The sequence below is a fragment of the Chinchilla lanigera genome, unplaced genomic scaffold (genome assembly GCF_000276665.1).
Source record: "Chinchilla lanigera isolate Chin_1 unplaced genomic scaffold, ChiLan1.0 scaffold00004, whole genome shotgun sequence".
NCBI lineage: Eukaryota > Metazoa > Chordata > Mammalia > Rodentia > Chinchillidae > Chinchilla > Chinchilla lanigera.
Window position 1 is genome coordinate 33448541 of NW_004955405.1, and position 72089 is coordinate 33520629.

The following is a 72089-nucleotide window of genomic DNA, read 5'->3' on the forward strand; positions in this document are numbered from 1 at the left end:
TGAATCTTGCTTTTATGCACCAAATCTCAGGATCCAGTTCTCAGAATCTGTGATATGTGTCCTTGTATGTTCTCCTCAGAGTTATAGACCTGGAGAGACTCTAGTTAGACTAACAACATCATTTCTTCTCTTTTGGAAAATTATCACTTTATAGCTAGTCTATAAGCACCCTTCTTATCCTTCTATTCCTATTGCAGTGGGCAGTAGGGCAATCTTTGTTTCCTAATCAGATGCATTATTCAGTTATTGTACCTCTGTTGCTTATGCAAATGCAGAATTTGTCATCCTATCCAGGCCTCTGATGTGTATCTCCCCATGCACCTCTAAGGCTGAGCATTCAGGTCCATAGTTATTACTATGTTAGAGTTAACAGCTGGACTGGGAAAGTGTATGCATGAGCAGGGATGTCATTATTGGAACGCTTCTCCCAATTAGGGAGAAGGCTAGCCCAGGCATGGTTTTGCTGAGTAAGAGGGCACCAGTAAAATGTACACGAATTATGAAATTGTTTCTGAAAATTGTTTCACTGTAGATAAAATGGTTGTTGTCATTTGGATCATTCAGACATTTCTTTTTTTTGGTTTTTTGGTTTTTTTCTCCGGTACCGGGAACCGAACTCACAACCTTGCGCTTGCCAGGCAGGCACTTTGCCGCTGAGCTAAATCCCCAGCCCCTCATTCAGACATTTCATCCTGTATCTTCTGTTCTTTTGTCCTAGTGATTCTTTTTTGTTCTTTTGGCTAGGAAGCTGTGTGTGTGTGTGTGAAAAGAAGTATTTGTGCCCCTTTCCTACTTTAATATTATTACATTTTCATATGTTCTGCTTAATATATCCTTTCATTATACTGTCTTTGTTTGGTTTTCTAAAAAATTATCCCAGCATCTGTGATAGAATTGTTTGTAAAGGTGGTATATGTGTGCATGTATTTGTGTGTGTGTGCACGTGTGTGCAAAATAAGATGAAGTCTTACTTCTGTGTGTCCCCTTCTACTTTCAGGGCAGTATTTCTGTGAATTATACTCTATACTGAATTTGAGAGTGATGAACTTGTGTTTGGAAGCTTATGGCATTGTGAAAGCAAAAGCTCCTGTTAATTCGTAGGACAAATCACTTAGTATCTGAATTTTATTTTAAATGCACATTACCTAACAATGGGATTCTACTGTCTTCTTCAATAGCTGAGTAAAATAAAATTCGGGTTGTATTTGAAGAAATATTATGATTGTGTTAGCTGATTAGTTACATTTTTAGACAAGACTGCAATTAGAAAGTATAAGACAACAGCCCTGATTCTCATTAATGTAGAAACCTGTTTCAGAATGCATTTGAAGAGATGTCAGGATGGGTGACAATGACCCACTCTGTGTTGCTCATGTTTTGATCTTCATTAACAAAGAATTTGTTCCACAAGTGTGTGCTAAAAGGATTGGCTTACTCATTACCCTCACCCAAGTCTTCTTGTTTGAGTTTTTCTTGCTTGCTTGCTTGCTTGCTTGCTTGTTTATTTATTTATTTATTTATTTATTTATTTATTTATTATGTTAGCCTTCACCTCAGTTCTCGAAACTGAAAAGATAAGGTACAGCCTGACAGCGTCCAAGGCTTCCTACTGGTGCTTCCCAAAGATGCTGCTGCTGCTGCTGCTGCTGCTGCTGCTGCTGCTGCTGCTGCTTGTGCTTAACACACTCATCCTGAGCTAAGAAGCCCCTTTTCTCTCCCAGTGGAAGAAAAGAACCACCTTCTTGATGAGATCAGAAAGGGGAGATATAAATATGAGGCCCTTGAAAAGCTTAAATGAGCATTTGCAATGTGGTTTTAAATGGAGAAGCTCGCTCCTTTTAAATGAGAATTTAGAGGATGGAAAAGCCTGCGGTGCATATAGATATGGCTGGAAAAGGGCCACAATGGAAGGGGAATGTGCAGCGCAGGAAGGCTGCCGCATGGTGGCAATGACTGCGTGGGAGTGGGTGTTGTTTAGGGTAAGGGGCGCTAAGGGCAGGTGGACTTAATCATGGGCTGGAACATGAATTCTTATCTGTTATTTTAATAGGCCTTTTCTATTAATAGGACCCAACAGTTGTGGGGAGATGGGAGAGTTATCTGGGCTGCATGCTTTATTGACTAGAGACTGAGCGGGGCCACAGATGTCATAATTTCCCTATTATCACTTTGCTGAGCAATTCCTGGCTTCTCTTCATTATCTTGCTCCACATTAGCAGTTATAAGTAGCTCCTTTATAGGATCCAAACAAGGTTGGCTCCCTTTGGCATCTGTTTGTGGGGACCCAGAGAGAAGGATGCACAGGAACACGGCTTTCGGCAGCTCCACCATGGTTAAAATGGAAAACTTGGCTCGCCTCTTTCTTCCCAGCTCCGGGGATGTTTCCTTCTTAATAACTGTAAGACAGTGATCTCACACTCCCTCCTTCTCCCGCAGGCCAGAGGATAAAGGTGGATACTCTGGATGTGGGAGGACCAAGCAAGGTTGTGTGTGTCCTAACAGAAGATATCAGTGGTGAAGCACGGCTCCCGAGGACGACTGCAGCAGGGATGGCTTCTCAGGTGCATGGGGGTAAGAGGCCAGGTGGCCAGTGGAGCGATCAGGCAATCTGGTCAGTGTTTATACTCTGAGCTTGGGTCATTATCATCGGGCATCTTTTCTTGGAGACTTAGCCAACAGCCCAGAAAGTTATTATTTCATGAAGGATCAAGTTATTCTTTACTTGGTTCAGAAGTCAAAACATTCAAACCATGGATTCCTGATAGAACTCTTGATAAGCACAATGCGTTTTTCTTTATTCTCTTCATGTCTGCATTCCTTGGCTTGTAATGAGGACGTGAACTTAGTGGCTTTTTACCTTGGGGAATTGCTAGCAATGGGTGTTCTGTGTGTTTGTCAATGACTTTTTGCTCTCAGTGGTATGTATCGCCCTGCTCCCACAGCCCACAGCTCGCATTGTATTCAGGACCTAGAACAGTGCCGGGGTATACTCAAGCTTCAAAATACAGTGACAAGGACTTAAGGAAGTATCTTTTCCTATCACTAAATTCATGACTGAGGCCCTTGTCATAAAAGACAGATTAACAAGAGAAATGCATGCAGATTTATTTAATATAAATTTTACTGGACACCTTCAGCATCACAGTGTAAACATGTACTTTTCTCTGGCTAATTTACATTTAGAAAGGAAAGGATAAGTACGAATTTTTACCCTCCTCTTTCTATCATGCCCTGCAGACAGAGATCTAAGGTAACTGACATTAGGAGAAATTCTTACATTTCCACGGATTTCTGTCAGTTATTCTGGGATTTTATCTGCAGTCTCTGGAGTGAGGGGTTGTCTCAACTGTCCCTTCATGGTTGCCAGAATTGAACAAAGGAAAGGTTTTTCCTTAAATCTCATAAGGCTCATGGCTGGGACAAAAACATAGAAATAACAAAGACAGATGAACAGGTGAGAAGCATACACATTTATTTAACAAGTTTTTATGCCATGGAGCCTTTATGAGGAACTGGACGGCCGGGGGAGTGTCATATGCAGTGTGATTGAAGACTCCAGTGAATTTATAAACTTGAAAAAATGCATTACAATAAAGGATCCCTTTGCATTAATCTTTTCCAAATATCCCCCTTCAGTCTGAACACACTTACCCCATCATGCATGTCATTTTCTGAAGCAATTCTGGAAGTTCTCATGTCTTTAAGTTGTCCTGTCATGGCCACCTCAGTGCCCTGAGTTGATTCAGAATGTTTATCTTTCGTGGTCATTTTGACTTTAGGGAAGAGCACACAGTGACACAGTGCTAGATCAGGGAGTAAGGTGGATGAGCACACACCAGCAGTGCTTACAAGCCTACTTGTCCGCGGCATGGCACTTGGCAACATCACGCATCATATTTTTGACCACACTTCACAGACACATGAAAGTGGACCTCCAACGCTGTTTCAGAAAGTGATGACAGTGATGGGATAAGTGCCTTCAAAGTGAGGGCAATGTGTTTTTTACTGTACTGTTTTTAAAAATGTAAGCCTTCACTGTGTATTTTGATCACACCATTTATTTGAGTGCTTGGCTTGATGAGGAGTGGACCGCGATAGAGGAACAGAATTGAGAACAGAGGTAATTAGCTGGGGAGAGGTTTCCAGGACCTGTTTGTTCAGATCTTTCGCTGTTCTTTTGTGTCCTCAGACACAGACTGCAGGAGGGCACTGCTCATATGAGGTCTTTTGATTTGTTTCAGGGGAGGTCAGAAAATTCCTTCTAGATCTTATGGTCTGCCTCAGGGAAGGAAAAGGATCAGAAAACTTTCTGCTTCTACAATTTTCTCAAATTCCTTTAGTTTAAAATACTCAGTATGCCAAAATGCTGTATTTTGGGGCTATGTACTCTGAGCCCCATCAATTGTATGAAGAATGAACCTCTGTCTAGCATGCACCAGCTGCATGAGTCTCATCTTCCTTGGCTTTACGAGTGCAGATCAGCATAGTAAGCCTGCGCGGCTGCCATGGGGAGTAAATGAGATCATGTGTATGAAACCCCCCATGGGTGCCTAGCTTGTGGCAGTTCGTCACTTCAAGTTCTGAGATTGTTTCCCCTCCTGCCTTCATTGCCTCCCTCCTGGGCTTGTTATGAGCTACTAAGGGAATAACTGGTGCAAGTGTTCTAAAAAGTCTACACAAATACATAGTGCTTTTATTATCATCTAGTGAGTCCAGGCAGACAAATGTAGCACCACAACGGCTCCAAGGATGGCCCATTTGAAAGACTTCCCATTCTCCCACAGGCAAATGAGCAAGAGAAACACCATGAAGTCTACATAATGGTGCTTTTGTTGGGACAAAGAGAAAGCATGTGTGGCATGAACGCAAGCAAAATCAAGAGTGTAGTTAGAGAGCCTCAGATGGAAAGCCACTTATATTGCAGATCATCTTCCTCTTAAAAAACATATTGATTGGCCACAGTGACCATCCAAGGTGGGGAGCTGTGACTTACATCCTGTCTACAAATTCATGCTGTTCTAGAACTAAACCAGCAAGCAAGTAGAGAGATTTGCATTTTTAAGGAGTTCCTGGGAAGAAAAATATCTATTCATTTCAGCCTACTGTTCAGTAGCATATTAATAGAACAACTGGGGTAAAGAAATAGTTGTGTGCATGAGTTTCAGTGTGTTTGTAAGAAGCAAAGACAAGAATAGGGTGGAAGCTTCATCCCATGGAGAAAGAAGGGTGTATCTTAACTGTAGACTGTGGACAGATTGCGTTATTGCTTGTGTCTAAATGTCCCCCCAAAGCCTCAAGCCATCATAGGTGAGGCTTTTTCCAAGGTGGCTGAATCTAGAGTGTGTGATTGATTCATGGTGCAGTGCTAGGATTAAGGGTGTGTGATTACTAAATCAGTCCAGTGATTAGTTTGCCACCGTCCTAGTCCCAGTAGCCTGGATACAATACAAGGGACAGAAAGAGGCTTGTCTTGTCTCTTGATTGTGTGCTTCACTACCTTCTGGCTGCAACGAGCACTTTCTCCTCTGCAATGCCTGTCTGCCACACCACCCAGCTTTGGGCCTAGGTGATTATGGACTGGAACCTCTACAAACTGTGAGCTGCACAAACCTTTCCTCCCTTAACTTGTGGGTGTTGGGTATTTTGTCTCAGCACCAACAAGAAAAAAAACAAAACTAAGACAAGCAGGAAGGAAACAAGGAAGGCAAAGAGTGTGCATGGAGCCTGTGAACAATGAAAAATACTTGAGCCTTTAGAAAAGAAAGTCCAGATGAGGACTCAGAGGAAGAGAAGGTGATAGTAGACACAGGAACAGCAAGAAAGGCGAGAAAAAGGCAGGTGGATGCACATAGCAAGGGGCTTCACAGCCTCAGGGGGGAGGGCAGGAGTCTGTAACTAAGAATGTCCTCTGCATGGCATGGCGAGGGGGTGGAAGTGTGAGACAGAGGGCAGATGCCCCCAGCAGGGAGCAGAGAGGCATCACAGATTAAGGGAAGCAAAGAAATTAGGGATAAAACAACCTGCTAAGTCACCCCCTGCCTCCCTACCGCAGCCAGTGCCTCTGAGCTCTTTTGTGTAGCATATATTTTTAAATGTCTCTGAATTACTTAGTTTTTCTCTTCCAAATGCTTTGCCAGAGGATGAAGCTGTTTCATTTTTTTCTACAAGCTCAAGTTTCTGAATATACGTACAGAATACCTAAAGGAAGATTAGGAGAAAGAAAAGAAAAGAAAGCGAAGTCCTGAACCCAGAAATGCACACCTGTTTGGCAATCATTAAGCAAGCACAGCGTGTTGGGAGGCGCAGGCTGCCCGAGCAAGATGCTAACCTGCTGTCCCACGGGGCGCTGTCTACAAAGGTAATGATCCACAGATTTCCAAAATGCTAGTTAGGGACTTGGCTTGGCTGTGATGTTTTGGGGAGGGGAGGGAAGGAAAAAACAATGTGAGGCAGAGAAAACTCAGTGGGAGGAGAAGAAAGTGATGCAGGAGATGGGAGGAGAGGAAGAGAGAGGAGTGGAGGAAGTCACTTGGAAGTGAATGAATCAGGGTGCAGAGAAAGGGAGGAAAGGAATATAGAAATTATCCCACAGCTCACTGGCTTTGAAAACTTTTAAAGCTTAATATATTTTTAGAAATATTTTATAACTAGTACTAAAGTTCTTATTTGAGAGAGATCTTGGTCTCCAGGAGAGAGAGGGTGATGTCTGCCAACAGTTGTAGCTGTCCCAGTTTGTGGTGGGAGAATGTGGTTTGGACACTTGGTGATGGCCACAGATGCTGCTCCACGCTCCTGCCCTCCAGCAAAGAATCATCAAGCCTGAAGTGCTAGGATTGTGAAGTGCTGAACACACAGGGCTGTACACACACACGCACACATAACTGAAGTAGAGGTATGTACTCCATGTGGTGTTCTCTGATATTCTCTGTTCTAGCTGGTTCCATTCTTAGACGATGTTGATCATAATCCCTAAAGAAATGTCCTTTTTAAAGATCTATTTTACTAGTATCTATTAATTTTGTAAAATAGTGGGTTTCAATATGATATTCTCATCCATGCTTATGAAATGTTTTGGCCATCTCCAGCCCCTACTCTCTTCTTTAAATTCTTCTTAGTCCCTCCCTTTTATCTAATAATCATCTCCCTTCTACTTTGATGCCATTTAAAAATAGTCCATATTAGGGAAAATGTGTGATACTTGTCTGAGTCCTGCTTATTTCACTTACCAGAATGATCTTCCATTGCATCCATTTTCCTGAAAATGACACAGTTTTGTTCTTTATAAGTGAATAATACTCTACTGTGTATATACACCACAGTTTCTACATCTGTTCATCCAGTGATGGGCACCGAGGATGGTTCCCTATCATGACTATTGTGAATTGTGCTTCCATGAGGTGTATGATGAGCTGACTTTAATTCCTTTGTTTGTGTACCAAGGAATGACATAGCTGAGTCTTGTAGTTTTCCTTTCAAGTTTTTGAAAAACCTCCGTAATGATTTCCACCACTGCTATACTAATTTCAATTTCCACCAGCAGTGTAGAAGTGTCCCTTTCCCCCACATTGTTATCACTATTTATTATTTGTTTGCTTTTGTATCCCTTTAGTTTGTTTTTTATATCATTTTTCTCAGTTTTAGTTTTTTTATTTGTACATGTTTTCAGTACACAACATTACATTTCTTCTGAGGAGTTGGTACTTACATGTAACACATCTTAATTCTTTTTCCATCCTCTCTTCTTAACTTTCCTCCCCTTTCCTTCTCTTGGTCCCTTCCCTTTTGCCAAAGATCTATCTACCTGTTTCCTGTTATCTATCTTTATTTTGTTTTTTATTTATATTTTAGGTTTCTCACCTAAGAGAAACCACGTGACATTTGAGTTTGTGTGTATGATTCAGGACTTGAAACATTAGCCAGAGCAAGCAAGCAAGAGAAAGAAATAAAGGAGGAATTTTTTTTTTTGGTACCAGGAATCAAACTCAACGTTGTGCCATTGAGCTGTATCTCTGGCCCAAGATATGTTTTTCTGTTCTTAATGAGAGCCATTCTGATTGGGGTGAGATGGAATCTCAATGTGGTTTTGATTTGCATTTCTCTAATGGCTAAAGACGTTGAATATTTTCTCATATGCTATACTTATTGGCCCCTAAATAAATTTCTTGATGCAGTGTTTGAAAAATAATATGGAAAATGATAGCCACAGTTCAAAATTCACTGCTCCTTGAAGAACAGCTTGTATAATAGTGCTATCCAACTAAGTTTAAAGGCCCGTTCACATCTCTTCCTATTCTACTCTCTGCTGCACTTAGTCTGTTCCAAGAATACTAATCTTGGCAGGGTCTTTGGGCTCTCTATCCAGGACATGTCTTTCCTGGCTCATTCCTTCTTAGTGTTTGGATCTTACTTGTAAATATTATGTCTCTCCCTACTAGGACGAGGCTCCCTAGAGCACAGGGATAATACCTGTTCTGTTTATCATTTTATCCCCAGGGCTTAGCTCAGTGTCTGGAAGACAAGTTATACTGCCCAACAAATAATTGCTGAAGTCTTCTCGATAAATAAATGATAGAATATCCTTTGGTGTTGCCTAGATAGAACATGACCTATTCTTTTCTAGGCCCTGGCTATTCACAGGGTTTTCACCTAAATAACATTGCTGTGATGCACTCACAGTTCATGGATCCTTCTACCCCTTTCTAATTGGTAAGATGGGACATCCTTTCCTTTTCCAGGGTAGTTTCAGACAATACTTATTTTTGACATTTACTTCCTTTTAAATGTATGTGGCAAATACATTTTGAGTAATACACCAAAAGCTTTACCACAAACCTGTGCTTTTTCATTCTGGGTGTATCATCGATTTATTCAATTTAAAGTGAAGGAAGGCCTGGCCAGATGGTGCCGATAACCTTCTCTTCTACAGATAAGGGGACTACAAAAGGACAGTTGTACTAATTCCAGTAGGTCTGAAAACCACCTCACCCGTGAGGTGTCATTGGTATGTCTACTTTTACGAGGAAAGAACAAGGGCACTAAGAATTTGTGTCATGTTCAAATCAGATAACTAATAAATAACATAGTGAGAATCCAGTCCAGGTCTTTGCTTAAAAAAGAAAGGATCCACAGATATAGGGTGGGCAGCCATCAATATTTGTTTAGTACCTGAAGCTAGGGGCATAGAGAACCTCAGGGAAGTTGCATAGCGTGAGAAGAAAGAGGAGCCTGGTGTGGTGGATTAACTAATGGTCAACTCGTAACACCCAGCTGAACTGAGTCAGCAGGGTTCCACGTGTGGAAGGCCCACCTGAGGACTGTTGCCAACAGCATAGAAAGGAGAACTGGAGGGGAAGATGTTGTGCTGTCGATTCTCCTGGAGAAGGCTGTCACACTGGTTTTCCTGATATGAACTCAGCTGTTCTCATCATCGAAGGAGCTCGGGTCCTTTCTGTTGCTGATGATGGCTGTGGTTCTCTTCAGGGGAGCTCTGGTCCTACCTTGAACGTTGCTTCCTGGCTCCAGTGCAGATCTCTGAGTCAGCTGACACAGATCCTTCATCCCACTGGTACAGATTTTCTAGATTCCACCACTGACCTTTGGGTCTTCCCAGGGCAGATCCTTGGTACAGACTTGCATGAGACATTGTTGTGGGCTCTAGGCCTCCAGGTGGACTTGTGGAGGACATTTCCATGGGCTCTAGGATTCAGCTGGATTGTTTGTGTCTCTAGTGTGTGGACAGATCCTTCCACTCTTCTGCATTTGACTCTTTGGGTAAATATTATGAAATAATCTTAAAAAGTGTTTGTCATGAATTAAATCTATTCCCTTGCAAACTCTGACTATAACACCTGGAAAAAAATCTTAGTAAAAATTAACACAGCATTTAAGATCCAGGATGAGAAAGATTCACCTAAAAAGAGTGACTGAGAAGAATGACCGGGACAGGAGGAAGATGAATGAACATGGAATACACAGCCCAGGGAGAAGATGTTCAAAGAGACAGGAATGATCCAAGACGTCTGATACAGTACGAAATAGGATGAGAAGTGTCCCAGTGGAAGAGGCCCTAAGGATTTGGCAACATGGAGGCTGTGAAGAATCTGATGACCTAGGAAGAATTATTTGTAGCTAGATAACAGTAAGTTTGAAAGTGAATGAGAGGTGAGCAATGAGTGAATAGTTGGATGCTTGCTTGAAAAGGAAAAGAGGTGATAACTCAGCAAAGACATGTGTTGAGTTTGTGTATTTTCCAGATGAGAGGATTAAGTGTGTTTGTGTGCTGACAGGAAGCTAGAAGAGAAGAGTGGTTGAGGGTGTAAGAAATAGACCACGGACAGGAAGGCTCTGAGTTCAGGAGGGGACAGATTTTCCTCCCCAGAATAAACAGGAATGAAAAATGAGATTTAGAGACAGCCTGAATATCAGTTGTTCATTTATTATAAAGTGAAAATAACTCACATTGAGATAAATCTCATTTCTTTTAGAGAGATCACCCTTTCATCATAATTTTTTTCTTTTATAACATTCATACCTTGCATTTAACCTTGTTTTCTTCTTTTTGCATCTGCTCTTCCTTAGAACCTAAGATGTAGGAAAACAATAGAATGAACATAAAATCCCTAGGGCAGGAATGGTATCATGGTTTAAATATGAAGTGTTCTTCAAAGATATGTGTATTGAGGGCTTGGTCCCCACCTGCAGGAATGTTTAGAGGTGGGGATTCTGGAAGATGACCAGATCTCAGAAGTGCTAAACTCCTCAGTCCATTTATAAATTTATAACTAAATGTGCTGTTAGGAAGGGGGTCATAACCTGGAGGGGTATATCTTTGCCCTTGGCCCCTTCATCTCTCTTTGGCTCTTCTACTCTCTTTGCTCCCTAGACGCTGTGTGTTGAGAGTGTCCCTCCGCCATGTTCTTCAGCCATGATTTTTCTGCCTTAGAAGCAACCAACAACGGGCTGAAACTTCTGCAACCCTGAACTAATATAAATCTTTTCTCCCTTCAGTTAGGTATGTCAGGTATTGAATGACAATGATAGAAAGATGACCAATACAAATGATCTAAATGTTTCAGACATTGTCCTCTTGAAACCATTCTATGTGGACATGGGTGATACTGACATGCCTGATGTAAGAAAGATGTCTTAGTTCCTTTCTCATCACCAGAACACAGTATCTGACACCTGCAAATTAGAGGAAGAGAGGTTTATTTGGTGTCACAGTTTGTAGTGGTTCAGTCCATTGTCTGGTGGCTCCAAGGCAGGACAGAATGGCGGGGGGAATCGTAGAGGAATAGCTGCTCACATTGGGGTGTCCAGAAACAGAGAGAGTCAAGGGAGGAGGCTGGAGGGGAGATAAACCCTTCCAGGCCACACCCCAGAGACCCCATCTTCCCACCAGTCCCTGCCTCCTAACAGCAAGCCAGCTACACCTCTTTCATAAACCAATCAGCTTTCAAAAGCCTCACCTATGAATACATATGCTTTGGGGAACATTTTATATCTAAATCATAACAAAAGCTTTAAATTCATTGTGAAATGTGAGAAAAATAGGGAAATCATTAAAAAGTATGAGAATGTGGACTTGAATCACATCGAATAAGTATAAACCTCAGGGCACAGAAACAACACAAAATTCTCTCTTGAGCATGCAAGGGCTCTTGAAGTAAGCATACAATACAGCTTTCATCTTGACCTTTGCCTCTCAGCTTGATAATTTTCAAATTAGAAGCCATTAATACTAATTTAAAAAGTGGAAGGTCCTGGATGATTGGATTTTTAAAATGAAAATGTTCTGCATCTTCTTGTCCTCCTCTCTCACATCTCTCAAGAGTGTGGGCCATCTGTCTGTCTTGCTCTTTCAACAGTTTACCCCAGAATGACCTTTCAGTGCCTGGAAAAAAACAAGCACACAACAAGCACTAACCCTATTTGCTGGTGTGACTCAGATGACTATAATCTTCCCTTTGGCTACCGAGCAGGCCAGCACGCCTTCCAGTCTACTTTTTCAGAGAAGCTTTCAGTTGTATAGATCACACATTAAACCTTGAGACAAATAAGAAGAAAATGCAATATCCCTTCCAAACTCACAAAGAGCTGAGTGCCTTGGGACCAAAGCAGCACAGTGAAGGAGAGGGCAGTGGACTTGAGATTTTCTTATAATTAGATGTCAGTAGAATAGAGTGGGATGCTCAAGGGTTTTTAAGAATGTGAGGGCTAGCTTTATATTCTCTGCCACTTGCTGTCTGGATGACCTTGAGGTGTCCCTTATCTTCTCTCTGAATATTGGCTTCTTCATGTATAGAATGGAGGTAATTATGTCTTCATTGAGCTGTGAAGGTTGATGAGGTCATTCCTGCATAGCACCAATGCATATCGACTGTTAATACTCAACAAGCACAGATGCAGCTCAACTTACAGTGGGGATAGATCTTAAGAAACCCATCATAAATTGAAAATGTTGCAAGTTGAGAATGATTTTAACACATGTTGCATAGGTCAGCCCATAAATGGGGCTTATGGAGTTGCTGTTGAATGAATGCTGTTTGTGAAACACCATGCACCGCACTGTATTTGTCATTTATTCCATTTAGCTTTCACTACCCAGTGTCAAGAGAGGACTGTAACTGCTTATCGTGCATCATGAGAAAAGTCAAAAGGCCTGGGGGAGGGGGACAGGAGTTGACTTCAGTTTGGAGTATGTCAATTTTAGAATGTTTCTGAGACTTTGAAGAAGAAATTGTTTCTGTCATATAAGAAACCAAGAGTATAAATAGAGAGCAAAATAATAGTTAATAGGAGGCAAGGAGATCACTCTCTCTAAGGAGAAGGGGATTGAGAGATTAATGGAGGAGGAGGGAAAGAGATTAAAGTGTGTTGTGTACATGTACCAACTCCATGCAATAAATGTAAAAACATACAGTAAACACACACACACACACACACACACACACACACACACACACACAAAGGGAAGGGGACCAAGAAATGGATGGGGGGGAGAGAGGGAAGGAAAAGGGGATGAAAAAAGGAATTAAGATACATTATGTACATGTACCAGCTCCCTACAAGGAATGCAAATATCATCTATACAAATATGTTCTAGTAAAGAAAATGACCTGAAAAAAGACAAAGAGATGAGCAGTCAAATCTTCTGGGGAGATATCACTTTGGAAATTATTAACATACAGATGGTAGTCATTGAACCAAAAGTAGTACCATTTTTTAATAGGACCAGGGTGAAAACAAGGTGTTTTCTTAGCTCTAGACCTCTTGTTCATATTGGATTTGTATATGAGAAGCCTCCATTATGGCTAAATCCTGACTATGCTGCAGCTTAGGCTTCTCAGCTCTGGTTTTTGCATTCTTTACCTGAAGTGTGTGTGTGTGTGTGTGTGTGTGTGTGTGTGTGTGTGTGTCCAACTTTAGGATGTAACTCTTGGTTTCTCAAAAACAACATTCATTCAACAACATTGTAAGACCCATTTATGGGCTAAGTTTGTGATTTAAATCACACAGTCTCAATCCTCATGGGGCTTTCAGGCTGCTGAGAGTATTAACAAATGTAATATAAAAGACAAATGATGGTAAGACCTGTAAAATTAAAGCATGGTGTATGGTGATAGGGGCGCTTCTGCAAATTCAGAGAAGGTTTTCTTGAGGAAGAAACATTTAACCAGAAGGTTAAAAGTAAGTTGTCAGAGGGAGGGTGGTAGTCTTCATGATGGAGTAGGGGGAAACCTCCCCAGCAGAGGGGCAAGTTCAACAATTGTCTACAAGGGTAACATAGAGTATGATGCTTTTTTCAAATAAAGCCAATCATATGAGCAAAAGATGGAGAGAGAAAAGAGCTGAGAGTTAATTGAGAGTAGGAGACATAATCCAAGTCATGCTGAGCCTCGTCAGCCATGCTAACACTGGATTTTATAACAGGTACAATGGGATGCCATCAAAGAGTTTCAGCTGTGTGTAGAGATGGATAATGTGATCAGATTTCTTTTTTAAAAAGATTCTTCCGGGGGCTGGGAATTTAGCTCAGCGGCAAAGCGCCTGCCTGGCAAGCACAAGGTTGTGAGTTTGGTTCCCGGTACCAGAGAAAAACCAAAAAAAAACAAAAAAAAAAAAGATTCTTCCTGTAGCTTTGTGGAGAAGCATGGAAGGGAACCAAGGGCAGAAGGAAAAGCAAAGAGATCTGCTAGAGACCCCGCAGTTGCCCCAGTGAGAGAGGATAGAGGTTTAGATGAGCATGGCAGCAGGAATTGTGGAGACTAGAGGACTTCCTTCAGATACGGTCTCAGAGGTAGAATCACTTGGGCATGGGGGTAAGAAGGAGCACTGTCCCGGATGACTCTTAGGGTCCTGGGTCCAGCTGACCTTGGTAGCATCTTGACATGCCACCAGGTGATCATAGTGTAGTATCCTTACAAAGCTATTGCTTCTGATTGTACTTCTGGATTCAGTTGTATTTTCCACCTGAGTCATTATATCTTAATAAAATATTAATCTGTATGTTTTCCAGTATGTTTTCTCTCAAGTTTCAGGAATGTACCCATTTTAATTGTCTACGGCTGGTTATAAAGCAAGACATGAGCCATGCTTTGCTGATTCTTCATGATCTTAAAATGTTTTACTGTGTGGGCTTAAGCAAGTCTCCCTGTAGTCTTAGTGTCTTTATCTGTAGAGATGGACATTCCCAGATAGATGTATCAGGGCTCTTTTGAGGATGAATTAAGATAATATGGTGAGGTTGTATCTAGAGGAGGATGATATTTCAAAATCAGTACTTAAATGGATTTATGAGTATTCTTATGTCTCCTCAGGCATATAGCTAGAACTGTCTGATAAGACCGAAACAGGGGACAAGAGAACAAATTCATTAGGTTAAAAAACAATCTAATAAATTCAGGATGTAGAATATCTATAGGACAGAGTTTGGGCTTTCAAACAGTAAATAACATGAGGTAAAAGAAAGAGTAAAAAGACATCAACTAAATACAGGGTAAAAATTTGATTAGATCTTGGTTTTTTGGAAACTAATTCTAAAAGTTATGCTGGGGAGCAGTGGAAGATTTGAATGTGGCTCATGTGAATCATATTAGATATTAGCTTTTCTAAAGCATAATAATGGTGCTGTATCTTTCTTTTACGGGCTTTGTTCTGAAGTATCAGGGGTGAAGTGACACAATGCCTATAATTTTGCAACATTTTAATAGAACCATGGACCTAGAGATAGATAAAGAAAATAAGGCAGTGTGTGAACACTTCTATCCTTATTTGGTAAATGATTTTTCGTTGTCCTGTTCTTTCAAGTTTTTTACATACTTGAAAATCTCAGGTTGAAAGGTAACACAAAGGATAAAAATCTACCCATAAACAAAGTTCACTGCAGCACTGTCAGATGGGGAAGTTGGTTGCTATTTTAGACTGTGCTCTATGTAAAAAATCTATAACTTTAAACACTAGACTCGTTTTTAGCCTAAGAAGGTGCTGACACTATATGAGGACGTGCTCGCTTTGAGCAGATCTGCCTGTCCAACACCAAACTTTCATGGAAATTGATGCTCATGGACTGAAATAAAGGCCACAGCACTTGCACTGTACCAAATGCTAATTTCCCTTTTTGTACTTTGTTTTGCCTGAGTAGTACGGTTGACTCTGCTGTGGACTCGGTATATTTGTGATGCAGTTGTAATATGATTTTTTAATTGAGAACTTCACTGCAGACATGTAATAAACATTGTGTTAACAGCGTAGAGCTCACCATGTCAGGCCATTGGGTGCCTGTGTTTGTATTCTGTTTCTGCTGCCCTGTCTATCTCTGCTGTTAGTATCTATTTCCCATTCTTTGTCTTCCTTTTCTTAGAAGCCGGATGTTTAATTTTGGAGAAAAGTAGAAGTTGAAACTTATGACCAGTTTTTGGGTCAGGTCATTATAGGGCAATGCTTTTGAATTTCTTGAGGCAGGAATGGATCCAGGTGGGGGTGCAGTTTATTCAATTGTTCCTCTCCGTATGAAAAAGAATGTAAAATTACACATATAAAATATATTCAGACATGAACATTTATTTAGAATGAGAAAAGAAATCATAACAAATTGAAGGTATTTTTTTTTTTAATCTGCCAAGGTCCATAAACACCATAAAATCCAGAAAAAGAAATACCTTAAATTTTTAAAATAATGAACTTCTTGACACATGCTTGTAACATTTTCCCCTACATTTATTTTGACTGCATTCCATAGCTCTTTATCTGACAGAAACTTTGGAAAATTACTGATTATGGAGACAATGAGAAGATAATTCCATCTTCCCTTCAGCATGGCTAATCATATTCCTTATTGAAAGGTTTGAAGTTTCTCTCATCTTACATTTGTTATTGGAAATGTCATATGTGTAACTAGAATTAGTATTGTATCAAGGGAAGCTTCTAGTAAGTATTTTTCAAATGGGAACAATAAAAATTCAGGTTGTTTTGAGCTTACAGGTGCAGTGACTAATCACAAATTCTCTTTGAGTTGACAACATTCATTAACTAGTTTTTCAATCAATATCATTATGAGTTTTCATCAGCCCTGAAATTTCACATCACTAGCCCAAGTGAATCAGTGTAATGGAAAATGGGGGAGGGGGGTTGCTTTCTTACAGGCTATTCCTGAACCAGGACAGCTAGCGATCACCTCAGGATGACACAAATGGCAGAAAGCCTCATAAACATATTCTACTAAGCCAGAACTGAATGTATCCTCAACTTCTGAATGTATCATCAGCTGAATGTATCCTCAACTTCTGAATGTATCCTCAGCTGAATGTATCCTCAGCTTCTATTTTTCTGGAGCCCAGAAGTAGCCTGACTATTCAGACACCATCAGGAATAAAGAAAATTGTGAATGGGAAAGTTGGAGGCAAAAAGAGATAGCAGTAGAGAAACTATATTATTTTTCAGGTTTTATAGAAATATATGAACATGTCAACACATTCCTAGGGCCACTCCAGCATTCTGTGCACATGAAGGCCCTGGATTTTAAATCAACATCTTCCTACTAAACCCTACTGGGCTTGAGGTAAGCTTTCTCCATTTCATATAAAACTATAGCATCTAGTACAGTAGAATGTTATGCTAATATGGACTCATACTAGTTGTTAAAATTTAAGTTTTAGTTAATCCTTTGGGGAATGTTTTATACAGTATTATACATGTTATTTAAAAGCCTCAAATAAAATAAGCCATGAATAAAATATTTCCCAAAAATCATTATTCAAACCCCTCTCTATATAATTCATATATCTGTAAAGAATCTTCTGGTGCTGTAGCTTTCAAGGCTGACTGCACACTGGATTCTCCCGGAGTACTTTTAGAAAAATAACAATGGCTATGACATGTGCAATGATATTTTTTTAAAGCTCTCCAGGTGATTCTAATGTTCAGCTAGAAATTGCTATCCACTCTTTTTAACGGTTGAAACACTTTTATTTTTTTAATTTTGGCTTAAATGTCAAAATATTATTCTAGCTCCTCCTGGACTCTTTCAAATGAAATATAAAGATATGAGATTCAGGAAATATCGTATACATGCAGAGCACAATAGGGATAATATAAAATATATCTTTTTTAGAAAGGAACTGCACTGGTAAAAATTCCTGTTCATGTGGAATGCAGTACCATGGTGCGCTGACAGGATGAGATAGGAATCAGATGAGGTGAGCAGCTCCTAATTAAAAATAAAATTAATTTTCTACCAAGCATTCTCTGTTGTACTTGAAGGCAAATGCGGTGTCACTGGTATAATAAAGGGTGCAGTAAGGGGGTCAGCTACAAAGACTGTTTTAAGCAGCAAAGTGTTCAGGGTAATAAATCTATTCTAGCTCATCAGATATTCACGCTTTCTCACTGTAGCTCAGGTAACCTACTGAGTTGGGCCAACAGACACCCGGCAGCCTCCCTCTCACTCATCCGAGTGGATCCTGTATTGCAAACAATTAATATCTACTTGTTCGGTCTGTTCACGCTGAGTGTATTGCTCTTACTGCTCCTCAAGTGGCTAATTTTGAGAACATAGTGATTTTATGATGTGAAAGAGTATCAGAAACTTTTCAGAGGGAAAAATCAGAAAGCAGATCAGAATGAACAACTTTCTGAGTGACGTAGTCAAGGCTTCAAAGGTTGCTTATTGCTTAACCGGAGATTTAATCCGATCTTTTCAGAAATGTTTTATTTCTTTAAGCAAGTTTTAAAAATTCCATATGGCTTTCTTCACAGCTGTAGCATCCAAACCTTTTTGTTGATCAATAAAAGTATTTTATATGTACATTTAAAACTGTATAGTAGAGAGTGAGCATTCTCAATCTGAAAATCCAAAATCCATAATGCTGCAAAGTCTGAAAATTTCTTGAACATCAATATGACAGTGGAGAATCACATACCAGATGTTGCGTCAGTTCACAATCAACGGAGGCATCCTAAAAATGTTGAAGGTGTATGGGTAGCAAAGATGAATTTCACGTTTAAACATGGGTTCCATTTCTAAAGTAGTACATTACTTGTATGCAAATATTCCAATATCTGAAATATTTTAGATGCTATATATTTTGGTCAAGTGCTGCTAAACCTGTAGAGATACAGATTCTTGATGCTGAAAAGTAATCTTGCTTCAATATAAAGAACATGCCCTCGATGTGTAACTGGCCCATTATGGACTGATTTCGTAGGTTCACTGATGAGCAGCTTAGCTTTGGAAGGGTTTAGAAGTGGTTTCTAGCTCAAGGAGGATTTATAACACGGTAGAAGGCAAAAACAACATAAAGAATGTCAAACTGAAATAAATTCTGCAGTAAAAAACAAGCATTTCATGCCAGAGCCAAAGCATTTCTTTCTATTTTGAGCTCTCAAAACTCGTTGTGCTGGGGTGGGGGTCTTAAAGCTGTAATAACAGCGTCTACCATCAGATATATATTCTTTGGAGCAAGTAATAGGGCTGAAAAATATGTTCTTAGCCTATCAAGAGAAAAATACTTCTCAATTCTGGGGAAAAAAGAAAAGCCAGAGGTACAATGTAATACACAACAATAAATATTCTAAGAATCTAACAAGAAGAAATAGGCTTATTTAAAGTTGAAGGCATTTCAGTTCATTGTAAAGGCTGGATTTTTGGATAATTACCAGACTACTTTGATCTTACTGGTTACTTACAGTGAAAGGTGGTCTGGTCAAGTTAGGCCCCTGTGTGGATTGATAACTGGTGGCCAACTTATAATACTCAACTAAACTGAACCAGCATGGTGCTGGTGTGGGAGGTGCACCAAGGATTGTTGCCAGCAGCATAAGATGCAGAACTGGAGAAGAAGAAGTGGAGAAGACATTAGGGAGGCTATAGGGAGCTGTTGGTTTGCCTGGAGGAGCTTGTCATGCTGGCTTTCCTGATGAACTTGGCTGTTCTGTTCATTGAAGGAGCTTGGGACCTTACTGTCACTGAGAAGGGCTTTGGTTCATCTGGAGGGACACTGGTTCTTCCTTTGAGCATTGCTTCCTGGCTCCAGTGCAGATCCCTCAGCCTGCAAGTGCAGATCCTTCATCCTGCTGGCACAGACTTCCTAGCTTCTACCACTGACCTCTGGGCCTTCCTAGCACAGATCTGTGAAACAGACCTGTATGAGACATTGTCGTGGGCTCTTGGCCTCCAGTTAGACTTGTAGGGGCCACTGTTATGGGCCGTAAGTCTTCAGCTGGACTCATGCAGGATATTACCATGAGATCCAGGCCCTCAGCTGGATTCTCTGGTCTTTAGTGTGTGGACAGATTTTCTGCACTATTTTTTGTATATGACTTTTTGGGTGATTATTATAAAATAATCTTATAATTAAGTGTCCTGTATTGTATTGTTTCAAACCCCAAAGTACAACAGCTCCCAAGCGCTCCATCAATGGCTCAGCAAAATCCTCCTAAAACACATTAAACTTGTACTTATAATCCTACAATGGCATTTCTAACTTTCCGAATCAAGTACATGGAATGCTAGAGGGTTTTTTACATATTAGGCTTCTACCTTCATCTCCAATTTTGTTTCTTCCATTCCTTCCTCAACACACTAAACTGTCTGCAGTACACACACACACACACACACACACACACACATGCACAAAGAGAGAGAATAATTCTCCATATTCCTCTACCTTTTCGTATTCTGTTTGATATGTCACATCCATTTGAAGTCTTCTTTCTCCTCCTCTTCCTCCTCCATAGAAATTTTGCTTAGCTGTTTCTTCACAAAGTTTCCTCTGAATTTGAACATGCAAAATTAATCACACTCCTATCAGGAAGCCTTCTAAATTTCTAAAATTTCATAAACTTCTCTGTGTGTTTACAACCCTATTTTACTAATTGTTTCATTAGCGAAAGGTCAGCTTTTTAGAGGCAGGGTCCATTTTGCTTTATGTAAAAAATAAATGTACTTGTTGAATGCAGCAGAAATCAGCAAGAAGAGGCACTCAATTTCTTGTTCAACTAAATGGAAGGAGCTGAATTATTTGTAATTCTCTTTATGTACAAACATAGCCGTGTTGCTTGTCATTTAAATCCTAATTGGATATATCTCTCATTTCTTTAATCAAATTATCTCCAGAAAGCTTCCTGGGAGAGGTTTTTTTTTATAGGTTTCAGTGGATTGAAGAGGACCACAGGTTGTTTGCCATTCTTTTCATGGAGAGAAAGAGTCCGGTTCTCGTCTGGATCCTAGGCTGGACTTAGGGACATTTTTAACCAGAAGAACATATACAAAGTGATGTTCTGGGATTTCTGAGGCTAGATCAGATTATTCTACTTCTTGATTTTCTTGGAATACTCTAAGGTTGTAAACTATCATGTATCATGTACAACTATCTTGAGATCCTTGTGTTAGAAAATCTTTTCTGAGTGATAGGCCCAGGTGAATCTCACCCTTCCAATCACCCTGGCAAAGAGGCAACAAGTGACCTAATCCTGCTTTTGTCCTCTAGCTGAATACTATCTAACGGCCCCTGTTGACACTACATAGAACAGAAGAATCATCCAGCTGAGCCCTGCCTACATTCTCAGCCTGTAAATTTGAGAAATAATTATAAAATAGTTTCAAACCTCTGCATTTGGAATTTTTGCACAACAGTAGATAGTTGGAACTCAGACTATTTTCACCCAGTTCCATTTGATTGTTCAGCATCTTTCTCAACTCAAACAGAAGGACTCTTACTCTGAGTCCTTGAAGTATTCAATTAATGTACTTCTGCCATTCTATTTTCTCAGTATGATTTCTTACACTTTTGAAACTTCTCCAGTTTTAACATTCCTTCTTTTTCTCCTCTCCCACCATACTACCCTTCTGTTGTGCCATTGTTAACATTCTCTGAATCTTCTTTCTTCTATCTTCAAGACAGCTGTATAGAATCACCCAACAGATGACATTTTAATAAGTATTTAGATAAATAATAAAAAATGTTAAATATCGTCTATCTGGGGAGAACTTAAGAATAGGAAAAGCAATAGATAATTACTCCGTGGATGAGTGGTTGAAACATTCTTGTATCAGATTCAGAGAGCTTGCATTAAATATTCTCTCATGAGTCTTTTCTTCCAGAAGATTATATGGTATATTCAGATACATAAGACCAGTTACAGCCCTGAATCATATAAGTTACTGAATTCTTGATAGTAAAATTCAACTACAAGTAAATAACTGCATGAATCATGTTTTTTGCTGTACATTCAAAGAATTTTATCTTTTGGGAACATGTTTCAGTTTAAAAAGAACTGTAAATATGAGTTTCATCCAAGTATTATTGCTATACTGATTTCCTTCCTGGTATTTTGTAGACTACTGTAATTTTTTGTTCTCTGTGAGCATTTACAAACTTTAATCTGCAATTTTCCACTTCTGGTACATTGAATTGTTGCTCAAATGTATTTTTTAAAATGTACACTGTCTACAAAATAGAGAAAAATCTACTTCATACTTTTGGTTTTGTATCTAACCTATCCACTTCGGAAATCAGTCACATCATTTCCCCAGTTGGTGGTAAAATGTTCATCTCAGAATGTGTGCAAGATGTAAAATTCTGCTTCTCTTTTCTTTTGGAGTGTAACACTCAAACCCTAGGATGCATGAAGAGAAGCAGCATAATAATTTATATATGAATTTATAATAATTAATAATTTTAATAATTTCATAGCTTGTAATGTTAACCTTTAAAATGTGCTCTGATATCCCAGTGAAAGAATTTTTTAAAATCCAAAATACTCAAGGCTCCCAGCCATTCTGTATCTCCCACCAAATGTAGCAAGAGTAAAAAGTTCTCTGCATGTGACTTGTTGAACAACCAAAAGACAGTTATGGGTTATTCCACACCCTAAAGCAACAGAAGTAGAAGTAGGGCACAGGATATGAGTGGGAGGAAGCACACTGTGGGAGGTCCCACTTTCATATCACTTGCCAGTCCCTGCCAATGAGGTAAAATTTGGTTGCTGTAATGGATAGACCCCACAGCTATAAAGTTCTCACTTTCAAGTCTAAAGGTAGAGTTGGAATCAGGTTGGAACAGACCCACAGAGAGGTTCCTCTCTCCTATCAACATGATCAGGGAGGAAAGGCAATGTCACACGGAGTCAAGCCCAAAGCAGTCACATCAGGACAGCACTCAGATAATCATGCATGCAGAACTCAGAACAGTAAAATCTCAAAGACTGGAGACTCATGAAGAAGTAAGAAAAATTAAAACTGTGCCTTAAAATGAGAGTGTACCCCAGGACAGGAAATCACCAGAGATGCTGTGAACTACATCAGCTTTAGGAGGTAGAAGTGTACAGACAGACAGTGGCACCATTCTTGCCTGCCTAGCTGAATAACTGTGTGGCATGAGGAAACTTATTGATTCTCTGTGCCTCAGTTTCCTCCTCTGCAGAAGATAATATAGCCTGAGGTAATTTGTGATGTGTTAAAGAGATTATTCATTGTTATAGTTCTGAAAATGCAAGATACTCTGTAAAGGTTCATATATATTACACCTATTGTAGAAAAATTCTTGAATCTTCCTTGATTTTTTTAAATGTCTTCTCCACATGTTTTGTAGATATTCAGTGACCTAGTACTTTATCAGCTAAGATAACACGAAAACTAGCAGCTAAAATTAACCATTACATCTGTGGGTGACTGGAAGTAACTGAAATCATCATGAAATGCTTGTCATTTCCATACAGTGTTTCAGGGCTTTCTCTTAAATTTTCTACTAGGCTATTATATTTTTCAGTTCATCTACTAATGAACCCACTTATAAATCATTTAAATAAATGTACAAGTTGGATCACTGGGCTGTAAGATACAGAAGCAGTTGGTCTGTTTACTAAATTGTTATTGCTGCAAAAGAATGATTGTCGAGTACTTACCAAGTGCATCCTAAAACTTTCCATACAAATTGTTTAACTATGAGGTAAAGAAATGAACATGGTGAAAGAAAGCTGATCAGGGTTTAGCATTAAAGACACTGAGATTGCCTCCTCCCTAGCTCAATGGACACCTTCGCTGCTGAGTAGCACTTGGGGATGTGTGTTTGGGCTCTGCAGTACATAGTGAAGAAAACTAGTTTGGAACACTCCTGCATGCATTCCTTCAAGCCTACAGCTGTTTGTGAAGAAGAAAGAGCCTGCAACGGAGGGATGTATCTAAGTGCCTGAAATAATAGTAATTTTGTAAGTTGAATGCATCCTGGTGGTACAGGAAAGTACTTTTTGAATGAATATTAGCTTATATAATTTTATAGAAATCACTAATTTCAATTTCTTCATCCTTAAAATGAGAATAATAGTGCTTGTCCTGTCTATCTCATCCAATATGTGCTGAAGGCTGTATCTTAACATGAGACCGTTTGATAGGCTCTGAGGGTATGAGGTAAAATGATTTTGTTTCATGCCCTAAGGTCTTTAACAGCTCTGTGGTGAAGGAGGTGAGTCTAGTGAGGATGATACTGTGGGGTACTGAAGCTGGTAGTGGTTATGTTTGGAGGGTAAAAGAGATGACTGAGACTAGAAATACAAAATCTTTTGGCATGAAGTGACATTTGAAGTGATTGTTTAAAGCAAGAATAAGAGAAATTAGAAATAAGTTGGATTGAAAAAAGAAATGTCTGGGAGAAAGTATCCCTCATACATTAGCAAAAAACAAAGGTAAGCTCAAGGAATTCTATGATGATGATAGCAAATGGAAGATAGAGAAGAGAGAGAGAGAGAGAGAGAGAGAGAGAGAGAGAGAGAGAGAGAGAGAGAAACAAAAATGGAGGTTCCTTTTTTTCCATGTCCAAGTTGAAAGTCAGACTCAGGAGTAGAATGGCATTTCAGGGTATCTGAGACATGTGTTTTTTCCATCTTGTTCAGCTATGTGTAGCCTCATTCTCTAAACCCCGGAAAGGTCCAGGATGACTTCTCCAACTCCAGCACAAAAGCCACATTTTCATGAACAGAAATGAACAAAGGAAGGAGGTCACTCTTCAATCCACGTTTCCACTTACTCTTACCCTCCTGACTGAATCAGGAGGGAGAGGACAGAAATGTACTCCTTATTCTGGGCACCCATTTGTCCAGGTAAATGTGGTCATGGCCAAAGCAATGAAGAAAATGATTACTGGGAAACACTTCAGTTTTCTGACAATGTATGTTTTTATGTGTGCGTGTGTGTATGTGTGTTTATTCCCAGGCAAATATGTGTACCTGTGAACGTGTCAAAGAGCAAGGAGGAAAGGTGAAGACTGAATGGAAAGATATGTAAGATGTTACTTTGCCAATGAACATGGGGTTCTAGAAAATTAAGGAATTATTCTAGGACAAATATATATCTTACTGGATCTATAGTTAATGTTTTACAACAAGCGAGCCCAAGTTTACAACACGTTGACAGATATGAGCAACTAATAGAATTGGTTGCTTCCTCAATTATGTTCTCATAACACCTTATATCAGTATCATTAAATGATATTTTCTCTATTTATTCTCGACCATAAATTCTCTAGATGATAAATAAGGTATTTGTGGTGGGAAAATGTATTTTCCTGTCTTATACTCCCTTCCTTCTAGAGGGAAGTTCACCAGTGTCATAACTCCATGACCTCTTCATCCTTGGATCAAGTTGGGAAGAGGGAATGTTAAATGAAATACATCAGGCACACAAGATTAAATATCACAGAACTTCTCTTATATGAGAAACCTAAAGAATGAATAATTCTAAAAAAATGAAATAAAAGATAGACAATAGCAAACAAGGAGATAGATCTTTTATGAATGAGAATGGGATTTGGAGACAGAGGAAAAGAGGAGAGAAGAAGAGGAGGGGAAAAATTAAGTTACTTTGAGTGCATGTACCTACATCCTAAGATGAATGTAAACATTATCTACTGCAAACATATTCTAATAAAAAAAAATTAAACAGAGTGAGAAAAGCTCTAGTGGATGCCGTGGGGAGGCAGGTGCTCCTTCTCTCCTTCCCATACTTGGTCCATGTGAGGGCGGGTTACAGCTCTTCACCCACAGTTGCAAAAAAGTGACTTGTCCAGGTGTGTAGTTGGGGATGAGAAGCTGGACAGGTGTGTATGGCTCTGCCTTCGCGCCTTGCTTTCTCCTGGAATCTGTGAATTTGTGCTCTGGATTGCTCTTGGCTATATGGTAAATTGTGCTCCGGTCTTTGAGCCACTGCAGCTGGGTGATAACTTCCCAGAAGTCTGCATATATAAAACACAGTCTCCTGAATCAGCTTTAGCGGAAAAGCTTATAATTTGAATTCCATTTATTACTCCTTTGTCTTATTTCCCAATTGTGTCAGAATTTGGATGGAAATGAGGAAGTACTATGTATTGGGGAATCCTCAAATTCCAAGACTGTCTGTCTGTCTATCTTTCTTACCTATCCTGTCCTGTCCTGTCCTGTCCTGTCCTACCCTACCCTACTCCATCTCATCCTACCTATCAACCTACCTATCCAATCTATTATCCATGTAACAAATAGTGAATGAATGTATGGATGGATGATTGGACTTAAGAACATCAGAACTCTAACTTCTAATGCAAAGGGTAATATTGTTTAGGTTAGAGTGGGAACAGTTCACATGAATAGATGCACCAAAAAAGAAAGAAATCTAAGCCAGAGTTGTGTGGAATGAGGTTTATTTTATGTTTTGCAATGTTGAGGACCAGATCCAAGGCCTCACATGTGATCCACATGTTCTCTACCCCTGAGCCACATCCTCAGACCAATACTTTTCATTGTAAGGGTGAAGCTTAGCCTTCACAAGTCCACTTTCCCTGTCACATCTAAGTTTGCAAAGGTGGCTTTAACTGCAGTTGCTGTAGATTCGTGTCTTGTGTAGCTACCTAGATTCCATCAGGAAAAATCACACTCTTGGTCTCGGTCTCCAGGGCCTTTGAAAGCAACTCATGTTGGCAGCGTGATGGGAAATGAATACATATAATAAATATGGTCGCTGTTACCTTCCCACAGTGTTACCTTGAACTTGCTCTGACCAGAAGTGGGAGATGAGGCATTGCTTGCAACTGACTTATGTCCTGAAGAGGAAGAAAGGGATGAAATAGCTGGAAGTTGTGAAAAAAAGTGAACATTATGATAAGTAATGGACATCTCCTAAGCTAGGTAAGGACAGGAGCATTTCTGAAGTTGTCAAGGTTTGAAAGGCTGCTGAGACTATACAAAGTCATATTTCTGAAAGGTGCTACCCACACCCCTTCCTGCACCTTTTTTGATTTTGGTTGGCTTGGTGACTATGTTTAATTTTTTTTTTTCTTTCTACATAGTTCCCCTAATGAGCCTAAGGGCTCAGACAGTGATGAAAAAGTCAAAAATAGGAATCTTCCTACAAACAAAACAAAACAGCCTTTCTTTCACACTTGCTGAACATTAGAATTGTTTCTCCTTTTGCATAAAGAGATACTATAATCCATATTTTGATTCATTTGGGTGGTTGAATTCAGATGTAATAGGATTTGCTTATATTCTACTCAGTGATAAATGTGACACCCTAAGCCAGCCTGGAGCTTTCTTGTATAAACAGAAGACTAGAGAAATTAGCATTAAGATGAACTGTATTTATTTAACACGATTAGCTTTGAAGGTAAATTTAGATTTTTTTTTTTTTTTTTTTGGATTGTAAATATCTTCTACTTTCCTTCAGGTTTTTTTTTTTGTTGTTGTTGTCTGTCTGTTGAATTCAAGGTTGTAAATACAAAAGTGCTCCATAAATATACCCGCATAACAGACTTGGATATAAAAGCAAAATGGTACTCAAAATTGCTCAAGTAAGTTGGTTATAGTTAGATATTTTTAAAGGCCATGGTGGCATGATTTGGTAAAATCCCCAGCCTCCCTTAAATGATGACAAAATGTAGCTGGGACTTCTCTGTAATGCTTCTGAGTGTCTAGAATAAAAATTCATTAGGAGAAAAGGTCCAAGGGACTTAGCAGAACGCTTTGTCATGACAGACAGAGGGTGGCATAATTCTAAAAATTCTCCATGAAAAATCATATCCACAGATAAGTTCTTTTCCCCTTCTCAGAAAGGGCACAGGTAGACATGTATTAACTGGCTGTGTGAAATAATAAATTACTTTGTCCCATCTGGCACATTAGAGCTAACTTGATGGGCTGTACAATGCCCCTTCCCTGCGAGTTCAACCTGAAATCTTTATGAATGATGGCTGAGCCCTGAGACTCAACCCACCCTTCCTCACAGAGTTGGTAACCCATAAAACTAACATCCCTTTTAAAAAATGATCAATTTGAAACAGATTTGTGAGAAAGGAAACCTTTACTCTTGCAAAATCACATTAATGTGCATAGGAAGGGAGTTGGAAGAGAAACCATCCTGAAATATTACCTTCTCAATCTTTTTTGAAAGGTAAAACTACAAATAATTATAATTTATTCTTCAGGGCTTCTTTATTTTCATAGAGATTTTGTGTACATGGAGGAAACCTAAGAGGATTTTTTTCAAGTTGTGCCTGGAGGTGGTTTCTTGATTCTCCCAAAAGACACAAGGTTGGTTTATTGGCAGTTTATGGCTGGATTTTCATAGCAGGCATAAAATAGTCAAAGCAGCAATGATTTGTGAGTGTGTGTGTGTTGGGTGAGGATAGGGAGGGCTATATTTCTCTCTAGCAATCTGGAAACCTACAGGTCTGTATAAAGCCATTCTGATAGGGGGATCACCAGACAGGTCTTTATTTTTAATGTTTTCAGATTCTGCCTTCTTTTTATTGATTTACTTTTATCTCGAATCAAAATGTCTGTGATTAGAAATATTCCCTCAGTCCTCACATGTGCTTTGTAAACCAACTGAGAGTGAGAGTAGGATGAGTAAATGCCTTGGTGGCAAACTGTTCATCCGCTCTACCCCTCTTTTTATTTTTTCATTTTACTTTTGAAATTCTCTCTAGGTTATTTAGAGACCTCTTACTACTTAAGAGAGCAGTCCTGGGCCCGTGGGCATGCTTTAGCTCTTCTGATTAACTTTCATAATACTGTTTCTTTGGTCTTCAAAGTCCATTATATGTAGATTTATGCTAATGATTATCTGTTATGCAGATATTTCACCTTGGTGTTTGTAATAAAGAGAGTGCTGACCAGTGGGCCTGAAACTGAAGCTTAGGTTGGCTGTGAGCTGTGAGATGTTGTGCGTTTTACTTAACTCTCCAGACATAGCTTTGCTTTCTGTAGAATGGTGATTCTAATAGCTGGCTCTCCAAACTGTGGGGAAAATTCAGTTGTTGTGAAACTTTGTGGTCTTTGAAACACCATACAGGTATGAAGGCTAGAGCAGAGTCTGCCTTCTTTTCCCTGGAATACTTTCTTCTCTTCTTCCCTAGTGGTGTAATTATACAGTTCCAGTCTGGGACTATATTTGCAGCTACTGTTGACCATTTAAACTCTTGGAAGAGAAAAAGATGTGTATCATCTTGACTTCATTTACCTTGCAGGATATCTCTGGCTGTGGCTTCAACTTGTACCCTTTCTGATGCCTTGGGAGAGTGATCAGCAGAAAGCTTCGAGATAGTATCGTCAGGCCCATTTCCTGAACGGAACTAGGGCAACAAGCTGCTAACTGATCTAGAACACCTCTCCTCGACAATTATGTGAGAGAAAGATATTTGTATGTCCCTGAGCCTATGTGCTCACAGGCCTGATTGAAGCCACAGGTCAGCCTAGCATAGCAAATATCAGCGTTTTGATTGAGTCCATGCTGATAGAGATTCACAGAGTAATAGAACTGGAAAGAGCCTTAGCAGTCATCTTGCAAACAAACATAGTACGTGGAGAGCAAAACATTTTTTCTTGGTCACAAAACAAACTAGTTACAGAATGGGAACAAAGTCCAATTTTCATGGCACAACTGCACAATGCAAAGTGAGCAGGACACATCTAAAGCTAATACCTAAGGGATGGTACCTGCAGAATGTAGGCATAGCTTCAGAAAGTGCCCAAGTGTACTTTTCATAACCTCTTGTAAAAATGTCAAATTAGAGAAGCAGACAGCTTTCCCCAAGGTTTTGCACCGGTTTGTAAGTCACAAACTTGGGGCTTCTTTTACAGCCATCCTAAGCGCGAAGGTCCTTGTGCCCGATGAAGTACGATAAGCTCTTTTGGTCGTGGGAGAGCAGGTGGCCTCAGGGAAAAGCAGCCCACCTGGCAGCAGCACTGGAAATGTTTTAGCCACAGCTGCTGAGAGCTTCTATTCTCCAAAAGATTGATCTAAAATGGCTTCTTCGAACATAACCAACAAGAGAGAGACAAGATTATGTTCTTAGCATTTGAACCAGAACACACTTGCTCTGCTTTAAAAGGTCTTATGGGACTGAAAAAGCCCAGGGAAACCGGAGTTGCTGTTCTCATTAAAGGAGAGAGGTATTTTTATTCATTGTTTTTATTCACATCAGTTAATTTAACATGCCTTGAAGGGGCCTCTTCCATGGCAGCAGTATTAAAGTAGCAGCTTACTCACTGATTATAAACAAACGTTAGTCAAGTTTACTTACAAAAGTTGGTGCATGGATAAAAGGCAAAAGAATTACCTCCCACCTGACAGATGGGATGAGTCCCAGGGGTCTCTTCTGGCCTCGTGACAATATGCCATGGAAGAAACTTGGAACAGAATCCAAATTCTTTAACTGTGACTTTGAAACTGCATGAGCTGGTCCGTACCTACTTCTCTGTCTTACCTCCTGGCCTTGGTCTTTGGCTTGCTAATGCTAGGCCCACCCGGTCTTCCTGTCTATTACCACAACCTATTTCATGTTGCAGGGTTCTGCACATGCCTTTCACGTGCCCAGCTACTTCTCTTCTTGGATCCCAATTTTTTTTTTGATATGTGTATGTGGTACTGAGGGTTGAGAATTGAGCCTTTAAACTAAGCTACATCCCCAGCCTTTTTATTTTTTCTTTTGAGACAGGACCTTGCTAAGTCACAAACTTACCCAGTCTGGGCTCAAACTTATGACCCTCCTGCCTCAGCTTCCCAGAGTGCTGGGGTTACAGGCATGAAACAGTACACCTGACCTTAAGATCCCTGTTTTAAATATTACTGCTTTAGAAATGTCTTCACTGGTCATGTGCAAGTGGAGGTTTCATTGCACTCTATTTTTCTTCAGATTAGTTATAGAGATGATTGCTTATTTGTAAGCATACTTATTTATTTTCTGCTGGATTTCAGTCTCCTTTACTAGGCAGTGACTTCATGGGCTAATCACCTATTCTGACCATGAAAAGGACTGGTTCCATCCACAGATAGTCTTCCAGCTCCATGTTGAGGCTGAGCTAGAGCTTTGGTAAAGAGAAATGGAAACCAAGAGAAGAGCAACGAGAGTGGGACTAATGACCTGGATAGGTTTTCTCTGGGTGGAAGACAAGCTGGGCTGGACTCTCAGATGAAGGTCAATCTAGTAGAGACAGTAGGACAAGAAGACCAAGATGGCCTAGAATGTGGGAAAAAACCAGTAAAGCCAAAGCTAAAGCAAGGAAAGAGATAGAGCTTAGAATAGACTGAGACTCACACCCACGTCCAGCTCTTTAATGAGTGTCTCAGAACTTTCCTGGGTAACCAAGCTCAAAACGATTGCTGCTGTCCATCAGGACTGGGAGAGTGGAGTCTATCTTGGTCTCCTGAGCTAGTGATTTCACTTCCTGCCAAAGGGGTGCTATTTTTCTTTGGGTCAGAGAGCTAGAGAGTGACCCTTTCTTTTTATTGCTATTATTTTCATGGATCTTTTCTTCCAATCCAGCTAGCTGACTTCCCTGATAGAAATTTTGTACTTTTGGTCTAAGAAGCATTTTCTAAACCTTGAGCTGTCCTTCTGCCTTCTCCAAATTTGACTGCTTTATGCCTTATTCATACACTGAAATTTTCTTCAAGTTTTGTTTCTTTTTCACAAAACTTCACCCTTGCCTTCTTGAAGGGGAACCCAAGATTCTTCCTGGTTTGCAGCCTGCCCTCTAGTGCAGATGATTCTCCTCCTACTCTGCTTTTCTGTTGTTATAGTAACCACAGATGTGCCTTCTGGAATGCTATGTTTCCTGGGAACACTTTTGGGAGGTTCATAAGAGATACTTCCTTGGTCACAACTACATTTCAAATTTTAAAAAAACATCCTGACCCCACAACTGTATTGACTTTCTTGCCTAAAAGACATCAGGAGAATTTGGCAGGGTAATAGAACCAAATCTTGGTCAGAACTTGGACATGCAACATGATGAAACCTGATGTTAAGAACGATCCATTTTACAGAAGAAAATGTAACACAAATAATTTAACTGTACATCTATTACTAGGATAAATTGTGCAATAGAATATGCAGATATAATGGAAACTTCATAAGTGACAAATAGATGATAAATTATATAAAACAGTGGATTATTTTACTTAGCTTCAATTATAATGTTTGTGACATGAGTGAAACAATGAATTTGAATGCAGAAAGTGTATATTATCATAAATAACTTTGCTAAAATAGGAAGCATAAATTGTGGTTAAATTTAGTAATGTCTCCTGTTATGCATGAATGTTTATTTGTGATTAAATGTGAACAATTGCTCCTTTAAGGTAAAGGTCTGTGTATATGTGATTAATCAAATTGAAATGAAAGTGCAGACAGCTCACGCCATGCCTAGTTATCAAAATGATTGATTTTAGCCTGTGCTTCTAGGTGAAAAAATATCTGTTAATAACCCCAGCAGCCAAACCCCCGATGTCACTGGTAACTCAATGATTTGTGCACGTTTTGCATTACTGGGCTCATTTGTAGGTAGAGAGAGAGTCTACACAATAATCCATCGGATGGCGAAATTATAACATGCAAACAGTGACATCCAGATTTATGCAAGAGTTACGACTGCAAAGTGCATTTCATCAGTGAGAAGTTTAAAATTGCTGCTGTTGTAGCTGTCACGGGCATGTTATTTTCTTTGGTTTGTGTGTAGGCAAGACTGTCAAGGTTTTATCACACAAACTGGTGTTTTTGTACCATAGCTCTCTGCTGGCTGGTGATAGCCAGCCTCTGATCGGAGTTGTTATTAAGTCTTCAGCTTTAAGATAGTACTTTACCAACTTGGTTGAATTACGCTTGATCATAAATACCTTAATGTTTTACTGGGTAGAAAAGGTTCAGAACAAAATAGGAAAACTGCTCTGTCAAGAAATATTGGTGGATTTCAGGTGGTATCTGTTGCTTGTTATCACTGGAGACAAAAATGTATTGGACTCAGATGTTTAGTTAAGGATCTGAAATGGGTTTAAAATGAAGTATGAATAGTCACAGAAAATTTTGCATGTAGAATGTGGGTACCTTCTCCATCCTATAACCTATGATTTTTGAGATCTAGCGATTGTATTGCTGGATTGTCAAAAACTCTGGCCCTGATTCTTATTACAGAGGAAATTTGTTCTCTGTCATGACTACCAGACATTCATCTCTGGATATATGTTGGTCCAAAATGTCTGAAGAAATGCATTTTTTTTCTTGTACCTACCATTATGTTTAGTGTCTTGCTCCACAAAACCCAGGAAAAATGAATAGAGTGATAGAGGCAAATCATGACAAATCAATAGAAAGCAGTGGATATCTTTTGGTATGATGAAATATCAGGCCCAGTATATTCTGTCTTTATGGAAGGAATTGCAATGCTGATAAGATCCCTGAACTTTGATAATTATTGGGTTATATCCTGAGGTATATAGTACAGTATATGGATATATGGAGAATGTCAAATGCTATAAATAATAGGAGAGTTAAACCACAGTGGCTACATTTATGTAGGTTCAACTGTAAAACTTATGAAATGAATGTAGCAATGTATTCAGAAAATTCCAAGCAATTGTGTCTGGTACAATACCTTGCCAGCCAAGGCATGCCATAAATAAGACTCATTGTTACTTGTGTCTATTATAATTATAAGCAAGAGAGGAGGACAGTTATAACATGCACATATTTCTAGCAAATGGCCAGATAACGTAGGCCAGAGCACAACTACAAAAGTAAGTGAAGATTCCTAAAGATAGTTATGCCTGAGAAGATAGTGAATCCCTCCCAGAATTTGTATGCTTTGTCTCTTAAATACTTTATGCCGATCCTGATCTAAGTCTCTGAGAGTGCACTTTCCAAGGTAGTAACCACTAGGCACACATGGTATTAAAATGAAAAAGAATAAAAAAATTCAGTTCCTCTGTCATCCTAACCACATTCCAACGTGTTCAGTAGCTAGTGTGGCTCTGGTTACCATCTCGGACACATGGAGAACAAACACTCTTCTATGAGGAAGAGTTGTGCTAGGTATAGATGTTCTTAGGTCAATCCTGAAAAGACCCTAGATGTTAGGACTTAAAGACTACACAATATAGAAAAAAACTGGGCAACCAAGTGACTACCACAGCTGTGTGTGGAAGTCAATTAGCAAGGAATTAAAGGAGAATAAATAGTGCCCCATAGATGCATTTAAAGACCCTGACTTCTCTTGTGTGACTCCATAGCTGGTAGAAATGGGCAGGTTAACTGAGAGATTCATCTGTCACCCTTTAGCACTGCTCTCTGCAGAAACGCGATGAAAAACAAAAGTAAGGGCTCACCCAAGGGAAAAGCAGCGTGTGGCAGAGTGATTCTTGAATCATAAGCGTTATCTTTAAAAAGTGCCCTCTTTAAAAGCATTGCAATTTGGTGGTTTATTTAGTGCATCTGAACTTAATCATGCTTAAAAAGTGAGCAAGGTCATTCCTGGTTATTCACTCCTATGAGTAAGTTCCTGGTTAGCTATCACATCGTCATGAGTTGTGTTACATTTATTGATGACACTCACTTAATTAATCCCAAGGGAGACAGGAGTCAGCATCTGTCTGAGTCTTGACAATTGCTAGAACTGCAACCGATGGCATTGCCTTCAGAATAGGTTTCTAGAATTTAATACGTGTGATACTGCGTTGACATTGTGTTACAGAGACAATGTGAAGAGAGGGAGGCGACTGCTTCTCCACAAAAGTTTCTCAACTTTCTTCATAGTTTTGCTTTTCTTTTTTGTTTCCAAACAATTTAAGTCACTTTAGTTAGGGAATATTACAGAATCTTGGCCTGAAAGATTCCTCTGCATGTAACCTCCTAGGGAATTTGAATGCAGTAAGTTTTGCTGAACTTCACTGAATTGAAAACTGAAATTGTCATCTATTGGAAAATGAAGCAGATTGGATAGCATTGTCAGCATATTAAATCTGGGGTGAAGGTTATAAGTGTTATTGATTGTTTTTAAATTAGAGAAGTGTCTGTGCATTCCATACCAATTTTAGTTCATTTTTTAGAAATCAAGAAGCACATTAGAACTGTGGTGCTGGCTGAGACCTCAAATGGCAATCTCATCTTTCCTCTTAGACTGTACGCCACACTGAAAAAAAATTGATCCTGGGGAACTCACTGCAAGCAGAGGAGTGGAATGGAGGGCGGAACACTGGACTGCTGCTCGTGGTACCTGTACCCTGGTCCTCACTTTGCCACAATTTCTTCCCAAATCCTTCACCCTCCCTGGGCTTCAGACTCACTATTTGCTCAAATGAGGGAAATGTACAAAATAGTTCCTATGGCATTTGCTAACTGTATTTGTTTTCTGTTGCTGCATAATAAGTTACTACAAACTCGGTGTGATTTCAAACAGCATCCGTTTGTCATCTCCCAGTTGTGTAGGTCTGAAGTCCTGGAGGGCTCCGTTGAGTCTTTGCTCAAGGTCCCTCAAAGGTAAGACACTGGCTGGGCCAGGCTTTCATCCACAGCCTCAGAAGAAGAGTCTTCTCCCAAACCCATATGCATTGTTCTCAGGATTAGATTCCTTATGGTTGGAGGATTAAGGTTCCTGTTTCTTGTTTGCTATTCTCTGGGGCTCGCTCTTAGCTGTCGGTGGTCACCCTCATTCTCCACTCTGTGGCCCCTCCATCTTCCAGCCAGCAATGGCAGAACAAATCCATCTCGTGCTTCAACCTGGCCGCCTTCTCTCCTGGTGACCAGCCTAAGAGAACTCTGGTTACAGGACTCAGGTGATGGGGGTGATCAGAACAGCCCCACCTAGAGCCTTGCCTTTTCCTGAACTCCAAGTCATGTGATTAGGAATCTTCATAACACACACAAAATACTTCTTGCCGCACAGTATGATCGGGATGCCAAAACACGGATTTCAACATGGAAGGCATGATGAGTATCTCAGCGAGCCATTTAAAATTCTGTCCATCACACTAACTCTAAAAATCTGTGATTGCACATCTTCTGAGCCTGCAGAGAGTGCTTTTCCGTGAAGTTCTTCACTTTCCTTGGTACTGTTTTCCTGGTATCTAGCTCTTCTTTGTGCAGTTTAAAATCATTGCTTTCCATTATGTCTGCAGTCCTCTTAGATCAGGTTCTCGCTCACGCACTCCTTAGTCCAGAGACTGTTGGGTATTTCTAGAAGTGGTTCATTCTCAGTGCTGTAGACAGAGGAGAATGGGCAATAGTGGCTCAGCCAACTTCTGAAAGGTTTTAGTCAGACTGCTGTCTAAGGCTTCAGGCATGTAAAGGCCTCACAAGGGACATGCACAGCCTTATAAAGAACATGAAAAATTACTGATTACTCCCCCTCTTGTCCTTTTTACCTGCGTCATTCTGCATTTTAGCCACTCTCTGAAACTCTCTGAAATGTGTCATTTCTTACTTGTAAGATTCCTAAAGTTTTTATAGTTTCTCGAAAGACTGCTTTACAAAGATTTTTGCTTGCCAAGTAGGATGTGGTTTTTTGGCTTAAAAGCTGCTCTCACCTCTGGTTTGTGGCTGATCTGCTCCTACCCTGCATGGAGGCCCTCAGTCAGTCGCTGGCCAGCTAATAAAGGCTCATTCTAAAATCTCAATTGGCGATCCGTGTGTTTCGGTGTTTGTGGGTTGGTACCTTGGTTCGGTTCTGAGTCCAGAACAAGGCACACTTACCAGTGAGCAGCAAATGAAGAGTACTTGTTCCCTTGGTTCGGCCTTTGCACTGTTTGGGGGATTTGTAGGGAGGCTTTTTTTTTTTTTAGTCCTGGGGTTGAACCCAGAATCTTCACACTGAGGTACATCCCCAGCCCTTTTAAATTAGCTCTTATTTTGAGACAGGGCCTTGCCAAGTCACTAAGATATGCAGGTTGGAGTTGAACTTGTGATTCTACTGCTCTAGCCTGCATAGAGATGGAATCATAGGCAGCCAGCACCATGCCCATGTAGGGAAGCATTTTAAATGTGGTTGGCCTTTCCTGAGTCCTGCACCTTTGTGATGATTTTAAGTGACTTGGGTGATTAACGCAATGCTATACAAATTAGTGGAATAAAATCAAATATACAGATGATGCATAGATGCAAATGAAAAGCACTCCTCTCCTATCTATCATCCAGGGGATACCACCTGCATATTGCCTTGCATATCTTTCTAAAAATGTTTCTATTATGTGTGCATAAATTAATTTAATAGGGTATTATATAGCAGTTAGCCATCTATAGTGAAAAGCTTTTATGCTAATAAAGATATCTCTATAATATTATTTAAATGTTTTGCTTCCAAATGTTTGATCTCGTGAGTATACCAGTATTTATTCAGTCATTTCTGCTGAACATTTCTTTCCCACTATTGCAAAAAATTGCTTAAGTGATTCAGACATACTAGTACACACCTGTGATCACAAGATTCTCAGAGCCTGAGGAAGGAGGATTGCAAGTTTGAGCCTAGCCTAGGTTACTTAGTGACTTAGCAAGGCCCTGTCTCAAAATAAAATTAAAACAAATGTTAAAAAAGGATTAGGGATGCATTTCAGTGTAAATGCCCTGGGTGAAATCATCAATATTACAAAAACTAATCTTCATATAAGGTTCCACAAGTGAAACTGGACAAAATATATACACATATTAAAGTGTTTTGAGATCTATTGCCATCCTTTCTCATTACATAATACCAATTAATTTATATAGAATCACACAAAGAATGGGTTTGTAGTGAAAATTCAGATTGGAGCTCCTCTTTCATAGACTGTTACCTCTATGATTTTTATCACATTAGACCCCTGACTCTCAATGGCTTCATCTGTAAAATGGGATTTACTCTAGCTCTAACCCTAAAAATTATACAGATAAAGACAGATGGCTTATGGGGCCAGGACTTTGGAAATTATAAATTTAATGTGAATCACTATAAGTCATTCTTTTATCCTTCTTGCTTACTCGGGGCAGTGGTCTCCAGGCAAACGACCCATCATACCCCATCACATTATACCTCTTTTAAGAACATCGATTGTATAAACTCCTCACAAGAATGTGCCTTGGGTTTGATGAGACTTTAGAGTACACCACTGTCCCTTGTCCTGATCGCAAAGTATGTTTCCACACTGATGTGCCTGTTTCTCTTCTTATACAAAATGTCTGTGACTTGGGAAGTTGTGTGGTTACTGTATTTGTTTGTTTTTGTCCCCTTGCCTTCCCAGCTGGCTGTTCACTTGGTCCCCTGTGGATATATTGTGTTCTGTACGAGGTTGTCTTTATTGGTACTCATAGGGTGGCACTTAGCACTCAGATGGCACTTTTCATTTTGAAGACACTTTGCAGACATTAGCTAATTAATTTTCACATCACAGCATGATAGGTAGGTAGGGAGCTAATCTAAGCATTTGAACTATGGCGATGAGAGGTGTGCTCCAAGTACAATAAATTATTTTTTATTATTCTTTGAAGGAGGAAATGATGGCTAGGTAATTTGTTCCAAACCACAAAAGCTGTTTACATTAGTTGAAATTCAAGCCTACTCTGATAAAGTTAGTTGTATCACAGGCCCTCTTACCTGATCCAGCCCAGCTTGTTCACAAAGACGGGGCTGTGAAAGGGAAACCCCAGGTGTTTTCCCTTTTCACTCCAAGGAAGATGCAGCATTACTGGCACTTGCCGCTGTCTTCCCTTCTTTCCCGCACTTGTTGAAAGGAACCTGATGAAAAGTTTGAAAATACTTAAGACAGAAAGATGGGCAACAGCAGGAGGCAAAACCACACTGAAACCAAGTATGGTGGGATTATTATTCGCTCTTGAAATGTAAGAGTCTTTAATAGGCAAGATAATGATAGTGTCATTGTTTGGGCACAAAAGAGAATAGGGAAGGTCAAAATGTAGTTGGCTCAAATCTCATGAGGTCTAGGCTCATGAAATTAATCCTCCGGGTCTTGCCAAAGCTGGCAGGTACCTCCCATCATCTCTCTGGTCTTGGGGGTGTCAGTCAGGGTCTCCAAAATGGATTTCAGAAAAGAGAGAACACTGTACTATTAACACTAGTTGTTAAGAAGGAAGAGGAACGTGGTCGGGTTCTGTAGAATTCCTTTCCCCAGAAAGCTCATTGTCAGAACCAACTGGCCTTCCTTTGCAGTAATAACTGAAGGCAACTTGAAGATCATATTCTTATAACAAAAGATTTGATTCAGCTTCCTGGATCCTGAAATGTGCTCAAGACTTGCAAAATAGTATTTGAGATCACAAAACTTTTAGACCTTTGGTGAAGGTGGTGGAGGAGAGGGAGGCCAGCTAGAACAGGTCCATTTTGTCCACTGGGCAGCAGCTCTTCTCTGCTGTTCAGCTTTCCCTGGTTTCTTATCATTTCTTATGCCAGTGGGTGTCAATCTGAACACCTAGGCAGATGGCCTAAATAAGAGGGGGGATTTGACATTTAGCTGTTAATTTATTTTACGATATGGGCTGTCATGTATTATACATGAGGTAAATAAAAGTGATGGACCAATTATGGAAGCGTATACGGCCTTCCAATTACTCTTGGATTACGTGCTTAATATTCTGAAGTATTCCAATTACAGAGAGATTTGTCACTGCAGCAAAACTTTTTTTATTTGTGGAATTCCAACTTCATTTGCAGGGAGGCTCAGCTGATTTTCTGCTAAGTAAATGAATGTTCTAGACTTTCAACACAACTAGGGTTCATTTCTGTAGATGAATCATATTTTAGACTTATATTTTTGACAACCTATTTCACAGTTGACTGGCCTCCCCCACCCAATCTGGGATTCTAGACCACTTCTGAAGAGTAGATTCACATTTGTTGTCATGAAAGGGCAATCTTGTCATTTTAAAAGGATCACTTCTGGTTAATTCAAGATCTGTAACTTGTTTTGGTCTATTAACTTTATCATATTTCTCTCAAGAACAATTTGGTTAGGTGAAGAATGGATCAACACAGCAGAATGGCTGAATATTATCCAAATGTCTGGTTAAAAAAGTTGTCTATTAAAGAAAAAGCAGAAGCAGGTTAATGGCAATATGAGGAACTTTGACAAAGCTTGAAAATTAGAGGATTGTGTTAGTTTATGTTAAAAGACTAGCATAAAATTTTGTTCTGAATTTATATTCTAATTTATGCTAATTACATAAACAACAGAATCCTCTATCTTATAAAAATTTCAAATTATGTAAAAGTGGAAGTTTTAGCTTGCTTTTTAATTCAAGGCAATTATTGTCTCACCCAATGTCACAAATGTTATTTTGATCTTTTGCAAAAAACGAGCTTCGTACAGTGAAGCAAAGAGCTTTAGTACAAAAGAAAATACTATGTGTTTCATGATATGAGCATTATATTCATAAGTGGTGACATTATTTTTATATTCTTATATCTAATCTCATTCCCAAAAAATCATTACAGACAGCTTATGTGAGCACAAAAACTAAAACAGGGAAATTATAAATGAGTTATAAGTTATGAATCAGGAGAAAACCATGGAAACAGCTTAAAAATTGGAGAAAAATTTTGTACCTTAAGGAGCACTAAAAACAGACTTTTCCTTCTTGGGGTCTGAATGAAAGGCAGACAGGATCAACTCCATAAGACAAATATCCACAAGGTACAAATGTGCCTGTTTCTCAGGATGAGCAAAGCTTTTTTTCCCCTCTGATAATCAAGTGGTTTGTGTTATGTATCATTATAATACGAACTTGATATATTAGCATGTGCTTTTAAAAATCTCTCAGTATGCATTTTATTACTCTGTGTCAGTTTCGTTCCATCACAAAACCCCAGCATTGTGAGTTAAAATAACAAACATGTATTATTTATTTCTCTTCTGGGTTAGCTGAGAGACGTTTTTGATCTGCAGTGGTTTGACTGGGACTGGAAGGTCTAAGACGGTCTCAGCTGGGAATTCTAAAATGGCCTGATCCTATCCCTGTGGGCTTCCTCATACCATAGAAAGCTAATCCAAGCTCCTCCCAATGGTAGTGGGAAGGGGCATTTCAGAGGCAAGAGAATATATGGTCTAATGAGCAAAGACTTTCTATGTCTCTGCTTATACCTATCATGTTTGCTAATATCTAGCTGATCGCTAGGACGGAGCACAAGGCATGTGGCCAACACAGTTTCAAGGAATGGAGAATGACACTGCTTCTCTTAATGAGTCACATTGCAAAGGGAGACAAAGGCACAGAAGGAAGGTATTACTATGGCTATTTTTGCAAACAATCTGTCACAGTTGGGAACTCAGTCTTTCAACACTCTCCACATGGAAAACAGAACCTTGTGTAATCTCCACACAAGTGTTTATGGAGAATCACACACTGTATTAGTCAGTTTCCTGTTGCTGGGACACAATACCCGGCACCCAGAACTTAAAAGGGGAGAAATTTATTCGACTCACAGTTCCAGTGGCTCAATCCGTGGCTGGCTGGATCCAGGGCAGAAAGACATGGTGGAAGGGTGTGGAGGACAGCTGCTCATTCTGTGGCAGCCAGGAAGCAGAGGGAAAAGGGTGGAACCAGGGTCACGAATACAGCCTTCACCCCCCAGTGACTCACCTCCAACCAGGCCTCACCTCCTGACAGGTACTAAACTCATTAATGGGTAAGTCCAGTGATGAGTATAGTGCCCCGCCATCCAGTCACCTTCCAAATTCATGGGTCTTGAGGGTAGGGGGACATTTCAGATCTAAGTCCTAGCACACAGTGAGCAGCCTTCTCATTTTGACAGCGTCTACTCTGTCCCTCTTAGGACCTGAACTCCCATTGTGCACCCAGGGCCTATTCTCCACATCATTTAGCATCAGCCCAGTGATAACACACCGGCACTGCCTGGCTAAGCCAGAAACCTTTCACCCATGCAGGACCTAAAGCACACGTTGCTCGGTGATTTGAAAGTCCTTCCAAGTTAGTTTGTCTTTTCCTGGGTGTTTTGTCTCAGCCCTAGGTACCATATAGAGTTTCTGTATAATTCCTTTTTAGTCATAGGGAGTAAATCTGTATTTAACTTCTCCAGGTTATTTAGCAAATAGTTTCTACCTCCTGCCTGAATGCAGACTCCCATAGACATGGTCTAGAGAAAAGAGGAAGGTGGAGAATGCCCTCCTTCACCCCGGAGAACAAGGTGTCAACCCAGGTAAATGGAAACACATCATGACAAGAAAAAAGGAAATGGAGGTGAAGGGAGATGATCATTTCCCTTCTTCTTTTCCCTAGGGCAGAGCCTGGGTTGTGGGTTTGGAACATTAAAGGTGCCCAGTCTGTGCAAAATAACTAGAACATGTTGTTGATAAGAGTATGTCATGGAATAATTGCTTGGACAAAGTTCTAGCAATTGTTTTTGTTGTTTTCAAAAATGAAACTAAAAGTATGAAGATTCTAGGATCTGGAGATTCAATTCCAGGAATTTACTGAAGAGAAATAAAAACAAATGTCCATAAAAGGATTTGCTCAGGAACATTTGGAGAAGATTTTCCATAATAGGCCTAAACTGGAAATAAGCCAAGTGATCAGCAGTAGGAACATTTTGAAAATGCAATAGGGCTAGGGATGTAGGTCAGTTGTAGAGCACTTCCCAGCATGCATGAGACCCTGGGTTCAACCCCTAGTACATGGCGAACAAAAATACTCAAAAGCATAATACAAACTTGATGCATTTAGATACTGAAATACTATTTAGTAATAAAAGGGATGGAGTATTTATATATATGACAATAGGGATGGATTTCACAGTTTATCCATCCTTCCTTCCATCCATCCATTCATCCCTCTATCCATGCACTTTATTCTTGTTGCATTTCAAACTAAATTATAGACATTAGTAAGTTTTCATCTACAAACTTCAGCATAATTATCAGTAATTAGTTCTATTTGCTCATAGCTATGTGAAATAAACCTTTTAGAAAAAGAACACATGATATTATTCCATATGGAGCTCTCAAAAGGACAAAACTCATCCATGTTGAATACGAATCAGCATGTTGGTTGTCTCTGGGGAGGTGGGGTTGGGGACTGATCAGGAAAGGACATGAGGGAATTTCCTAGGGACATGCTCAGAAGTTAGGGTGGTACAGAAGTATGCATATATGAGCATAGGTTGACATCCGTAAATGTACACTTCAGATTTGAGTATCAGCAATTTTCTTTGAACTATGTCAAAATGTCTGCAATTTATTCTGAAATATATCACAATCTTAAGATAGGAAGATGAATGGATAGAACTACAGGTAAGTGGGTATATGAGTGAGAAAAAGCCAGTATCCATAATGTTAATGGTAATAACTGGGTGGTAGATATATACGTGTTTTAAGCAAAATTCTTGCAATACTGCCACATGCTTACAACTTTCATAAGAGAAAATCTTTTAAATTGTCCAGGTAGGTGTGAGGAGCCACAGAGCATTCAGGTTGGGAATTTGCTACCTCTGGCTGTGAGGGAGGACTGCAGGGAAGACTGCAGGTAATTTGAAGCTGCTTGCACAGTATCCCAGCATGACATGGGTGTAAGGCCTGGGGATGATAGGGTCCTCCAACACACGGCTCCTGGAGCCTCATGCTCTGAGTGCAATGTGCTAGGCATGCAGAAGTTTTCAGGTCCTCAGAACAGGGAGGCGGAGGTGCTGAAGGTACCTGAGAATGGAAAAGATTCAGGATCAAAGTAAGAAGATCATCATGAGTAACAAAAGGCCAAGACTTGGGGAATTAGTCTCATGAAGTGGGTATAAGTATGGAGTTTCAGGGTTAAGGATCAGACAGATCTTAGAAGCCATCTATTCAATTTCTCATTCATTCAACAAGTATTTATGGGACAGCTATCATATGTTAGATGGTACTCTAAGTTCTGAAGATACATTAGTCAGCAAAATAGATTGTGTCCCTGTGATTAAAGTCATATCTTGGTGGGAGTGAGAGAGACAACAAACAAATAAATGAATGAATGAATGAAAGCATAATTAAATGGTATCTATTAGATGGTGATAGCTGCTATGGGTAAAATAAAGCAAAGGAAGGTGACAGGAAGTACCAAAACAGAGGTCTTAGTATTTTATAAAGAGTGTTCCAAGGAGAACTCATTTGTAAGGTAGTATTTAAACAGAGAGCTGAAGGACGTGAAGGAGAAGAACACTTACTCCTTAGGGAAGAGTATTCCAGGGAAAGGAGCAGCAAGTACAAAGGTCCTGGGTTCAAAAGTGGAATACCATCTTTGTAGAAGACCTCCATGGTCAATTGGAATGCACAGGGAATAAAATGGTGGGATCAGAGATCAAGCAGATTGTGGGAAACCAAAGGAGATAAAGATTTAGATTTTATACTTTGAGTAAAATTGAAAAATATTGGAGGGTTTTGAGCAGAGGTATAAACATCAGAAGTAGCTGTATTTAAAACTGAAGGATCAACTGGCTTTGTGCAAAGACACCAAGGGGCACAGGTAGAAACAAGGAGGCCAGTTACCAGGTGAGAAATAATAGTGGCTTGGACCGGAAACCACTGGAAAGAGCTGGTAAGAACTGGTTGTGTTCTGAATATATCTGAAGGCTGAGCCCATAGGGTTTAGGTTCAGATAGAATTCGGATGAGGGAGAAAGAGAGGAGTTGAGAACGACTCCAAGATTTGTGGTGTAGTACCTGGAATAATGTATATCAATTCACTCTGACAGTATGAAAGGTACTCATCGGGGGTGGAATCAGAAATTCCGGATTGGATGCATTGAGTTTGAGATGACTTTTACTCATCTAATTAAAATTATCAGGTAGGAAGCTGGACACATGGATCTGGAATTCAGAGGAGAGTTCTGCTCTGTCGACAAAAATTTGAAGGTTTCTGAATATAGATGCTGTTTAAAATCAAGAAGCTACAAAGATCACCTAGGGAACCAGTGTTGATAATAAGGAAAAGTTGCCCAAAGGTTGAAGCCTGAGGTCTGTCATGCTGAGAGGGCAGGGGAAGGTCAGGAGCAACTAACCAAAGATAGTGAGACAAGCAGGCCAGGGAGGATCAAGAGACAGAGGAGAGTACTTGAAGGAGGAGGGCGTAGCTCATGTGTCAGATGCTGCCAGTGGTCCAGGGAGGATCCAAACACAGGTCTTAGGTCACCTAAGAGGCCCCCTCAGTCCCACATTATTGGTCACCCCAGGAGAGTGCATATCAGTGAGGATCCGAAATACTAAGACACAGTATTAAGGGAGAAACTGCTGAAATCATTTCACTGGATTAACTTTACCTGTCAGATGAAACGATTTTACATAGCAGAAAGAAGCCCAGAGGGAAAATGATTGATTTATTTATCAAATAAATGAAGCTACATTTTCTTTACACATCTGAATGTGTGATAAGTAATTAAGCGACCTCACCTCATTAATAAACAGTCACACTCTAAAGGCTCTATTTTTAATGCGCTTGACTAAAACACAATTTTCATTTTTAAAAATATAATTAGCAATATTGACATAAGTTTCATGTGCATATTGATTGTAAATGAGGTGCGCAGTTTGTCATCATGCAGAGGTGACCCATGTGCATACACAACCATCATCAGAGTGTGGAACAATGCTGGGCATTCAATTCATATTCATTAATTGAATGAATTCAGTTGCATTTGTAAAAAAAAGAAATTCCCATCAAGATGCCCACCTCCACAGATGAACTCAAACTATGGTAGTTTCTCTTAAAGACTGGGTATTTGCCTGGCTCTGTAGAAGCCATAGCAACATGGTCAAACTATGGGGGGAAGCGTGATAATGAATGGATTTCTTAAACCAGCAAGGAGAGGAGTTAACAAGGGGTAATTAATTAAAACTTTTGCTTAATGAATCATCATTGATCAGATACAGGGTTTTCACATTGTTCATAATAGATGGAGCTTTTGTCTGTCACAACTTCATAGCACCTCTTTAGAGATATCTGAGTTACCCTTGATGTTGTCAGATCAGAAAACCAAGAATCCGGGAAGTTATGGGATCATTCCAAGGTACTGATTAGATAACAGCAGCAATTGTTCAAGAACTAGACTCTATGCAGTTTTTCCTTCAATACTTGATCAGTGAGCCTAAATTCATAACCTGTGTTAACTTCTTATATGCTCAGTTGGACTTTCCTTTTTTTTTTCTTCTTTTTTTTGGTACCAGGAATTGAACTCAGGACCTTGAGCTTGCCAGGCAGGCTCTTATGCCCCTGAGCTAAATCCTTGGGCCCTGGACCTTCCATTTTAAAGACAACAGTTTTGTTATTTGAAATTTCTTTTTTGCTATTTAAATGTCTCAGGAGCTAACAAATTCTGTTTTGCATAAAGTCTAATTGGAGTTTCTTTTACTTGTGTCTAAAACACTGATATGAAAGAAAAGGTCATTACAGGCTGAGCTAGTGAGGAGGAAGGGAGATGGTCTTGCAGGGTGCACTCAGGAAAGGCGGAAAGTCACCGTACTGGCAGGGCAAAGACAGCGTGGTGAATAGGGACACAGGGCATTTCGGTGGAGATTCGCCCACGGAGTATAGCGCTTCAGAGCAGTTCACATTGAATTAGATGGATTTGGTTTTAAATATTAGCCTTAGTGTTTGCAAGGTAGTTTCTGAGGTAGAGTCTCAAGATCTCTAAAGTACAGATACCTGTTTAAGGTTTATTTTTAAAAACTTTTTTATTTTAAAAACTAAAAAAACTAACAAAACAACAAAGAAGATAAAATCAAAACAACACAAAAACAACACAAATGATACATGACCTCAGAACAAAATGATAGGAATTAACAATGGTTGCTACATTACATACTGTTCTCTTCAACCAAGTTGCTCAGTCCACCAGACATAAGAATGTAAGATGGATCAAACAATCAAAGACAGTAACAAGTAATTAAAAAACAACATTGGGAATGATGCAGAGCTTCACCATAAAAGATGGCAGGAGTTCAACAATGGTTCTTACACTGCATGTCGTTTTCAGAGCAGTCATTCTGAATATCAAATTCAAGTGTCAAAACTGGTCAAGAGAAAAGAAAATTTTAAGCATTGACTGTTCCTCTCAATAAACCACAGACATCAGCAATATACCTATTCCAGCTCTCCTTATACATACATATAAATTTTGATTTTCATTTAAAAAAAACCAAAATAACAAAAACAAATATATAAACTAAACAGCATAGAGAACAATAATATAGAATTTCAAAACATGGTGGTAGGATATTAACAATGGTTGTTATATTACCTAATGCCATCTTCAAAATGGTTGCACATATAACCAGATATAGGCATGCAAGGTTTAAATGAGATTAAATATTTAAAAAACCAATGACAGACACAGAAATAAAGGTGATAATAAAAATAGTAGTGATAGTTATTCATGACTATGATGATTACAAAATAATACTTGAAACATAATTATTTAATTGCAAATTGTTGACATCAATCCATAGAAAACATCAACCAGATTGAGATCCTTAGAAAATAAGTAGGTAATTCCTAAGCTTTGCTAATGGTTCACCCAGGACAGGTTGTACCAAACTAGCTTCTTATCACTTCTGATGGCTTTATAGGACAGAAAGAAGAGAAGAATGTTTTTGACGTTCTCTGTCCACATTGGATAAAGTGAATCAAACACTTGTGTAGCAAGAATCACATACTTTCAGCTAGAGGAACTTCTTTTTACAGAGTATTCTGGGTTCCTTAACACTTAAGTCCAATTTTCAGAAAACTTTTTTTCCTGCTGATTTAACTTTCCTTATTTGCCCCCTACTTTTGTTTTTTTGGAGATACACCAAATAAAGCCTGGTTCTTGATCCTTTCGGTACTTGAAGTCCCCTATGTCTTCCTTCAGACTTTCTCTTCTCATTTCCTCACACTGCTCTTCAAATTAGGTAAGGTCTAAACATGCAGCATCTTCCCTTAGGACCTCTTTGGACTTTATCCCTTCTGCAAAGTGGAACCTCTTAGAGTTGCTTGTGGTATTTCCAATGTTTTCAGATCTATGCAGATTGCAGAAGGGCTGATACCTAGGATGCATTGATATTTTCATCTTCTGACATTAATACCTAGAGCATTTTAAAGTAGTTATGTGATATTGTTGGCTCATTTTGAACTGGAGCAAAAATTCAATCGGACCATTTAAAGTACATCTCTCTGAATCTGAACTGTACAACAGCTATTAATTATTTTAAACAAACCGAAATGTAGAGCTTTATCATTATTCTTCTTGTCAGCTTCAGAGCAGTAACCCAACCTGTCAAAATCTTGATCCTGCCATCTGTCATGTTAGTTATCCCGCCTGGCTTCATTTCATCCCCACATTGGATTTGCATGATCCTACATCATAAGCCACTGACAGAATGTTGACTAAGACAGAACCAAGTATGGAGCCCTGAAACATGTCATAACAACTGCCTCCTACTTCGAAAGTTTCATTAATTGGAACTCTTTCAGTAATATTTCAACCTGCTTCAAGCGTTCTTATCTGCACTCAGGTCACCTCTCATCTTCCCACATGGATTGTGAAAAAAAATCCTGGCCATTCAGAGTTCTGCAGAGAAATGGAAGCAACTGGATGCTTCTATATCTATGTATGTGTGTGTAGCTATACTCATATGCCTATCTGTAGCCATAGCTCTATCTATAGGGAGAGAGGTTTTTGCAGAACTGGCTCATGTGATTTTGGAGGCATGGTAACAATATCCAGGGGTACTGATGGGGTGGAGACCCTGGAAAGAGTTGCAGTTTGAGTCCAAGGGTGTTATACTGGGCTGAATTCCTTCTCGCTTAGGAGAGGTCAGTCTTTGTCTATTCAACCATGAACTCATTAGATGAGACTACTCCCACACACACTTATGGAAGGCAATCTGCTTTACTAAAATTTCACTGATATAAATGTTAATCACATAAAAATACCTTTACAGAAGCAGGTAGAATAGCATTACACCAAATATCTGGACATGTGGCTGTTGTGGACTGTGTTCCCTTCAAACTCTGTATGTTGAAACCCTAGTCCCTACATGCTGGTATTTGGAGGGTGAGAGATATTTGAGGTCATGAAATGGGGCTCCCATCATAGCATCAGTGCCCTTATGAGATGAAGAGACCGGAGCTCATTGTCTTTCTGCCCCATGCAAGGAAACAAGAAGACAGCTAGCTGTTTGCAAACCCAGTAAAGGGGCCTCATTAGAACAAAATATTCTGTACATTGATCCTGGATTTTCTATCCTCCAGAGTTGTGAGAAAGCCTCCTTGTTTAAGCCACCCAATGAATAGTATTCTTTATGGCAGGCCACGCTGACCAACAGAGTGGCCCAGTCAAGTTGACACATAGAACTTACCATTCCACTGAGTTTAGACAGGTACGTATCCCTGGGCTGAGACAGTGAGCAGACCCTATATATAGTCAATGCACCCTCACCAAATAAGTACCCTGGATGAGAACCCCATCTACCTGCTCAAGAGGGATGCTGTATCCTAATCATGTGCTGCATAATCACATCGTGGTCAGTGATCGACAAGTATATGATAGGACCCAGTAAGATTATAATGGACCTGAAAAATTCCTCATGTCTAATAACATCATAGCCCTTGTTATGTTGTAGCAGCATAGATCACTCCTGCTGGTGGGGAGGGTGGCATAATCACCTCTTCCCTGACCAGTGTTGTAAATATACATATGATTCTGCACAGTACACCATACTTGATGATGATGATGGAAAACCACTCTGCAACTGGTTTATAAATTTGTTACACTGTACTTTTCATCATTATTTTAGGCTGTCCTATTTCCACTGATAAAACGTTTACTGTAAAAGTGTGTCATAGAATGCTGACAGCCCCACACATGTTTATCATGTCACTTGGTTGCATCACTTTTGTTTTGTTTTGTTTTGTTTTGTTTTGTTTTTTCCGGTACCGGGAATCGAATTCATGACCTCACACTTGTCAGGCAGGCGCTGTGCCGCTGAGCTATATCCCCAGCCCCGGCTGCATCACTTTAACCTCTTATTATATCTTACATCCTGGCCACAGGGACAACAGGCCATACCATATATGCATATGCTATGTATCACAGGTGTGGAGGAGGCTGTACCATCCAGACGTGTGTAAGTACACTCTATGATGTTTGTACAGTGACCAATTGCCTAATCATATGTTTCTTAGAATGTGTTCTGTCATTGAGCAGTGTGTGACTATCTTCTAAGCTGTGTACCTGTGGGCACCCTTTTCTAATTTGCAAAAAGACTTACTACAGGTCAGTTATGGAAAAATCATTTTATTTTATTTTTGATTAACATGTACTAATTGTACATATTAATGGGTTTGGTGTACTATTTCAGCACCTGCATGCAATGTACACAGAACAAACACCTCCCTTTATTCACTTCCCCGATGCCACATGTACTCTTTCTGCTCACTAGTAGTCATGACGTTATGTTCAGGTCAACTTTCTTTAGCTTCCACCTATGAGAGAGAATACATGGCATTGTCCTTCTGTGTCACGCTTATTTTATCTAAAATAATGTCCTGGAGTTCTTTCTATTTTCCTGAAAATGGCAGGATTTTATTCTTTATGGCTGAAAAACATTCCATTGTGAATATATGCCAAAATCATGGCTGAGTACCTGGCTTTTAATTCTGACTCAACATCTGAGTAGCTTTCTGTTTGTGATTTATAATTCATTTCTCTGAAGCCAATTTTCCCTATCTGTAAAATGGGCATGTGCACCTGGTTGTGAGACTTAGATCCATTGAGTTACCCTACATCTCTGGGCAGGTGTCTGGCATTCAGTTGTGATATGGGAAATGGCAACTAGATGGATGATGTCATGTCGTCTCCCTGGCCTACTGTGTGATGCTCCCTACAGAGACAGCCTCTCAACAAGTTCTTTATTCCAAGTATTTCTCCTTTACTTAGCTTCACTGTAGATTCACTTTAGAAATGTTGACTGATCTGGATGACCACAGGGCTGCTTTCTAAACACTTAAAAAAGATTCAGCTATTGAAATTCTTTGTCTAGATTAGGCAAGGACAGACCGAGTCAGGGGAGAGTGAGGTAAACCCATGAGTTCTCATTGCCGGAAGCACACAGCTGGCAGGTTTAATTTTAAGTCTATGCTGAAGTCCCCTCTGAAGCTCGTAAATGCAGAATGTCCTGTTTCATCAAAACAGTAAGTTTTGCAGCGACATTAAGCAGATGACAGCTGAGCAGCCTTCCCAAACAGAGCAGAACACATGGTCACAAGTAGTGTTTGTAAATAAATTAGCAAGTTGTATGAAGACTGCAGGATTGGGAGTGGATGGAGAACAAGACTCTTTTTGCTTAATTAGAAAGAGCTGGCTGGCTTAAAACACCAAAGCAGAGTTTGCTTTTATGGAGGGAGGACTGGAATCGAGCATTAAATCTCTACTGCTAATTCCACGGCCACTCAGTATCTCAAATATATAATGTTTTTTGTTTGACACCTCTCTCTAAGGAAGTTTAATACGTGGTAAAAATTAATTGTAAATGTTGAGAAAATAAGAAACCCTGTGTATAGCTTGATTTTGACAAAATTTACAGTTTGAAAAATAGCCGAGAATGGGGCTCTTTTAGAGAGGATGGCCCTGCCCCAATAGATTCTGTTACAGATTCAGCTAAAATTTTTCTTCTTGTCCTTCCCCTTCTTCTACAGAAAAGATGCTTGACAGTCACAGTGATCTTGGTACAGACCTGGCAGAAAGAAAATCAGATGCTACTGAAGGGCCAGAGTCTGTGTTCTTTTCAGTGATTCCTCTGTGCCCTTGGCTTTTTTCTCCTCCACCTGAGATCCGGTGTTCCTGTGGGTAGGAAGGAAAGACAAAATAAATTAATAAAGTGGAGGATGAGTGGGGCTAGAGAGACAGAGATATAGGGAGGAAGAGAGGAAAGGAGGGAAAGGAAAGGGAAAGACAGAAAAAGATTAGCGGTAGATGGAGCAAGGGGAACAAAAAGCGAGGGAGAGACATCACCATGCCCCCTGGCTTTTCCTCTTTTAAACCAGTGTCCATTGAGCAAGATTGATTCTGTGATAACTTATCAAGGGAAGAAAGGACTTTGTGCTTTGGTTGAGATTTCTGTCTCTGTCCCCTTAATCGTTCTTAGCTCCTCAGGCCCTCCGTTGACTCAATTCCCTCTAAGCCATAGATAATAGAATCACAGCCTCAAAAAAAAAAAAGCCTTTGAGGTTGTCTAGTTCATTTTTCAGAGAAAAAAACCAAGGCCTTGTGAGGGGTGACTCAGCCAAGGTCATTCTGCTGGCTGTGGCTGCACCTGCTCTGGAATCTATGTTTCCTGAAATCAGCGCGGAGCTTCGCTCTTGTCACTGCTGAATGCAACGGCTCCGCTCACAGTTCACCATTCCCATTATCTCTGGTTTGATGTCACTTTTAGCTTTCCTGAAAATGCAATCAGACAAATGCCAGTTGGTTTGTGCATTCATTTACTTTTCTTATGCTTTTCCAGAAGGCTGAGGAAGCAGGCCATCATATTATTTCCAAATACCTACGTTTAGTATAAAAGGTTCTCCACAGTCCTCCAGGGTTCATGCTTCAGGGGCCCTAATCCAATCTGTCACTTGTAAGCATTCAGTCTCACTTTTACATCCTTGTATATGAAAACTACTACAGAGGCAGCAGCTGTTGGTTCCATATAATATCTTACCAGCAGTGATAGATTGGCAAATCATCAAGTTCGATCGCCTTGTGTCTTTGAGTATGGGCGCACTGACCACGCATGGGGTATCAAGAACCCACAGCACAGTCATCCATTACTATGGGGCTGAAGGGTGTAGTTCATGGCATTACTAAGGAATCAAGACTCAGACAGAAAAAAAAAAAAAGCAGTCTAGGTGTTTTAAGCAACAAGGACATTAAAATAAAAGCTACATACAAAACCACTGGAACCACTGGATGCTGAAAGGTCAAGAAGATGTCCTGTTCATGTTTAAGCTCCTGGTAAAATTGCAGGAGCAACTGAATGGTTACCACTATCTGGAACACTAAATTAGGTGCTCTTCAGAGAGTAGCCAAACTCCAAATTCACCTACCTCTGCTGGAAGAGTGCTCTGTTTCTCTTCTGTCTTCTGCATTCAGTGGGATCCCTTTCATGGGTGCAGTGTAGACTGAAAACCTGCTGCCAAGAAACTCTGGGATATGTGGTCCCTGGTCTTAGCCACGAGATGCAGGGCTAGCATAGAGGAGAGAAAATTGCCAAATTGTCAACAGACTGTCTGGCACAGGTGACAATCATGTTTTTATCTTTGTAGGAGAAAGGAGAGGAAAATTCTTCTTGAGGACTTTCATTTTCATTCTAAGTGGAAAGAAACTTGCTTCCTTCCTTCCTTCCTTCCTCCCTCCCTTTCTTCCTTCCTTCTTTTTTCCTTCTTTTGTACAGTACTGGGAATTGAACCCAGGGCCTTCACACTGAGCTGCATCCCTATGCTTTTTTTTTTTTTTTTTTTTTTGAGACAGTATCTCACTAAAATTGCTAAGTTGCCCAGGCTGGGCTGGAACTTGCAGTCCTCCTGCCTCAGCATTCTAGAGTGCTAAGAGTATGGGGGTATGCTATCTTGCCTGGTTGTGACATTTCTTATCAAAGGAGTTAAAACTTCTTCCTATTATCACCTTAATCTACAAAGAATACTGACCCTAACTGTAAAGAGAATGGAGCTACCAAGGACACTGAAAGCACAATACTTAGTCATTCACAGGCTAATAATCAAGATGAGAATGAAGAAACTTTTTCTCTAAATATTTGAGACTTTGTAGGCTATGCAGCCATGATTACAACCACACAATGCTATGCTGGTAGTGATAAAACAGATCCAGGCAACATGTAAGTTAGTGAATGTGACTATGTTCCAATTAAACTTTATTTGTAACAATAGACCATTAGTCAAATTTACTTTATAAACCACAGCTTCTGCTCTTTGATCTAAATCAGTAATAAGCAAAGACAAAACAAAACCTAAAGACCTCTCTTGCTATACAGGGCCATGAATAACAAGACATTTTAGCTACTTGGAGGAGTTATTTGGAACAATGACAGTGTGGAAAATAGGTACTGAGTGCGTAGGAAATATTTGCTTAGCTGTAGCCAAGCAGTGGTGATGTGGGCTGTTTTAAATCTTTGGTGAGGAGGAAGCAGAAACTGATAGCAGGATCCGTGTGCATCCTCTGTAATTGCTTACATAGGTAAAGCTGTGTAGTACATGGTGTGTATAATTCTCACCCTGAAGTCTAAGCCTAGGCATTCTCAACAAAACTTTGTGGCACCATTAAGAGTAAACTTTCAATGGCAAGGGATGAAAACCCAATCCACACTGGCTTATGCAAGAAGCAGGGTGACATCTCGCTGAAAACATGCAGAGAGGGTTTGCTCTACAGTTGGCTACAAGGGTGTGTGCAGCATCAGCAGCAGTCAGTTTCTCCCCTTCACTCAGCTCTGCTTCTTCTGTCTGTCTTCATTCTCATTCATTTTCCTTTGGGGAGGTGCACATGTGTTTTGCCTCTTTCCTCTGGCAAATCCTTGATTATAGTTGGATTAAACTGGGTCTCACAGGGTTGGGGATTTAGCTCAGGGGTATAGCTCCTGCCTGGCAAGCACAAGGTCATGAGTTCGATTCCCAGTACCAGAAAAAAAAACCACACAAAAAAAAACCCACAAAAAACTGGGTTCCAGGCACAAGGCAGAGCCCATTTTTCTGGAAGGAATGAAGGAAAATGCTCCCTGCCTAGGCCTACGCTATATGCCTCATTGCAGATGGAGTCAGCCCCATCCTCACCATGCAGACTAAAGGTAAAAGAGGAAATATAATTCCTAAAAGGAAAAGCAGAGTGCCGTCATCAGGTTGTAGTATGTATCAGATGGCCTTTCATCACTATAACGAAGTACTTGTGATCACCAGTTTATAAAGAGAAAAGGTTTATTTTTGGCTCCTAGCTTTAGAGGTTCCAGTCCATGATTCATTGGTTCACCACTTTGGGCCTGCAGTGAGGTAACAGGTACGGGCAACAAAATAAATCTACCACCTCACCAGCCAGGGAGCAAAAGAGAGAAGAAGAGCCCATGGCCCTATCATCCTCTTTAAGGGCACAGCAAGGACCTGAGCACCTCCCACTAGGCCTCATCTCTCCAAGGTTTCACACCCCTCCCACCAGCACTTCCCTGGGGACAAAGCACCTGGACTTTTGAGAGATATTGGAGAGCCAAATTATAGCATAGTATATTGCAGATTAAAACCAGGAGTCTGCTAGTTCAGCTTTCTCTGATTGCATTCCAAGTACTGTACATACGCATGGTTAAGCACAGACACCTGAAGGAGGTAGAGTGTGGCTGACTGTACAGCTCAGCTTCTAATGTCCCTCTGAATAGCAGTGCTGTGTCAGCCGTGGGCATGTTCTGTAGCTGGCATGCTGCAGATCAGTAAATAAGGCTGAACAACCAAATGGAACTTGCTTGATCAAATAAGTACAACAAACTCTCTCAGGAGATACCTTCCTGGGGTTTCTTGAAGGCAATGAAGATCTTTAACTTTGTAAGGTGGAATTGTTTCATAATTTTTTCTCTTTCATCCTCATAAAAATTGTGAAGAAGATACACACCACCAGAGAGACAGAGAGGGAGGGAGAGATTGAGAGGGAGAAAGGTCAGTTTCCTTCCTGGACAACTGTGGCACTTGGCTTTACCTTTACTGTAGCTTATGCACTGAAGAGGATAAAGACTTTGAAGGTTTTAGAAGTAAAGAGCGTATAGATTTCATTTTGTCTAGTTACAGAGATGTGAATTTCATCATGCCTAAAATACAACCTACCACACCAGCTGTGGCTATGCAATTTAAACCTGGCCACCAGTACTGCAGGGTGAGCAAGCACTGACCTTTTAGATTACTGCCTAAGCCTTCATTAAGAAGAGCATCCAAAATGACAGCCATGCCTCTGAGGAAGCCCAGCATTCCACACCGGTAGCCCAAGCAGTGAAAATTGACTTGGCGTGGAATTCTCCTCTCCCGGGCCCCCATACTGGGAGCCAGGGGCACAGGATAGAGTGTTTGCAGATTCCAGTCACTAAGGAGCTTTCTTTTATGACTCTGCTTTGTAAGAATGCATCTAGTTAAATCTACAGGGTCATTGTCTGTGGCTTTCAAAACACGAGGTTTTATGAAGGAATGCGGACCTGGAATCTAAGGTTCAGAGCCCAGACCTTCAAACAGATTAGTCGCCACGGGGAGCATCAGAAGAGTTTTCCAACCTTGGCTTCATCTGGTGGCCTAGCAACCATGGGGCCCCTATTCAGCAGACCCACATTTCCACTATGGTGTGTTGGACAGAGCACTGGGCAGGGAGCCAGGAACTGGGATGGTCTCATTTCAGCCCTCCAACTGGCTCCTGGTGTGCCGCACCCCCCTGAGCAGGTTCTTAACTACTCTGCCTGCATTTCCAGCTCATTAAGTTAGGAGGAGAGCAATTATGCCTCAAAACACAGAGTTTGAGGGTGGGAGGCAGAAGTGGGACAGGTGGATGTGTGTTTGTTGGGTGGTAGGTTGGTAGGGATTGATGTCTGGAAGATAAGTCAATCATTTGTGATGGAGGAAGCACCTTGCTTTGTCTGGTGGCTAAAACAAATGACTATTTGCTGCTCATAAACTTGCCTTCTGATAAGATAGGAAGAGAGATGGGAAAAGCGAAGAGATAAACAGAAGTAGGAAACAAGTGAAGACCTGACAGTCTACCCCGTGAGCTTCATGGAACCTTCCTGAAGAGTACTCTGGAGTGCTACATTTAAATTTTAAGCTGTATTTTGCCAAATTTGAATTTAACATAGTATTTTCTCCTGGCGTAAGGGTCCTATGAGAAGTGCAAGTAAGTGTTTTACAAATACAATAATTTTAAATGTTAGGTAAAAACCAGCTCCAGTCAGCTGATAAGTTGCCCTTTGTACCAGACAAGACAACCTGTGCGGTTCCTATGGTTTAATAACTGCAGTGATGGTAGCTAGCCTTATTGTCTGTGGTATGCCAAATATGGGGCTCCATACTTTTTTATAGATTATTTTTCCCAAATAATAGCTGCAAAAGGTAGGGAGTTTACCATGATACTCATTTTATAGACTGGGGACCTAATATAGACACCCAGGAATATTAAACACTTTTCTGTAAGTTAGCATTGAGCCCAAGAAGTTCAGTGGATTCTAGAGTCCAAGGATGAGCCCCTTCCAATACGCTCCCAGGGTTTGCCGTGATATCTAGTAGTGTCACAGGAGACAAGAGGCCCCAGAATGGAAAACTTCATCGCAGAGAAGTGCTGGGCCTAGGCAGGGCTGCCCGATTTAAGAAGTTAAGATATAGTATGTCCACTCATATTTGAACTTTAGATTTAAAACAAATGCCAATAGTTTACTGTAAGTATGGTCCATGTGGAACACATTTGTGTTAAAACATTGTTGTTTATCTGAAATTCAAATATAGCTATGTTCCTTTATTTTATCTTTCAACCTTCTTCCTGGGAGAAACAGTTGCCCTGGAAAAGAGTTCTTTCCATTCATCTTCGCCAGGCTGGGATCCCATAGAAATGAACCTGCTCAGTGAGCTTCTCTTTACAATGTACCTCTCAGTTTTTCTCTTCCACCCAAGTTGATGTTAAAGCTATTTGCTGCTTCAGACTGGTTGTAGTCTAAGCGCCTTAGGCACTTGTAGATAGAGGTGACTAAGCATAAGGGAGATGTAGCTACCTGGTGGGAAAAGCCATCCTTGTATAAATGGGCCATTGTTTTTCTGGGAGGAGTTCAGTGGCAATTTCTGCCGGGAGAGTATAAGAACTGTAGGCTTGTCCCCTCCAGCTGTCTGTGACTCAGAGATGAATTTTCTTTGGCTCAATGATTGTGGAAGGCCTACCCTTTATCCAACAAAGTTTCCATGTATCTTATGTTTTTATTCTCGGCTTCTACCCTATTTTGTTCCTTTATTTCATGTCTGCACCGTCTTCCCAGCCATTTAAGTTGGCCACCTCTTTTAGGAAGATAACCCTCCAGGAGATAACCAGAATTTAATTTCAACTCTAAAACTGCACTGGATGAGATGACATAATATAGACAAATGTATTCAGGGTTTAATACATTTATGAAAATTCTCAATAATCCTTCCCTTTTATACATATGGCACTGGTAAAATCTTAGTGAGGCCCAAGGTGGAGAACATGTGAGCTATGGAGCACTACACCAAGAGGTCATCTCTGAGCCTTGAATCGGCAAATGGTGTAAACATGGATGGGAGCTAACATGAAGAGGAAGGTCCAGGGGCTGGACCACCACATGTTTGGTTTAAAAACAATGAAACCCATTACTCACCGATTTATAAACAACCCACAACAAGAAATAGGAATGCCTGTTTTCTGTGATATGAAGTATTCTGCTGATGTGAGTCTCTGTCTCCAAAGGAAAAAAATGAGAAGATCTGAAATCATTTCACTGAGGAAAAATAGATGCTGTACTTTCATTTCGCCTGCCCTGTTAGAAGCCAGATTTTTTAGTTAGAAGACTTCAACCTCAATCATGGCACCATTTTTTGAACAGAACCATGCTGCAAATCGCTGATTGAGATCTGCTCAAGTGTAGAAAAAAGTTGTTTAGGGTTTTTGAGAAATGATATAAATAAATCATGTTCACAATTTCATGAACCACCAATTTTTTTTTTTTTTTTTTTTTTTTTTTTTTTTGCTTTTGACCTTATTGCTATAGTCACATTTTCTCTTGAGCACCAGTGGATTCAATAAGTAGCCATGGGAGTGATTTGAAAACTCTACAATATGAAGAGGTGTTGGTGGAGCTGTGAAGTGGTTCTTAAACTTCCTTTGTGTTGGCTCAGAACTCAAGTTCTGATGTATAAATGGTTTGTCCCATAGTTGAAGAGATGGGCTTCTATCATGAAAAATTACATTTGGACAAAGGAGAAAAATACACCTCAGGTTGCTTCCTTTTTCTAGCCTGCAGAAAGATTGGTTTTGAAGGGCAATAGGAGTTAGTTCTTGGATATGAGAGTGTAAATGCTGAAGCCTGGTACGTATTTAAATCTGGCTGGTGACAATTTATCTTCATGTTCCTTTTATCCTCACCCAAACCATTAGGTAATCAAGTTTAGACTATTCACATATGCATTTTCAATATTTAGCTTCAGGCCATTTAAACCAAGGTGCATTTCCGTGATTAAAAGTGGCACAATAAGGAGGGTTATGAAAAATGACTATAAAAGAAGAAAATTGGAGAGATAAGCTAAATAAACGAAACCAATTAGAAAGCAGGCTTCACAAAGAGATGAAAATACATGTAATTTTGTGGAAGAAATAGATAATGTTAGTTAAAGGTTTATAAAGTGCTTGCGGGAAAATGAGAGTCAGCCATTTAAATGTGAGACAGAGATGAGCTGGTAATCAGTGGAGCTGATGGAGTGGGGGAATAAATTATTTGAGATTCAAAGCTTTAAATAGGGTTTCAATAATGTTTTGAGGCAGAATGTCAGAAGACCAACATGGGTGAATTACAGAGATCAAGGTGGGAGGGAATGAATAAACTGGAGGAGCCTGGATGAAGGAAAGAAAAAGAATGAATTCTAAGAGATGAAAGTAATGAAAAGCACATTGAGACTAAAATATGAATATTCAGCACAAATATAAGATTGTCAGATTAAGTAGTTAAGAAATGATGTGAACATAATAGGAATTAGAAAAGGCAGAGCAGATGGAAAATAAGGCGTTTTGTATTTCGCTCTTAGGATTAAAAGTTCTGATTGCAGAAGAGGGGACGTTGAGATGCATTAAATCAAGGTGTTCCTGGCAAATAAAGGAAGATAATATACAAAAAAGATGAAATTATGGCCCTCCCCATTAAAAACCGAACTCAAATTGAACCATAGTTTGGATTTCTTGCTTCTTCCAGGAAGCAGCCCCTTGAAAATTCTCATGCAACCTTCCCATTTATTAGAATATTCAAACCTCTACCAGTGGTATCATTTGTAGGACTTTTATCACTGAATTTGCAACCATCTCTCCTTTGGATCAAAACTTTGCCCCCATTTTGATCATGTATGTAGGTTTCATGTCTCTTTCACTGTTTCTCAAGGCAAAGAGTGAGCTCTTTATGCCAATTGGCTTCTTTTTTCCTCCAGAGGAAAAGGATCTGCTCTCTTCTGGTGATTTTTTTCTGTTTTACTATCACATAAGACAATTAGGTACACAAATAGAGCCCTGTTTTAGGGGGAAGAGGAGTGAACGTCTAATTCAGAAACAAGTAATCTGGCTTGAAGTTTAGAAGAATATGAACCGATGACAGCCAACTCAAGCAAATGTCTGAGTGCAGGAAGGTCACAGTGACCAAGGTGGAACAAAGACATTTCAAGTCGAAAATGGAAAGTTAACTCCAGCATCATTTCACCTGACAAGGACTATCCACATACTTAACACAAATGGATGTGTTTTTTTCTTCTTCTTGGGCAAGCAGAATCCATTACATAATTGTTCTAAAAGGGGTTGTCCTCTTGCTCTGATAACCATGAAGTGGTTTGTACCTTGTCAGGATAAACACTCTTAGACCCCTCTGTCTGAGCTTGAATTTGACAGGACTTTTCTCCCAAGCATTTGTAAAGACACTGGAGAGTCCAATCTTCACAGAATAAGAGGGATTTAACACGGAGAAGTTCATCCAGTTGACCTACGGGATGGGGAGCCTACTGACATGTATTTCTTTTTCTTATTTTTTTTCCCTTTTTAACATGAAAGATGATCTGGTCTTCAATGGGAATCCCAACTAAAAGGCACAAAATTGATGGTGACTTATTAATTTATTAAAAGAGAAGTAACACTGCATGAAGGAATATTGAGGTGATTTACAGTGACTTTGTCAGGTGCTGGTTCATAAGCTGTCCCACCTTCAGCTTACTAATACATTTGTTGGCAGAGCACGAGATCTCTTTTCTTTATGACCAAAAGACCACCTGAATTAGTCCCTCATAATAGGTCTCAATAAAACTGTCTTTCTGCTCTGAAGTGATTCCCCCCAACTGTGTGATTGAGGCTGTCCATTTGCGATTTTCCAGTGAAAACAAATGGGAACTTTTTCTGTAAAACAGAAGTCTGTATTACAGGGCATTAAACATTCTGTATGACACCAGAAAGATGTAAGTGGTGTGTGGATCTCTTCTTTGCTCAAGTGCTAATGTGGCACTTCCTGGAATCAGAGCATGGTGCAGGGAGCTGAAGATGTTATGCCCTTTAAAACTAAAAATTACTTTCAGCCCAGTTCCAAAGTGATTCAGACCCTTGTTTCCAGCAGGTGGGAGCATCAGTTGTTTCACCAGCAAGCAACGGAGAAGGGGTGAATTTACAAGCATGACTTCCAGAAAAAAGAAAGCACATTTCATGGTGCCTGGGTAATGCTTTGGATTGAGGGTTAGGGATTTGAATGGTCTATTGCTTCATATAAATTGAAATTCTTTCTGGATTTACCTCCTGTCTAGGTTTGAAAAGGTTGAGATGTTGTTTCCCTCTCTATTGATGCCTTGTTTTATTTTTAATCTCTCCCCACTGTCTTTGTAATCTTCTTTACAATTTTTTATTTTATATTATACTAGCAGCTGGCCCTAGGAATCTAATTAGAGAAAATTTTTCTCTTTTCTCTCTGTCTTCCCTTTCCTTCCACCATTTCTTTCTCAAGTCTCATTATGGGCCAGGAACAACATTGGTGTAAGAATTGTAAGCAAAAATGTGATGGCACTGCAAAAAAGAAATAGAAAAATCCATTGTTGTAGTTGGAGATGTCAGCACACCTCTATCAGTAATTGACAGAGAAAAGTAACAGAGATTTCGTAGTCAGAGATGCGCACCATCCACTGTCATATGTATGACAAAGGTATAGTCATTAGAGATATTCTTTGTAGGATGTAGGTAAGGACAACCAAGAGGTCTGGAAAGAATTTCTGAGCTAGACTGCAAGCTCTACAAGCACTGTTGATGTTTCTAGCGCAGAATACCTAGAACCACAATGAAGGCACTTAAGTACTGGGTGATGATGGATGTATGGATGAAAAGAAGGATGGGAAGGGAAAAAAGGAAGATTTGGGAAAATTTATATCCTAAAAGGTAAGTGAGTAAATACCTGATAGATGGGTAGGAGAGTGCAGCTGTTTAGAAGGGTAATGCATGAGACATTCCTTGAGAGGTTTGAAGATTTACACATGTGAAGCTTATATGTGTATACATATACTGTACTCTGTCGAGGCATAGGCTATGTATTTTTGTCATCTTAATCTTTATTCTTCCCAAGGTAACCTTTGTAAATTCTTTATACAAAAGGAGTGTTGGAATGGATGAAGGTGATGGGGAGTCATCAGAAATTTTTAGTTAACAGTGAAACGATGTAATCCATATTTCAGAAGGGTGACCCTGGCATCATTGTGGGGTACAGCTTTATAGATTCAGAGTATAGATTATAGCAGTATAGGTCATGGCTTACATTTTAAGAGGGAGGGAGGGAATGAGAAAAGGATAGAGAGAGGAGAGATCAGCACTCATTGCTCTATTTATATATCATCATACTGCCTCATGATGGAGGTATTACAGTTTCATGGACAAAGGCACTTCTGGAAATCATATAAGAAACACTGGATTAGAATGTGGAGAAGTGGAGACAGCAAGATAGGCTGTGTCTGTGATCGAGGTAGAAAATAATGGACTTAGCAGCTGCTTTAGGTGGCAAGAAGTTACACTGGGCTAATTTTTTTGCCTTATCATACATAGTATGTTCTTGGGATGAACTTTTCAGGACAACGAATGAGAGAGGAAATTGGTAAGATGGAAGGAAGCTTCAAATTTATTCAAAGAACTTTTGTTTTAATCTTCCATTTGTTACAAAGCTGAGGCATCTCAGCTCATCTTTGTGTATTTTTTAGCAACAAAAAATTTTAATATATAATAAAAATATTGCCACTGATTTTCATGGTGTCTGAGTCCAACGTCAATGTTGACGTGGCCAGATTTATAGATATTTTAGAGAAGGAAAAACAGCTGTAATAGAAGGATCAGGATCTGTAACTGGAGGCTGTATTAGTTTCCTATAGCTGCTATAACAAACTTGCTAAAACAGGTGTTTTAGATCAACTGAAATTTCTTTTCTCAAGGAGAAGAAGTCCGTGAACTAGAGATTGGGAGTCTGAAATTAAGGTGCTAATGGGCCATGTTCCTTTAAAAGTGTCAGGAGAATCCATTCCTTTTCTCTTCCTCTTCCAGTGGCTCTTGGCATTCTTTGATTGATGGCTGCAGAACTCCAGTCTCTGCTCCTGTCTACATATTGTCTTCTCCATTTCTATCTTCTTTGTGTGTCTTTAAAAGGACACTTTTTCATGAGATGCAGGGCCCACTCAAGTAAGCCAAGATGGTTTCTTCATCTCAAGATCCTCAGTTTAGTGACATCTGTAGAGATTCTTATTCCACATACAGTCACATGCTCAGGTCCTGGGGGATAGGACAGGAACATATCTATTCTTTTTTTTTAAGAGGTGTCACTATTCAGCCCACTACAATGAGGAGGTGTTTTTTGACCAATATCCATGTATGACAGTTCACCAGGAGGATACCCAGCATCTGCTGTGGTTTAGACAAGTGCTCCCCAAAAGCCCACATTAAACTCTCATTCTCTAGAGTATGGTGCTTATTGGGAAACACTGGAAAACAGTTGGGGGGCTAGTAGGAGATCTTTAGATTATTGGGGTGCACCCTTGTGGGTACAGTAGGACCTCAGCTCATTTCCTTTTTCACTTCATGGCCATGGAATAATGACTTTTGCTCTATCACACATTCCCACCATGATGTATTGCTTTACCAGAGACCCCAAAGCAACAGGGCCCACCCACTACAGACACAGCCTCCAAAACTCTGAGCCAACAGAAACCTTTTTTCTTTATAAGTTGATTATCTCAGGTGTTTGTTATAGTATGGAAAGCTGACCAACACAACATGCAAGCCAACACAAAGTGAAAAGGGCCGTATATAAGATTGCTCATTAGCACTCAGGCAAGCAGGGCACGGTAAAGGACGCAGCCCAGATTGTGAGTGCAGTTTCTGTTCCTTTGTTATAGTGAAAATGTGCTTGCTGGTTGTTAATAAAGGTCTATACTTTCACATGGCACCACTCAGGGAAAATAACTCTAAATATGTGATGTGAATGTTTGCTGTTGCAGTGCTACATTTATAATTTAGAGCAATTGCCTAATCTCTCGGGTTCTTGAGACATCTTCTATAAAATAAGTGATTTAAACGGGATGATTCTAAGTTCCTTTCCACTTTTAAGTTTATTTTCTTCTATGAGAACAATCCAGCAGGTGTCTAATGCCCCCACCCTGCTCTCCTCTCTTCTTGCCTGGTTAAGTACTTGCAGTTTGCTCACATTATCACAGACAGCTTGCTGGCATCGGAGGACGCTCAACCCAGAACAGCCTGTTTCTAGTCTAGTGAATAGGTCTCTGGAGGACCCCGCGAGGGAAGCTACCTCCTTAAGCAAATTAAAAGTTTTATTGGCGAAATATAACTCGATAATGGACATATACATTGTCATTATAAGTTTGCAAGGAAGAATATTCAATTTGGAGCACCAACAGCGAAGCAAGCAGAAGTGCGCACCAGGAGCACATAGCACAGTCCCACGGCATCTGAGTCGTGCAGTGATTGCTTGTTGAATTTGAATGTAAAGGTCTAGAAAACAGCTCACCGTGCAGCTCCGGTTTTGAAGGAAACCTCCGGAGACCGAGCCCTGTCGTGGCTTCCCCACTTTTCCTTGCACTTCAGAGCTGGAAACCCGGTATGGCTTTCACCCTAGGGTTCAAACAGTCCCCGCAGCCTCAGAACCTCCGGCCTTTTTAGGCTGCGGCTATGGCCCTCTCTGTTCAGGGTCTGATGCCCCTGGTTGTTGTATTCTTTTCACCACTCCAGAATTCAAACAGCCCTGCAGCTAGGAGCAGCCATGGCTCTAAATGGCCTCAAGCAGTGAGAGCGCCTTGAGCTCTGAAGCTGGGCACCTCTGGGCTGTGGTTTCAGTCCTGAAAAACCTGCTCTGTTGCTGCCCGTTCCCTCTAGCATAAACTTTCACTTAATGACTTATGGTAACACCCAGCAGACACCCTTCTCAGCGACTCCCTCCCCGTCTAAGTCCCTAATCTTCCAGGTTTCCTTCTTCAAAAACAGAAGAAGAGGGAGAAGAGAGAAAGTTGAGCCAACTCTAGGTGCTCCGAGATGGGGCCCCGCTCTGGGATCTCCTTCCCCACGGGTAGTTCAGAGGCTGCCTCTGCTTTAGTTACCATGGCAACAGCATTCGCGTGGGGGGGGGCTCTCCAGGCTGTCATTAATATTTGATAGGGACCCTGCACTTACCACTTCTTCACTTCAAATCGGCTAGTTTAAGCACAGTTCGTATCTCTTTATTCTATGAAACCTGTTTTTTTGTTGCTGTTGTTTAGGGGACTAAAATTTCAGATATAGGGCATCTCCAGTAAAAGTTTGATAAGCACGTGAATGAACGACTTGAAATTCCTTGTGTCTCTAGCCACGTGAGATTGTTTTGTTATTTCATTTTGCAGGATGACGGAAGGAACCTACGGTTGCTCCATCTCCCCTAGCCCTATTTATGTTTTTGCTTATTTGTTTATTTATTCATTTGTTTATTCATGTATGTATTTGAGACAAGATCTCTGTAAATAGCCCGGCCTGAAAAGACAGTACTAAACATAGTGGAGTCAATTCCCTGAGAATGAGGAACAGAGTCAGGGAACTCTCCCTGAGATCCACTTCATCTTTCCTCATGCAAGATCTACCCTTTTCAGGAAATTGATGTAGATACAGATACAAGACAATAGGTTTGTGTTGTGACATATATATATATATATATATATATATATATATATATATCTCCATAGCAAGAACTGCTCTTGTGCTATTAGTCTCTAGTCAAATAAGGGTTTTCATATAATCTACAACTGTCAAAGCCACACATGGTAGAACCTTGTTATCCCAGCTACTGGGAGGCTGAAGAAAGAGGACCACCTGAGCCCAGGAGTTCAAGGCCAATCTGGGCAACAAAGTGAGTGAGATTGCATCTCTTAAAAAATAAATAAATGAAATAAAGATGTTGAATTGTTTTACCCTCCAGGATACTGCCTCTGGCTTCAGTGTTTGCATGCATTTTTATGTGGCTTCCAGTTTGCCCCATAAACATTTCTGAACCTCCTGCCAGTCCTCATTATTCCCAGATATGTCTGCATCATAACACATGTTACATGAAATCTGGGTGTGAGATTTTACCTATTTTTCAATTATAAATTCCTTTGGTTCTGAGACTCAAGCCTTCTTATTTTCCCAATGCCTAGTATCATGCCCAGCACATAGATAATACTCAGAGTGCTTGTTAAGCTGAATTCAGTTTTCTTTTCCTTGCTTTACCTGCAGGGCATTCTACTTATATTCTCCAGCATTTGCAGTGGGCTTTGGGGCTGTGCTTTACCTGTGTGCTGCCTTTTGCCTTGGAGAATGAGTTTAAGCATGGGGCTGGAGTTAAAAAGTGAGGTCAAATGACCAGACTGTTTTCAGAAAGATTTAAGTCTCCAGCATAAGCTATCAACAACCGGCCAGAGAAGGATCCCCTGAGTGCCCAACCTCCTTTTAACAGTAAGAAGAGCAGGCAAACTTTCCCTCCATGAAGCAACATTCCTTCTGCAAATCACAAGCATTTTCTGGAGTGCGACACTTGTTTGTGGAGTTGACAAATATTTACAATGTCTGTTATGTGACAGACACTCAGACAGGATGGGCTGGGAAACTGAGTTCTTTAGAAGTAGACAGCCAATTGCACTGATATCTGCATAGCAGAACAGTATTACAAAAAGACCTTAAAATTCCTTTCTGGAGGGAGTCTTAACATTTTACCATTTACAAATGATGTTTTGGTGCTGAAAACTAAAACCAAGATATTATAACTTCTACAGCAACCAGATACCTGCTATGCCCCAAAGAGATGATTTTTCTCAGCTACAAAGAAAGATTTTAAAAGTTTAGTGTTTAGCTTTATGGGCTTAGCGGAAATGGTTCAACTCTTTCAAATATCTTGTTTCTTAATCCTTTCAAATATCCTCACTGTTTTATTTTTATGAGACATTAATTTTTCTATTTTGTTGTGGGGAAGATGTACTGAAAAAAGAAAGTGATGCAGTCTCTGTGGAAGCTTTATTATTATTTTAAATTTGATTTTTATAACTATCTAAATATATATTCGTGAATAAGTGGCTTTTGTTGTTTTAAAATTCAAGAACTCTGGTAAAGAAGTCAGAAGCCTGAGTTTGAGTCAATAGTTTTGTCACTTTGTAGCAAGATAAACAGCTCCTGCTGTCAGGGTAGTGTGGACATTTGAGCACTCTTCTGTTCTGTTATGGTTTAGATCTCAAATGTCTCCCACAGTCTCACTTCCAGAAGTAGGGGTATCACTTGCAAGGGTGTGTTCTCCTTTGTGGCTCCTCTTTTGCTGTCTAGTTCCTGGCTATCATGTTGTGAGCAGTTTTCCTCTCCTATGGCCTTTTGCCATACCCCGAATACCTTGGAGCCACTGACCATGGACTAAATCAACTGAAACAGTGAACCAAAATAAACCTCATCTCCTTTAGGTTTTGAATATTGAGTGCTTTGTTCCAGCACTGGACAGTAACTAATACACAATCTCTCCTCTCTCCTCATTTCCTGTTGCATAGTTTTTACTACAGTGCCCATGAATCAGCTCTCATTGCTGGTTAATTTATAGCTCTAGGATCCACCTTTCCTAGAAGGTACATGTCAATAAAGCAATATCTTGCTGTTTCTTTGGTTTTCTTTTGATGATGAGCTGTGTGACATCAGACTGTTGTGTTAAACAGTCTTTAAAATGAAATAAGCTAAATAATTTCTAAAGAACTCTTAGGCTCCAAGATTTAAAAACATCCCATATACCCTTTGGGGAAAATGTATTAGACAGTTGAATATACCTCATATAATCAAGATAGGGTCAAACTCACTTTCTTCAGTGAGTTCTGTGTCCTTTATTCCTTGACTTCTTTTAATTTCTAGGGGACCTTCTAGTTCATTCATTTATTCATTAAACATTTACTCAGCACATGCTAGAAGTCAGGTGAGAGACACGGGGTTATGAAGATGAAGAAAATACTGTCTCTTCTGCTGTGTTATCTACTGGGTGGACCGGAGCAGTCAGGCGAACACTGCAATATAGCAACATAGATCAGAAGTGAGCAAGAACTTCTGGAATGTGCATTTATCTCACAGGAGGATAGATATGTTGAAAATGTGATAAAAATATGGTGAATTTTTTAAAAAAAATCTACTATTGTAAGAGACACATTGTTATTAATCTCCCTCAGGATACTCCCCTTCATTTTGGCCACACTTATCCCATCCTTTTTGACACTTTCTGGAGGAGTTCTGGAAGACTTCTTTTCTGAGTGTCCTTAGTTGTGCTGTTCTTGCCGCCTTAATGCCCTGAATCCATTCAAAATGTTTATCTTTGATAGTCATTTTGACTTTGGGGAGGAACTAGAAGTTTTCAGTACAGAGCTGGTGAATAAAGTGAGTGAGGACACACTGTAATATTTTTACAAGCCTGCTTTTCTCTTGAGTGACACTTGGGAGCAGCATTCATATTTTTGATCATAACTTGTAAAGACACTCATGAAAGAAGTCTTCCAGAAGTGCTTCAGAAAGTGGCAAGTACAATGGGATAACTACATTGGATGTGAGGTGGTGCATTCTGAGGGGATTAGTGGCAATGTGTCTTTTACTGTAATAATTTTCAAAAACTTGAAGATTTACTATATATTTCACCATATTGCATATGAATGAGACATCGAGTACATTGTTCACCCTCTGTCTCTCCTCTCCTACTTCACCAACGACACACTTGAACAAATTCAATGTACATATACATAAAAGCTTACCATGTCTGAAGCAGTATTGTCTCTGCAAAGCATATAAATGAAAGTGACATAGCCTACTTTATTAAGCAGTTTATGCTCATAAAGGGAGATGAGATTGGCTCATAAACATCATCAGCTAAAAGGAAAATGAGATCTATACCACAGAGAAGGCTGAAGTGCATCACCGAGGGACTTCTAACTGAGAGGACCAGGAAGAACAGACTTTCCAAGAAGCTGAGAATTTCAACTAAGTGTTGGGTAGTTAGGATGCATTGACTTTCATAGTGAAATTACAAACTTGCAGTAAAACCCCTCCCTTCTCTTTTGGAAATGGTGCATTTCTTTTTCTGTTTGAAAATGTTTCCATAGATCTGAGGTAAGTTGGCAGTCTGGTTGATAGAAACCTATTTGAACAGCTGTCCACATTGCCTGGGCCCATCCACTCTCAGCAGTGGCCTCATGCATGTCTCAGGAGTCAGGTGTACCTGTTCCCCAGCTGGATGGAATTTAACTAAGTATTAGGTAAAACTGATCAAATAGGAGAGAAAGAGAGAGAAGACAGGAGTTGTTATTTCTATAGAAATTAGTCTCCCCAAAATTGTTGTTAGAAATAATGAAAGGAATTCCATTGAACAGAACTACACTAACAGAAAAAACTATGACTTCACATAAAATTTGTTTAAAATAAATAGTTGGAGTTCAATATGTATCACCTTTAGGATCCCTTGTACAGCAAGCCTACTTCCATTGAGTTTTACAACTTGTGTGTTGTGTGATGAGGCCTTGGTCTGACTCCTCCTCTAACTCTGAGCCCTGTTGCATAGCTGCAGACTTTCTCAGGATCTTCCCTGGCAGTCTACAGGACTTTGCAGCAGTGCGTTGGGTTGAATATGGATTGCCAAAAATGCCATAAGCTGACACTACAAATATCCTGACTATCTTTTCATTCTACATTTCCTCTATGGGCAATCCAGTATCATACTTGCTGGTGTGTGTTAATATCTCTCTACCCCTCCCCCAGTTTCCGACTATCAGCTCACCCAGTGTGTGTGCTCTTTTTCCAGTTAATGCACATTGAAGGGTGTGAACCACGCCCAATATCTCCTGCACTTTAAGCTTTCACATGCTATTTGCAATTTTCTTGGTGGACATAATAACACACAGGTTCCAAATTTAATCATTTTTGTCATTCTGTCACTCGAGATGTAAATTTATGGTCATTACAACTCTGATAAATGCTGATGTTTTTTGTTATCAATATTTTTCTATTTTAGTTGGAGGATTTCTCCCCCTTTTGCAGATTATTTAGGAGTATTCATTTCTTTTTTACTATATTTTATTATGGAGCATATTTTGTAAGGTTAAAAATATATTTTCCATACCAAACTACCTAATATTACTGTCAAAAGGTTAAAGACACATAATTTTCTCCCCAAATAAATTCCTTTATAAAATGAACGCACATACATTATTTATATGTTAGCAAATATGGTTTTCTTTTCTTCTCTAGGATGTGGGGGTCTTTGAGTTCAGATCTCTGTGTAATCCATCTCTCTATTCCTACCTTTACAGTGCTCAATACATTTCATCAAAACAAGCCTGGGCATGCTCTGTAACGATGGTTATTTTATTTGGTGAGGCAATGTACAGGTAAGTTCTATTTTAAATAATGGCCTATCCCATAAGCGTAGCTAACAGCTAAAACTCTAATCATCTGATAATGTGCCTTGTATTTGTGGATGTTAGGAAAGATAAAGACATATTTATATATCTGATGTAGTTGACTCTATAAACCAATTCTAGGTTCAGTTAAGCCAGCAAAGGAAAATGCAGTCATTGGTTCAAAGAGGAGTAGTAGAATCAATATTTGGGATCCTAGAATGGCACTTTACCTTCTGGACCAATCACTTAATTTCTTTATGTCTCAATTTCTTATCAACAAAATGGGATCAATAATGATAAAATGTAACTCATAAGCTGTTATGAAGATAGTTATGAAAATATGTTTATATATGTATACTACATGTATCCTCCCAAATGTATTTTTGAAACTATTTAGATCAATGTTATATGTGTTTGATGCTATGTACATGTTTGCTATAAGGACTAGGCATGGTATGGTTCTCATTTAGTACATTAGCCAAACCCTCTTACATCTCTTTGACTTATCAGGACCCAAAGAAATCAAATGTCTTAACAAGTTAGCAGATAAAGTTCCTAGTAAACAATATGTTCAGTGCTTTTCTAAATTCAATGATCAGTTTCACAAAGCAAGATAGATTTCTGCTACATGACAGATGTGTCCTGCATATGAAGCCAAAATGAATCCTTGACAGGCTGAGAGAGTAATTCATTATCAGTATTTAGTATGGAGATCCATTAAAGGAAGTCAATTTGAAAGCAATTTAAAGAGCCTAGGAAGCTATTTATTTGCAGTTTTGCTTTGTGTGGCTACTAATCTCTATATATTTCTTGAAAAGCCTAAACTGGATTAATTTTGGAAATATTAAAATAGTACTGTTTTGTTTTCTTTTAAAAATGTATTTCCCATGTTTATCGCTAACTTAGAAGTTATTAACATTTCTAAACACACCAGATTTGTTAAGCTATTGGCAGTCAATGCCAGAAGTTCCTCCAATTGGCCAGAACTTCGGGAAGAACTTTTAAAGAAACATGAATATTGTGTTCCCGCTCCAACCTAGTTAGAACTATGGAATCAGTGTGTATTGTCAGGTGGGGCTAAGAAAATCTCTTAAACTGCTCTTCCCACCTCCCATCTCTCAGGTTTGCAGCTAAACTGCGAGTATTGCTATACTAACTCACCACCATCTGGTGGAAATTTACTGAAGTGCAAGCCTAAACTTGTGAGTAAATACCTTTGTGAACAAGGGCTATTTCCACCAGGCTTCAGAGAAGTAGGAACCATACAGGGACGCTGTCTTATTACATCTGGATTCCTAACAAATATAGGAGAAGTGGTTAAATCAGAGAACTAGATTTGGGGATGTTTTATGTATAAAATAATTCATATCGGTTCAGATTCTCACTAGTACAAATAATGGAGTTAGCAGCAGCACATGGCCACCCACATCTATCTCATATTTGAAGCACATTTTTGCTCAAATCTAAACTTACTTCTTTCTTCGCTTTACTTACACTTTTTCCATCGGAATTACCTCCAATTGCAGTGATACCTTTGAACAGCAAGTGGTTGTATAGAATATTGTCTTTTGCAAAGACTAACTGGCAAGAAGGTGGGTGATTTTCAGAGTAGTGTTTTTCTTGGCTGAACACAGTGCTTTAGTTTTCTCGGCATTACTTTTGCCGACTG